Below are 60,948 nucleotides of genomic sequence, written 5' to 3'. Positions count from 1 at the left end.
CACTAAGTAAAGTAACAGAGGTGTATATGTATGCATATATTTTCAATGATATTTGTACAGACTTAAAAAGAACTCTACAGAATGCATTATAAAAACCTTAATGCTGTGTGTCCCTAGTTCCCAGCTCTCTCATTAAAACTACTTAAAACTACTTAAAAAGTCTCATTAAAACTACACAATCTTATCTGTTAGGATACTACTTCTTGCAGTACCCTGTCCCCAACCATTTGCCATCCTCTTCCCATTAGTCCTCAAGTCAGAAGCCCCGAAGATCTGTTCATTAATTTATGAACACATTTCTTCATCCAGCCAAGAAAATTGATTGATCCCTTACCAAATTTCAGGCACCATTCTTCAGTATGATTTATAGGCATGTTCAGGAAATCCAGCAGTGATTAACACAGATGAATATAGTCTCTCTTGAGCTGAGGGGGGAGGCGAAAGTAAATAAGCAAATATAAAATCATAAGTATAGTGCTTCCCTGGTGGCGCAGTGGTTGAAAGTCCCCCTGCCGATGCAGGGGACACGGGTTCGTGCCCCAGTCTGGGAAGATGCCACATGCCGCGGAGCGGCTGGGCCCGTGAGCCATGGCCACTGAGCCTGCGCGTCCGGAGCCTGTGCTCCGCGTCGGGAGAGGCCACAACAGTGAGAGGCCCGCGTACCGCCAAAAAAAAAAAAAAAAAGCTATGAAAACAAAACCTATGGATGGAGACCTACATGAAAGATGGAAGAGTATAATAATGACCAGAGTACATTACTGTGGCAGAAGCAGCAGCCCTTAAGGAGGACAACTTTATAAATTACAAATTGGATTTAAATAGACAGGGAATTGAAAGTGGAGACATTATTTTCTGCAGAAGATGATGGACAGGGGAGAACAAAGAAAATAAAACTGAGATTGTTAACAAAATACAATGCTAAGCATATAAGTTAGGACTGAGTCCTTAACTTTCATTTTTATTAATGACTGGGTGAGTATAGATTACTGACTACACAGAACCAAGCCTGGGAACACATTTTATATTTATGACCTTTGTGCCTAAAACTAGATTCTCCTGCAATTTAATATGACACTAGGACAATGACTGGCCAAGTTTTAGATTAATCACTCTTACACAAAGATTTTTCATTCACATAATCTCAAACAAAACTGCGTCACCAATTAAGTTCCAGATCCTATGCACTCTGGCTGAAGATATAAATATCTTGCAAGCCCAGCGTCACTTTCCTCTTTCTCTGGTAACAAATCACACTTTCTATTATGACAATGGCCCCAGTTATCGGCCCAGGAATAAACACTTGACTCAGGAAGAGCCAATTAAAGCCCTCCTTTAGAGTTGATCGAGAGCTTTAAGGTTAGAGTATTTCAATCTTATGAAATTTTTGTAAAACAAAATTATTTCAAAATCTACTAATTATTCCTTAAGTTCTAGAAACTGCATTCTGTGACTGAGAGGACAATTTATTTGCCGTCGTTTCTGCTCTGCCCACTTTATGTTTCTGTTATTGTGAGATAAAGACAGTGGGGAATGGCTACCCAATTCTGATTCATTCAACACATGAGTGCTTCTTAGGTACAAAACACCATTCTGAACATTGTCCGAGGTAAAAAGATAAATAATACCTAGCCCCTTATAATACCTAGCCCCTAACCCTCAAGGATCTTCCAGCTTAGCAAGGGAAATAAAACATGCACACAGATGACTGCAACAAAAAGAAGATAATGATTGCTGCCAGATGTTTGGGGAGAATGAGTAGAGCAAAGAGAGAACACAGAATAAGGCAACATTCAACAGTCAGCCAAGAACTATTTGTTGAGCAGTTGCAAGCTGTGACCTGGAAATGGAAGAGGAGAACATAGATCTTCACATGGGCAGGTGAAAAATCAAGTGTTATTACTTGTAACACAGCTCTTCAAATATATTTTTTGGCACCAAGTGCCTACTAAATAGCCTTAAATTAAAAACTAAATAAGGATACAGTCTCTATCAAATATAGCCTGAGGTACTGATGCCTAAATACTAGGATCACAGTATTTGTGTTCCCAAGGATGCCTTTCTATTGCTTTGCTTCTTTCCCCCTTTCCAAATTAGCTAATGCTGCCTTAACAGGATATCTATTTCACTTGTTCCAGCCTTTTTGATCCAATGTATTGAATAGCAGAATAGGTGAGTTACAAGAGGATATTTTGACTTCAAACAACAGAAATAAAATACTATATAATTGAAAAAAAAGAGGCAATCTTTCAGGCACATGTGGATCCTGGAGTTCACATGTTTTAACCAGGCCCCTTTCTCTCTTCCCCACCCCTTCTTCTCTCTGCCTTTTCTCCTCTCTGGTATCTCTCATTATGGGATTCAAATATTTCCCTGTTTATGTGGGAGCTTCTGGCACAGCTGCGGGCTTATACGCTCGCAGCTCCAGGGCTGGCTGGAAGGGGCGGGCGCATCACAGCATAAGGTTGCACAAGGTGTGCACTTATATAGCAGGGCATCACATCTATGAGTGATGGATGATCACATTGTATACAGGGGTAGCTTCGCATAGCTTTTACATCACTTTTCTTGAAGATGGCAGTAAAATGGTATGTTTTTACAAAATCAAATAGTGTAACATTGTCCAAAAGATATACATAAAGCATTTAGAGGAAGGAGGCTCCTTTTTCTTTTAACTCCGGCACGGATTGTCTATTGGACAGTGGTAACCCTATGTCATCAACCTCGTTACTCCAGCAGAAGTCCAGGGATTAGCCCTGCATAGCTCTTGTTAGCCTCTATTCCCTTCCTTGAACACTGTAGCCAGAAGGTTTTTTTCCTCCTCAAACCTTAAGTATTGAAACCTGGAGGAGGGGCATGTCTGAAAAGAAAATGATGGACTGGACTCTCCCTAGAAGGAAGATAAATGGGTGGCCAACAAGAAAAAAAATAAAATCCTCTGTACCAGGAAATGTTTGAAGTGTTGTTTGGGTATCAAAAAACGGGTGCCCTACACATAAAGCAACAAAGGATATTGGTCTAAAAAGAACACCGTGGCCAAAGGTGCATGGCCTATTTCAACAGAGGATTTGAAAGTTAAAAGTTAACCTGCAGGGCTTCCCTGGTGGCGCAGTGGTTGGGGGTCCGCCTGCTGATGTGGGGGACACGGGTTCGCGCCCCGGTCCGGGGGGATCCCACATGCCGCGGAGCGGCTGGGCCCGTGAGCCATGGCCGCTGAACCTGCGCGTCCGGAGCCTGTGCTCCGCAACGGGAGAGGCCACAACAGTGAGAGGCCCGTATACCGCAAAAAAAAAAAAAAAAAAGTTAACCTGCAAAACATTCAATTCAATTTCATCATTTTACAGATGGGCAAAGTAAAACTCAGGCACAGGAACAGAAGTGCCAAGGTCATACAGGTGGTTGGTGGAAGAGACAACCAACTTCCCAACTTCTGACTTTTTAGGGGTGTGTGTGTGTGTGTTGTTTTGTTTATGTGCAAGGACATTTTTCTTTAGTACACTAACATTACAACAGAAAGTATAGTCTTGTTTTGGTTTTCTCTGCGCCCTCAATTCTGTATAAGACAGTTTCGCTGCACTCCAACAGAAAGGCTCAGCAAGAGTAGAGACCACCATAAGCAGTACACGTGGGCACCAAGGGCAGATACATTGCCCTTCCTTGTGTAGGAACTAGGGCCACTTGTTGCTTTAATGGGCCAAGTTTGGGCTGGACCTGCAGGAGGGGACACCTTTGAAAAACAGCTTCCTAACTGCACTACAACCTGCTCTGGCATCCTGATTCCACTCCCCAAACCCCCCAAATCTTCAGCCAGAAAAAAAAAAAAAAAAAAAAGAATGGATCACTGGATCACTGGATCGATGGGGAGATTTCTGTCTGCTCCTCCTACTGTCACCTCTTTCTTGCTATTTCCTGCCCGAGGAAACCTGACATCAGCCCAAAGGCATCTCTGGAAATGGGTAGGAGGGAGCCTTACACCTGTCAGCGCCAGAGAAGAAAGTGCGCTCTGCAGAGTTCTCAGTTGTTCCGTCTCTTGCGATGAAAGGAAGAAAAGGAGCGAATCCGCCACAGATTTACTGGAGACCAGGGTTACTTCATCCGGCTCCGGCCACAGTAACCCCTGAAGACCAAAGATGCATTTCCATTCCCAGCATTTCTTGTTGGCGTCTTTCCCTACAGGCTAGCCCAGTGCCTGGCCCCGGGGAAGTCTCTGCGTAAAGGTTCTTTAGGTCATAAATCAGGCTCCTGTGTGTATGTGTGTTTTTCTTAGGAAAAACTGGCACAGACGAATTAGCAGTAGAGACTGGGGTCTCCCTACTACCCTTCATGCTTGGCAGCATCACCTTCGACTACCTCGCATTCTCCCGGCGCTGACAGCCCCGGCTCCGGACCTCAGGGTTGGAAGCAGTCAGCCCCAGCTAGAACCGCCCTGTCCCGGGCTGATGCCACCCTGCGCCTAGAATGTGCGTGTGGGTGCAGGCGGGCGAGCGAGCGGCTTCTACAGTGAGACCGAAGCAGGAGCTCAGCCTTCGCCTGCGACCTGCAATCCCCAGATTCCCTGGGGACCTCGAAACTCCCAATCGGAGGTACTCCCCCCCCACAGCCGCCCACCCATTCCCTCCCCCCTTACCTCAGCACGCAGCCCCTCCTTGCGTGATGTTGCAAAACCGCGGGGAGGGTGGGCGCTGGGAAGGGTGGGGAGAGACTGAGAGAGAGCGAGGGTGGGAGGGAGTGGGCGGAGGAGGAGAGGGAGCCGAACGCGCATTTAAAGCGACAGCCGTCCTCGCTCTCTCCCCAGTGCTGGGCTGTTGGAGAGCTCGAGCTGCAAGCCACCGAGCGCGAGCTCGAGCGCGGCGCGCTGGCCGGGGAACCCAAGAGCGCACGGCGCCCCAAGCTGGCAGGCGCCGCGGGACCCCCCACCCTCGCCGGCTGCCCTTCCCCGGGCGCCCCTACCCTCCTCGCCCGCAGGAGACCCTGGGCTTCATCGGAGGAGCTCACCCCAAGGGGCCAGGACTCCGGCGGGCCCGCCACCGTCCCCTCCAGTGCCGCCGCCACCGCCGCAGCCGCGGGAGCAGCATGGTCCAGCTGGGGAAGCTGCTCCGTGGCCTGACTTTGATGAAGTTTCCCTGCTGCGTGCTGGAGGTGCTTCTGTGCGCGCTGGCGGCGGCGGCGCGCGGCCAGGAGATGTACGCCCCGCACTCCATTCGGATCGAGGGGGACGTCACCCTCGGGGGGCTGTTCTCGGTGCACGCGAAGGGTCCCAGCGGAGTGCCCTGCGGCGACATCAAGAGGGAGAACGGGATCCACAGGCTGGAAGCGATGCTCTACGCCCTGGACCAGATCAACAGCGATCCCAACCTGCTGCCCAACGTGACGCTGGGAGCGCGGATCCTGGACACTTGTTCCAGGGACACTTATGCGCTCGAACAGTCGCTCACTTTCGTCCAGGTGCTCATCCAGAAGGACACCTCCGAAGTGCGCTGCACCAACGGCGAGCCTCCGGTTTTCGTCAAGCCCGAGAAAGTAGTTGGAGTGATTGGGGCTTCGGGGAGTTCGGTCTCCATCATGGTAGCCAACATCCTGAGGCTTTTCCAGGTAGGGGGGCGCTCCCTCCGGGGCAGAGCGCGCCGTAGCTCCCCGCGCTCATTATCCTGAAGGCTGGCTTGGACTCCAGGGGTGCGGGGTCTGGTCAGCCTTCGCTCATTTCCACCCTGGAGATCCTGCCGAATCCCTCCCACCTCACCCGAGGAGGTACTTTCCCTGCTTGATTCATTTCCCTTCCATCTCTCCCCTGTCCGCGCTCCACTCCATCCGGCTTGACATTCTGGATTTATGGCCCCATTTAGAAGAAACAGTCTCCGAAAAACAAGGCGATGATTTAAATGGGTTTGCATTCGAGTGAAATATGGTTCCAAAACAGGCTTGTAAAAGCCGGGCTCCTGTGAGAGCCACCTAGGCGCAAGGAATATGAAAGATGAGAAGACGCCTAGAAACTAGGCATTTCTCAACTCCCCAACTTCCCTGCCCCAAGCCGCCCGACAAGCTGCAGCTGCCTTGGAAAATTTCGAGAAGAGCTTAGGGAGGCAGTTCTTAAACCGAAGGCTAGGTCTTCACCTACATTTGGACGTGAATTGCCCATTTCGCTCGGGTTGGATTTCCCGGCCCGTAACCTGTCTCTGCGAGGGCATGGGGCGAAAGGCGTGGGGACTGTCCTCAAGCGGGGAGAAGCCACCCGCAGACGTGCCCCCAGGTGATTTGCTCTGGGCAGTTGTTTGCACCGTCTAAACTGCCTTTGCGATCTGGCCACTGGCAGGAGCCGGGCGATCAGCTTTCTACTCCTGCCAGCTCAGAGCCCGGAGGTGAGCTCATGCTAACTGCGAAACACAATCGCTTTCTCTGCACCCACCCTGTGCCCATCCTTTCCCACGACCTCCCTAACGCAGCCCCCAACCCCAGTCCTGGGTTTTGAGGACGATTCTCAGAGCCAGACAAGAAGGCGCCTGGAGGGAGGCAGTAGGGTGCGCTGAGCAAGGCCGGGCGGTCCTCTAGCTCCGGGTGCAGGCGGGCAACGGCGGAAGATGCGAGGACGGCGGATCGGGCCAGGTGAGCTGTGGGCGGTGCTGCAGTGCTCTCTCACCGCCTGCTCCCGCAGCCTCGGCCCCACGGCTCCTGTGCCGCCCTGGGTATAGATGGATGGCTTCTGGATGAAGAAATTGAGTTTCAGGGTCTGCGTGACTATGGGTTCTCTTGTTTCTCTGTCTTTCTTCCTGTGTGTCTCTCTCCTTGTGTCTCTTTCTCCCTGCTGTTTTTTATTTTTTATTTTTTTGTCTGTTTTTATGTTCTCCCTTTCAATTTCTGCCTCTCTTTTCCTTCTCTACCCCTATATCCAAGGTTTTTGTTCATCTCTGTCTTGAAGTGATCCTTTCCTAATGCACAGCTCTCTCTCTCCCTGCCTGGTAGGACCCAAGCTCAGTTTGTCCCTTCTCCAGATGTTCTGGCTGACCCTTATGCTCCCTGTAGCTAAAAAGTTGGCTCCCTCTCAAGTGTCTTTCCTGAAGCATGTTGGGTTTCTGGAGGGGACTCCTTGTGATTCAAGCTGTCACTACATCAGCACCCAGGAGTATGAAGTTTGTGTTTGTGCCAGAAGGAGGGGTGCCTGTCTAAAGCTGCAGCCTGGTATGGCCCCTCTGAGCCTCTGAGCATCTCTAACACCTCTTGAGTATGCCACCATGGAGATCTCTAGATGTTTGCAAGGCCAAAAGTGCTTCTGGGCAGCCTTCACTTTGAGGTAATGCTTTCAGGAAGAGCCTGGGTTGTTGTAAGCAAAACCCAGAAGCACTTCCGTTACCTCTGAGCTTAAACTAGAGAACCTGAGGAGGCAGCGCTGCAGGGAGGATGAGGCCAGAGGTCACCTGAGAACCACAGGGGCAACTCACAGTAGTTTTACTGGAGCTCTGGGGGTTGGAGGCACATTTGCTGTTTGACATTTTAAAAATTATTTTGGTGCCTTCAATTGGAGCTTGGGCAGTACTGCAGATGGGCCTGCCTGTCGAAAAAAGAGTGAAATCTTAAAGTCAAGAGACAGCTTGCCGACTAGGCTGAAGGATTGTGTTTGCTGAAAAAGATTCCAGGGGGAGCTGATTCCTTCTCTGGTGTGTGGATCTGAGGCACTTGCAAGAAAAGAGAGCGCTTGCCTTATGCTTAGTTCCCCCGTGCCCTGGGCTGGGAAGGAAAGGAACTGAATGCCAACATTAGCAGTGTGGGTTGGGACCAAAACCATTCAGAGAAAACACTGTCATTTTCCTCTAATTTGCAAATTGCAGCTATTCATGTTGGATTGAACAGCTGAGGGGAAAGAGCCCCCAGTTTTCACCTGCATTTATTGAGAAGAGGCTGGTAGTAGGAGGGATGCACCAACTTGTAGCTTGTGCTGCAAGCTGGATATAAGCTTGGTGTGAGCATCCTGGTTAACCACTGCCCATGTTCAAATATACAGAGATAGATTCCAACAGTCTCTTCCCATAGCCTTATTTTTGCGTGTGATCTTAGAAGCTCCTGGCATGTAAGTCCAGTCCCCAGTTTCCCAGCCTCTGTAAACCTGCAAAATGAATAGAGAGAATAGTGGAACACAGACCCATTGTTCAAAGACACAGTCACTTTAGGGAAAGAAGAAAAGAACGGGTAGGTGAATCTTCTCTGGGATTGCAGGGTTCAGCTCAATGAAGACTGTCCTGTATAAAAGAAACTCCTCTAAATGGTTGAATTCTTAGCTCTCCAGAGATCTGAGTTTTCTTTTCCCCAGTCCCTGTGGGTTGCTGTGGGGAATGTGCCAAACCTATCATTTGAGATAAAAATTTATGGTGAGGTAAGCTTCTAGGCTGGGGGAAGGAAGACTTAGTGACTGAAATGGGGGATGCTAAGCACTGGGGGGCAAGAAGGAACAAGGAGATAGTAATGGATGTAACAAATGCTGCAGCTGCCAGCAAAGCCTGGATCGAACTTCCTTCCTGAAAATGAGGACCTGGGCAAGAATGACCACTCAGATGTAAACAGTGTCTCTGACTGGGAATTCTCATCTGCCTGCCGGTGGGCCAGAGCTGAGCAAGTCCTTTCTCTCCTGTATGCACACTGAACTGGTTAGTAAGTGACATGTCAGAGGACAAGAATCATATTCAGTGGATCTTTCAAATCCAGGAGTTTGAGGCTAATGAAATTAGTGTGTGGCCAGGGCTCTGCCAACTAGAATTAAGTCACTGCAGCCACCCTGCAATGCATTTTCAGCCTGAAGGGAGCATCAGGGAGGAATTTCGGGAGATTTGTTTCTGAGCCTGTACAAAATAATACTCTCCTAATGCTAAGAAAGATTAAATGTAAATTAATATTGACTACGAGTAACATATTTAAAAAATAATCGCCGAGTGGGGGGATGGCTTAAAGTGGAGAGATTATATAATATGAATAAATCTCCAAAATAAATCTCCAAAGAATAAATCTCCCCTGACCACTGTTTCATGGGCTATAAGTAAGATATATTACAATGGAAATTAATGGGAACGTTTTTAGTCAGGGCTTCTCTGCGATTGACTTGAGAGCAAACACTCTGAGAGTATAAATTACTCTTGCTATGTGCTGACTCTGAATGAACAATATTTCATGTGCAGTGACATGGTCTAAGCTATAGACTTGGAATTGAATGGCATCTGTTTCAATTGTTTTGTTCTCTCAAGAGCAACTAGATAGAAAAAAGTGGTCAATTTGACCCCTGTGGGAGCGTGTTGCAAATCTAAACCTGTGTCCCTCATACCATAAATGAAATACATTTGTAAATTTGTAAGTGTTTTCCTTCTGTTCATTGATGCTTGAGTATAATCTCAAACTTTGGGAGCAACACTTTATACATAAGTACTTGGTTTTCTTCCCTTTTTCTTTCTCTTTCTCCTCTCTCTGTTTCTCTCTCTCTCTCTCTCTCTCTCTCTCTCTTTCTCCATCTTATGTAATTGGATAGAACTGGGCACCTAGGATGATGTGGTGTTACTATAGTGGGATTTTTTTTTTTTAAATCAACTCTAACTTACCCTTCTAAAAATTTCATAAATACAGGTGTCGGTGCCATTTGGAATAGTCTCTATAACAATTTGTCTCCACATTTACTGTGTTTCAGCAGATTTACCTAACAGATGGTGAGTGGGCAATTTGTAAAGGGGCATTTTTTTAAAAGAGCGGAGAGGGAAGGAATTAGAGACAGGCACATACTATATTTGAAGTTACCTCCACGTGTATTTTATGTATGTATACCCATACAATTAAGAAGTCTTTGGATGTTTTATCTTCAAGAATAATTCAGATAATGGATTACTTGAATATCATAAACATTTAGGGTTTAACAGATTTGCTACATATAGACGTTGTATCATGGATTTAAAAGACCATAGCCAGCGGGCAGCGGCGGGCGGAACGACCGAGGGGCGGCGCGGGCTGGGCGGCGGGTGCGGGGGTCCGTGCTTCCGCGTGGTGGAGGGCTGGGGTTCGCCGGAGACGCCGGGTTGCTCCGCGTTGCCAGGTTACCGAGAGCGTGCCCCGCGCCCGCTCTTCCGCCCGGGCCGCCCTCGGCGCCGCCTGAGCCGTGGTGCGGGCTGCGTGGGGCGTCGGTTCCGCGGAAGCCTGGGTAGGGCGCTGCGTGCGGGACTCTCGTCGCTCGTGGACGGGGCGCGAGCGCGCGGGGGACGTAGGGCGCCGACCTGGGGCTCCCCGGCGCTCCGGCTCCGCTCAGGGCGCCCGCTCAGGGGCCTCCGGCGCGAGGCCCCCTTTCTGGTCAAGATGGCGGCGTCCAGGCGGGCGGCGCCGAGGTGAGCTGGAGCTGGGCCCGGAGAGGGACGAGTCTGCCAAGCCCAGGACTTGGACCCCGGGCTGGTCTCCAGTCTCCCGGGGAGCGGCAGGTGAGTGGGTGCGGCCGCGCGTAGGTCCTTCTCGTGGGGTGGTCAGCTCTCCGTGCGTCCGCAGACTTCTTTCCTCTGATAGTCAGATCTGGGGTGGCCCAGGTTGGAGGCGAGGGTGCTTGATTGGGGAAACCTGAGGGGTTTAAGGACTCTGTTGGGATCGTTTCAGACCCCAGCAAGAAGCTGAGCAATTTTCTCCTGACTCTCTTCCCGGCTAAGTTTTCTCTCTTCTCTGAAGACGCTAGCTTTTCTGAATCACTTTGTTACCCGGGGGGATACAGTTGGTGGTTCTGACCGTGGAACGTAGGACCCGGCGCGGGGAAGCCTGAGCTGGTTCTAGTTACTTTGTTTGCAAAGCACTTGTCTTGTCTTTGGAATCTTTGTGTATGTAACCAACGTTGGGAAGAGCCAGCGTTTTCTCCTCCAAAACACTGCGAGGGGTAACTTTATACGTAAGAAACAAGTGGGCGTTCGCATCCATCCCTTTTCCAACCACTGAGCCTTGGTTGTGTTTCCTTTCTTTAAGTTTGTCTCGTTTTGAAGTGATAACAAAAACAAACAAAAAAGACCATAGCCAGTTACACAAAGTATACTCTAGTCTCAGTCCTGCCATTAATTAGCTATGTTACCTTAAGTCATTTAATTTTTCTAGGCCTCATTTTTCTCATGTGATGTTTTTTCTTTGAAAAAGTATAGTTTCTAGAAGTCTCTACTCTCTGTGTCATAGTTCAGCTTGGAGAAAACCTGTTCTTATCCAAACTCCATGACATTGTATTTCCAGCTCCAACTTCGGACTTTGAGTGAGTTGGGGGCAACTCTTTAAGGATATTTTCACACAGCTTTTTAAGTTAATATCAGTCTAGCTGACTTGTCATACTCAGACTTTCTCCCATATTCTTTTACCAGTGTGTTCCTTAGTCATATATATAAAGACTGTTGTGGGAAAAAAGACCTCCTGGGTCAGCTTACTGCATGGTCATCGACACAGGGCAGGGAGTAAGATTCTGTGGATTTTACAGAAGCAGATACAGGTTTCATTATCCATGTCCTCTCCCCTTTCATCTTACAAAAACAGCAGGCTTTTCTTGGAGAACTGCCAGATAATGCCATCCTGCCTCCTCACGGGCCCCGGGGATGAGTCTCCCAGGGACTGAACTCCAGTAAAGCAGGTGATTGGCTCATGCGTAGGCATCTGACCTCGGCTAAGTCTATCAGACTCCTCCCCAGGACTTTTCTCTCAGAGAAAAATGGAAGAATTGTCTTTTCTCTCTGGAATTTCTAAGCTGGGGAGATACGACTCTGGGACTCCCAGTTAGCATCCAGCACAAGAAGAGACTTTCTGTAAAATAAAGTCTTGCAGAGGTAAGCAGGGCTGAGCGATGGAGAGAGAGCTGGAACCCTGCTGATACTCTGGAACTTCCAGATCCAACTGTATCTGAATATGGCTGCATCCCTGAATTTCTAGTACTTGTTTGTTGAGGTTGTTGTTGTTGTTGGGTTTTTGTTTTTAAATTTCCTTTGACTATTTTGAATTTGTTTTCAGTAATGTGCATTTGAAAGCATCATAGCTAAAAGAGCTAATTTCCTACATTAATGTCAGGTTTGCTGACTGGCATTCCTTAAGTGAAAAATAATATCCGCTATTTTCTTTAAATAAAGTCCTTCTAGCTCAGGTTTGAGATATTCAAAACTCTGCCTCCTACCCCCCTCTTTTCCAACATTTACTATATCACCTTGAAGCATTTGTGACCACATCTTTCCCATCTAGACGCAGTTGAGAGAGAGACCAAAGACTTCTGATATAAACTGCAACCTATACGCCTCCTACCTGGAAGCTTTAGAACATACTTGATTCTTGTCATTAAAGCAAATCTTTTGTTGTTGTCTCCAGGGCACAGAAGCATTTTCATGGCATAATCGAGTACAAAGTACATTAAGCCTAACTCTACTTCTCACCCTCTTTTACTTTAAATAGGCAGAAAAGAACAATCTCAAACACATTTTCCCAACAAATAAAATACATATACGATTATGTTTAGAAGACGTTTATGCAACATATAGTTAGACTGATTAATTAATGGACCTTTCGCCAATTGGCACAGTAAATATATATGTTCAATGTGCTTAATTAAAAAGAAGACAATAACATATTTTTACAGGTTAATTATCTGAGAAGAGTATTGTGCCAGCACACTTGATGCTACAGTATTTCATGTTTGACAGGTAACCTTCTTTCAATTATATTTACTGCTAAATGTTTCTTGGATCAAGCTATTAAATTATAAGGTCAAAAGTAAAATGATATGAAATTACAATGAAAAGGGACACATATCCCACTTTATGAGAATAGAAGTTCTGATTTCTTTTCAATACTACTAGTAGTGACCACAGTACTAATTTGAGCCCTTACTATGAGCCCCTGTGCCCATATACATTTAGTTCTTACAGTAGTTCTGCAAAGGGCATATAATAATCCACACTGTAAAGCTGAAGAAAGTGATTCTCATAGCTGAAAGTCACATAGCTGGTGAGTGGCAAAGTCTAGATTCAAACTTAGAGTCGTCTGACAATGCCCAGGTTGTTGACCACTATGTACACTGCTCAATTGTTGCACCAATAAAGAAGTGCTTGAAATAATTATAGATTTGCCTACCCTGAAACTGCAGTGATTTAAAGACATCAAAGTTGCCAGTTGCTTAACCACATCTGCTTACAGTAAGAAATTACATTTTATTTCATTTCTAAAACAAGATTAATTCTGCAGGCCCATAGAAACTTGAGCACACAAATCCTACCTCCAAATGAAAGATGCTTGTTTTCCACTATTCAACAGATGGCCCTGTACAGAGGCAATAAATATATAGTAGAATTTACATTCAAATAAATGAGAAGAGAGGTTTCTTCTTGTCCTGATTCAGTGCCCATCATTATGGATTATGATGGCTCTTCCCAAACTTTACTTCATTCACTCCACTCTTTCTACAAAACTCCAGTAATGGAATCCATCATTCAGATATATGTGCAAAGCGAAAGGACTGTATTAGTACAGTTGCTGAAAGTCAAGTTGATAGAGCACAGGAAATAGATCCTAATACATGCAACATTAATGGTTGTGTGGGCCTTGGAGTGAGGGGTAGAAGAATTTTCAGTTTAATGGAATATTTTGCCTCTTGCTATGAAAGTGTGGCTTAATAGTCTTGTAATTGGTCATTTACAGAATCCTCCATCTCTGGGTTTCATGCTTTCTTTACTCTGCAGCTGTCGATTCCTTCTCTTGTTCTGGATGGAAGATAGCAACGAAGCCACTTCAAAGGGCTCAGCCTGCCTTTTTGTGTTATTGTTTAGATGAAGATATTTCCATTTATTAAAGCACACTATTTAAACATTTTTATGATGTTTCAAACTTGACTGTGTTCTGAAGGTGTGAGCACAGGCAGACATAATGGGGGATGTTTTCCAGGAGAGAACATACCCTTATCAAAGGAATTATCAGAATTTTCATGTATGGATTGAGAATCAAATTCTGGAGTTAGACCTGAATTTAAATTCATACTCACAACTTATTACCAGTCTCATCTTGATCAAACAGTTACCACACTTCTCATCAATTTCCTTATCTTTGAAAGCGGAATAAGAGAAGTATGCCTGGTGGAGTTACACATAAAGCTCATCTGATAGAATATTCATAAGGATTTTGCACAAAATATACATGGAAATATTTTAGCACCGAGTTTAGCATGCGATTTGTCTTCAATACATTTAAGAGCTATTATTTTATTATTATTATGCTATCATTAAATATCACTATTACTTAAATGTCATTATTGCTAAAATTGCTGTAAAACTACCGCAATAACCCATGATGAATTCCCCTCTTCTGTTTCCTTTGTTTAAATGGAAAATATATATATAAATCTAGACAGAGAACACGTTAGTGATCCTATTCAGTGGAGTGAGAATTTCCATGGCACTGATTAAAACAAATCCTGAATTGCATGGACTTAAGATAGCAGAGAGGGGCTTCCCTGGTGGTGCAGTGGTTGAGAGTTCGTGACCCGATCCGGGAAGATCCCACATGCTGCGGAGCGGCTGGGCCTGTGAGCCATGACTGCTGAGCCTGCGCGTCCGGAGCCTGTGCTCCGCAACGGGAGAGGCTGCAACAGTGAGAGGCCCGCGTACCGCAAAGAAGAGAGAGAGAGAAAAAAAAAAAAAAAAGATAGCAGAGAGGCTAAGAGATTTGAAGTTAGACATCCCCAAGTGTGAATTCTACTGTGACCCTCTTCTAGCTCTAGAACCTTGAGGAAGTTACTTAAACTTTCTGAGCTTTACTACTAGTTTCCTCATCTGTATCTTTTTCAGGACTATTTATCAAGCATCTTCCTGTTCTCTATGCTTGGACTATCAATGAATAAGTTAGACAAGAGCCTTTGCCTGCGTGCTCCTTCTTGCATGCTTTCTCCCTCCTTACACTCTCGTGTGGAAACGGATGTTATAAATAAATTCTATGCTTTGTCACAAGTTGATGGGCGCTACGGGTTAAGGAAAAGGATGTGAAGTTCACTGAAGAGGCTTGGGTTGGGAGTGCTGGAGGAGTGTACAGGTAGGTTCTCATTTTAAATAGGGTAGTCAGGGTGGATTTTATAAGTTGACATTTGAGCAAAGACTTGAAGTGAGGGAGTTGTCAGAATGTATGATGGGGAGACCACTCCCTGGGAGCAAGAATAACCAGTCCCAAAACTCTAAGGCAGAAATATGCCGGGCAGCTTGGAGGAATATCAAGGAGGCCACCGTGGCTGACTTAGTCAGTGGGGAGGAAGAGACAGCAGGAGGGCTGGAGGTCGGATATGTGATGGGATGGATTGGGTAAGCCCTGGGAGGCCATCACATGCATTGTGTCTTTTACTCTAAATGTAGGCAGCCAGGGGCAGGATTTTAGCCGAGGTGTGGCATGAACTGTCTCTTGTTTGAAAAGCATAACTCCATCTGTGGCCTTGAGGATGTGGGGAGAGAGTGGAGTCAGGGAGAATCTCGGGAGGCGACTACAGGATCCTCGAGGTCTATGTTGGTGGCCTGCACCAGGCTGCTAGCGGCTGGTAATTCTCAGAAGTGGCACATTGGGAAGGTTGTGACAGCATTTCGTGGTAGCTTGAATGCAAGAATGGAAAGGAAGAGGGGGTCAAGGGTGAATTCGAGACTTAGGGCCTGGGGAACTGGAAAGGTGTGGTTACTGTCACCTAAGATGGAAAAAGTTTGGGGTAGAGCATGTTTGGGGGATTAAAGACCAGTTTTGGAGGTATAAGATTTGAGATGTTTTCGTGACGTCCAAGTAGAGATGCTGAGTACACAGTTGGATACACAAGTCTGCAGTTCTGAAGAAAGGTCTAAACTAGAGATACACTTTAATACAATGGAGATATTAAGAATAATTACATGGAAGCGCTATTTTAAAGATAAAATGAAGTAATGCAATTAGCACTCTGTCTTCTCAAAACATTTAATAACTGTTAGCTAAAATAATTACCTGAAATGAAAAAATACCTATAGTTTGTTTTGTTGTTTGCAGTAAAAGTGAATAAAATGTCACAATTATTTTAATAGTATTTGTGACACAGTAGTTTTAGTTAAGACACCATGACTACAAACATTTACAATAAACCTTTCAGTCTCCTACTTTTCACTCTGATAGGGTACTTGGAACCATATTTTGTAAGGTTTAAGTTAGTTGTCATAGGGTACCTCTTTAATTAGAAGTAATTCTGAACTGTCTAGTTCCATGCAGTTTTATATACATATATGTATAATTATTATTTTATGATTTATCAAACTCAGTTGAAAATTTGCATCACTGATACACATTAGAATTTAAGCATTTGCCCAGGTATTCAAGGAAAAAAATGTACTTGTCTTGTAATTTCCATAGGGGTACTTACTTTCACATCTTCCCTTCACTTTGCAATCGAAAACATGGCAGGGGAAATATTATCTTACTGGTCTTTGAGTTCCCCTTAGCTATCTGCAAGTCCTTGAACAGCCTTTGTGGCTTAACCAAAATTCTCTTCCATCTTCATTCCGCTAACAGATATTGGTCTAAGCATGTACTTATACTAAAAAATGCATGACCACGTTGTCTCTACACATCTATAATTTTATGTTAACACTATCATTATGTAAGCTATACTTTAATTGTAATTATAACAGATTTTATGTCAACACACATCCATTTCTAGTGTTCATCTGGCGTTCAAGGGGAGAGCAGCATGTCGTAAATTTTATCAAAATATAACATCTGAAGAATAGAACAGAGGGTAATTGTGTAATTCTGTATTCACTCTAATTAAGTTCAGTGGAGTTGGCATAATAGAATTAAGATGAAAAAAAAAAAAGACATTGAGGTACCACGGCTCCCTCTCCTAACACACCCTTTTCGTATCCGAGAGCAGAGACTCAGCACCTTTCTGTACAGAAATGGAGACAGGAAGAGGCCAGAGGATGAATGACAGGAACGAATGAGGTGGAACTTTGAAGAGCAACATGGAAATGAAATACTTCTTTTGTATTTGGTAGGTGGGGAAAATGTACCAGCGTGTATGCCTACTGGGACCATGTTTTCCAGAACAGTTAAGCCCAGTGTCAACTATGCTGTCCCACCTTCCTCGTAAGTAGGAACATACTGTTACTTGAATCTTTGCTTCCTGTTTCTTGATACCTGGTTGAGAAGATTATCACAGGAACTGCATCTTGTTAGCAAATACACTGTTTTGAAATGATTGACACTCACTGAAGAGTGGCAACTCCAAGCTTGCTCTCTCTTGATCTTGGACTGTTTAAGTCTGGAGTGCAGGAGTGGGTTATGGGGAAAGACCATTGGAATTCTTATGTCTTCAGCATAATGGTTATAGCATAATGGTTAGGAGTGTAGGTGCTGGTTCCAATCTCTGCTTTCCACTTGCTAACCATATGAGCTTGGGCAATTTACCTGATTACCTGAACCTCAATACTCCTGCCTATAAAATGATGTTAATAATATTTCATCCCCATAGACTTGTTTTCAATGTTAAAATGAAGTCACTTACACCAAGCACTTAATACAATGCCTAGAGCATAGTAAAGTCTATTATTATTACTATTACTACTACTACTACTACTATTATTATTACTATCACGATGCCAGGTGCTATTTTTCCTATGCCTTATTCCATTATCTTCTGCCCTGTCCCTCCATTTCTGTCTTGTTTCTGTACAAGGGTAGGTTTGTCACAGAGCATTTTCTTTCCCTAGTGTCTGACTCTTAGTCATCAAGGTGACTGGTCCACGACCCGGCATTCATTGCTGCTCGTTGAAGCAGCCCATTTTGAGAAGGGGAGTTGGATATTGATGCCAAGTTGGGTCAAGGAGAGAGAATTTTCTCTCTTCTGCACTCAGAGAGCTAAGTGAAATATTCAGGCCTCAGAAGGAGAATCAGGCAAAGGGCAACATGCTTAATTTCATACCTTAGTGATTAAGAACAAGTCAGACAGGCTGGATTTGAACTCATTTCCGTCATGTACTGACAACGGGATCTTAGGTGCTTTTGTAACCCGTCTGAGGCTCAGTCAACATCTGAAAGAGACGAATAACATTATCAGGACCTAGCGTATAGCCTCGTTGTAATAAGTGAGTAAATCCTTTTAAAACGTTCAGCACGTTGTTTGGCATATAAACACTTAATAAAATTTAGCTTCTTTGACTACTACCGCTGCTAATATTATTAAGTAGCTGAGCAGATCCGAGGCCCATTTTTTTCTTAGATTGCACATAATCATTTGGACAACCAGCTCACATTGATCAACCGTTGCTTATATGTAAACGCCCATGAACCCAAAGGTGCTTTAACTCTCTCCCAGTCAGAGCCTGTTCTGGGGGCAGAAGCAACACCGGCACTACCCCCGTCATCTTTGCCTTTATTGTCACTACACTGGCCTGCCGTACCGAGCACTTTCTGTTTGCCAGGCACCAAATTTAGCCCTGCGTATGCACTATATCATATAGTTCTCACACTCAGGTGGGAGACATTATCATCATCCCCAATTTTCAGATAAAGACGCCGAGGTGTTGGAAAGGTAAGAAACTTGACCCACAGCAAGAGATGGAGCCGGAGTATTCAAACCCTTCTCTCTGACCTCAAGAACCCTTAAATATTAGCATACTACTACATCCTGGTAAGAAAATCTGCTTCCAGCCACTCTGGTGAGAGTAGAAATGATTCTCAGTCCCCACATTCCTCTATTGCCCATGCCACCCTAGCCTCAGGACTAGGGGGGAAAGGAAGTGATCTCTTCAAAGAGCAGCCAAAGGGAACCTACTCCCTTCTGCCTTTTCATAATCAACTAACCAATATTTTATTTCCTTCTTAAGAGTCCCCACATGTTCCTTTTGGTACTTAGCTTGGCCTTTTAGAATTCTGACATTCTGTACGTGACTCATCCACCGTATTTCACGTTAATTTATTGAGGTCAAGTATAGGGTCTTACTCATCCTGAAGTCCAGTTATCCCCTGTCACATCTAACTCTGTTCGTTTCTTCTTGTAGGACATCTGCAGATATTTATTTGAATTTTGTTGAATTGTTCTCATCAATAGTACATTAAAAGTTATACAGAAAGTGCTTTCTTATAAGGAAAACCGTCTAAATAGATTTCTAGCTCTTTACTTTTTATAGCACTATTGTAGAGATTATAGATCTCCAGGTAATATTTTTTAGATTGAGTTCTTCATATCATCTTATTTTTACATATAATGATAAATCTGAATTTTCTCTATCAAACCTCCAAGACTTCACTGGCTTGTAAGTTAGCTTGTTGATTATGTGTTGTTGACTTTTCCATTTACAATGATATTTGATCCTGGTAAGGATGGGGCTGGGTGGGAAGGTACATCTTAGGGCCATAAATTGGTTTTGTAGAGAACTAACATAAAGATCTAAAGTCTCATCATATTTCTGCAGAACTCATGAATCATTTTATTATAATTCCGTTCATTCAGGGAGTATAACACCATTTTCAAATTGTTATTCCTAATTCGTTCATCTTCTCTTCCTTAGTCTTAGTGAGAAGAGAGCAGGCTGAATGGAAGAAAGTCATTATGACCACTGGGGCCACTAGGGTAGGCATCAGTCCCAGAGTTTTGTTTTCATCTCTCCACTATTAATATTGGCTAATGTCTTGAGTGCTTACTTGGTGCAAATTACTTAGCCGACCATGGCAAATGGATTGTGTCGTTTCATCCCCTGATAGTCATACAATTAATGTATGTATTATTATGATATCCCATAATGCATACATGGAACAGAGCCTCAGAAGTAGTTATTTGCTCACCAAAATATGGTAGATGTGGAATTTGGACTCAGGTCTGATAGACTCCTAAGTCACTCCTAGTGATTTTTACCACTAAATTAAAGTTGTATACCTCTGGAGAGTAGATAGTTTCTAAAATTTCCTCAGCTCTAACGTTTTATAATTAAATTTTTGTCTGATGGCAAGCTTAACAGTTACGATGGGTAGGAAGGAATGCCAGCCTGTTGAATGGAATTTCCCTGAAATAAGCCTGTTTTATGACACCAGTTCACTCATTCATTCACTCAGCATGTATTGAATTTTGCTCTGTGCAAAGGCATTTTAGGCATCACAGTGGAGTGAGCGCCCCTTCCATAGACTCTCCTGCAGCACTCAGAGAAGTCTTGGACTGGTTTGCCTGTTATGGAATGGGGCTTGGTGATAGAAGCCTGGTTTGTCCTCCACTGATAAAACTAAGACATACTCATATGAGTTTATAGGCATCTTGAAGCCGTGGGATAGTAACACACATGAATCTTACCATTTTTGCCTGGGATTAATGATATAAAGGCTTTGGATTTGGGTATGGAAAATGGGTGCAATTATGGGTGTGTTGGTTCTACATATATATGGACATCACGTGTCATCAGCCTGCAGCTACCTGCCATTCCTCACTACTCCTTCTTTTCACAAACCAAACAAGTACCTTCTTATCTCTCCTGTGGATAAGCTCTTGACAGTGGCACTAGGGCCTCCCTCAATAAGTACATCATTGGCTAAACCAGTGGTTTCTCAGATATGCTCATTGAACAGCCCTTAAGGTGGATTGACATTCCACTGCCTAGAATAGAATATGGTGTTCTTTAGAAATCGGGGAGGGGGGGGGGAATAGGCCACCAGATGTACTGTCTTTAATTTAAATTGTTTATATATATATATATATATATATATATATATGAACAATTGTTATATATGTGTATGTATACTTGTTCATATGTATGAATGATTTAAAATTGAAGAGATTATATATATACACACACATATATATATATATGTATATTTAAATTTTGGCTTCTGTTAGCAAATTAAATTATTAGCAGATCCATACTGCAGGGAAATAACCAATCAGATTTCATTCAATAGCTTGCTTTTTTGTAGATTTATGGTTGTGATTTTATATCTGCAGGTATGTTTGCTGAAGAAAATATTTCTACCACTTTACACAAAATTAAATTCATTTAATACCAATGCGGCATGTCTCAAATGTCTTAATACAGTTTTAATCTTTAATCGCATCAGAAGTATGGAATTAGAAACATACCCCAAAATCATTTGAAGATATAATTACTTTCATTTCCCTTATACTTTTGAGACTTTTGAAAAATGAGTATTTAGTTGTACTTATCTGTTTCTGTCTCTCTAAGGATAGCAAACACTGAAACACAATTCTTTTTAAAAGTCAATATTAAAAATATATTGTCCAAGATGATCAAAACTAAGGAAGTGGCAAAGAAATTCAAAAATTTAAACTTTAAAAGGGTGCTTTTTTTGTGAATGTGTAGTACTTGTTCTTCTGAAGGAATTAATCTTTTTAAAAATTTAATTAACTTATTTTTTATTGAAGTATACTTGGTTTACAGCGTTGTGTTAATTACTGCTGTACAGCAAAGTGACTCTGTTATACATATGTATATACATTCTTTTTCATATTCTTTTCCATTATGGTTTATCACAGGATATTGAATATAGTTCCCTGTGCTATATAGTAGGACCTTGTTGTTTAGCCAGTCTATATACACCAGTTTGCATCTGCTAATCCCAAACTCCCAGTTCATCCCTCTCCCACCTGCTTCCCCCTTGGCAGCCACCAGTCTATTCTCTATGTCTCTGATTCTGTTTCTGTTTCATAGATAGGTTCATTTGTGTCATATTTTAGATTCCACATATAAGTGGTATCATGGTATTTGTCTTTCTCTTTCTGACTTACTTTGCTTAGTATGATAATCCCTAGTTGCATCCATGTTGCTGCTGCAAATGGCATTATTTCATTCTTTTTTTATGGCTGAGTAGTATTTCATTGTATATATGTACCACATCATCTTTATCCATTCATCTGTTGATGGACATTTAGGTTGTTTCCATGTCTTGGCTATTGTGAATATTGCTGCTGTGAAGATCAGGGTGAATGTGTCTTTTTGAATTATAGTTTGGTCTGGATATACGCCCAGGAGTGGGATTGCTGGATCATATGGTAGGTCTATTTTTAGTTTTCTGAGGAACCTCCATACTGTTTTCCACAGTGGCTGCACCAACTTACATTCCCACCAACAGTGTTGTAGGAGGGTTCCCTTTTCTCCACACCCTCTCCAGCATATGTTATTTGTAGACTTTTTAATGATGGCCATTCTGACTGGTGTGAGGTGGTACCTCATGGTAGTTTTGATTTGCATTTCTTTAATAATTGGCAGTGTTGAGCATCTTTTCATGTGCCTATTGGCCATCTGTATTTCTTCTTTGGAGAAATGTCTCTTTAAGTCTTCTGCCTATTTTTTTCATTGGGTTGTTTGCTTTTATTGTCATCAAGTTGTATGAGCTGTTTGTATATTTTGGAAATGAAGCCCTTGCTGGTCGCATCATTTGCAAATATTTTCTCCCATTCTGTAGGTTGTCTTTTCATTTTGTTTATGGTTTCCTTTGCTGTGCAAAAGCTTGTAAGTTTGATTCGGTCCCCTTTGTTTATTTTCATTTTTATTTCTATTGTTTTGGGAGACTGACCTAAGAAAACATTGGTATGATTTACGTCAGAGAATATTTTGCCTGTGTTCTCTTCTAGAAGTTTTATGGTGTCATGTCTTATGTTTAAGCCTTTAAGACATTTTGAGTTTATTTTCGTGTATGGTGAAAGGATGTGTTCTAACTTACTGGTTTATATAAGGCTGTCCAACTTTACCAACACCACTTGCGGAAGAGCCTGTCTCTTTCCCATTATATATTCTTGCCTCCTTTGTCAAAGATTAATTGTCAAAGATTAACTGAGGTGTGTGGGTTTATTTCTGGGCTCTGTATTCTGTTCCATTGATCCATATGTCTGTTTTTGTGCCAATACCATGCTGTTTTGATTACTGTGACTTTGGAGTACTGTCTGAGTCTGGGGTGGCTATGCCTCCAACGTTGTTCTTTTTCTTCAGGATTGCTTTGGCAATTCTGGGTCTTTTATGGTTCTGTATGAATTTTAGGATTATTTGTTCTAATTGCGTGAAAAATGTCATGGATAATTTGATAGGGATCGCATTAAATCTGTAGATTGCTTTGGGTAGTATGAGCATTTTAACAATATTAATTCCTCCAACCCAAGAACATGAGATGTCTTTCCATTTCTTTGAATCATCTTCACTTTCCTTTATTAATGTCTTACAGTTCTCAGCGTATAAGTCTTTTGCCTTCTTGGTGAGGTTTATTCCTAAGTATTTTATTTTTGGGGTTGTGATTTTAAAAGGCATTGTGTTTTTACATTCCCTTTCCGATATTTCATTGTTGGTATAAAGAAATGCAACCAATTTCTGTATGTTAATCTTGTATTCTGCTACCTTGCTGAATTCGTTTATCAGTTGTAGTAGTTTTCATGTAGAGTCTTTAGGGTTTTCTATATATAGTATCGTATCATCTGCATCTAATGACAATCTTACCTCTTCCTGAAGGAATTAATCTTGAAGTTCTACTAAGACTTTTGGGATACCTGTTTTAATGAGCCACCACTTCCTGCCTGAGATTGCACTATGCACCAGAGATTCTAGAATTAGCATAATAAAACTAATAATGCAAACAACAGCAACAAATCTTCACAAACCTTCCTTGCAAGGAAGTAAAGTCCACTGGAAAAACAGACAAGTGAAACACACATTCAAAATGGCAGTGATTCTCAAACATTTATGTGCTGAAAAATCATGACAAGCATGATAACCAGGGCAATTACTAGACCCCTTCTCCAGCTGGTCAGGTGTAAGGTCCTGTAACTCTATTTTTGGTGAATGCCTCCAGGAGAGTCTGAGACAGATGTTCTCAGTTGTCGTCGACCTTTAGTGTGCATCAGATTTGCCTGAGAATATTGTTAAAACACAGATTGCTGGGCTCCAGTGCCAGAGTTCTAACCAGTTCCCAGGTGTGGCTGATATTGCTGGCCCAGGGACCACATTTTGAGAACCACCTTTCAAAACTCTGCAGTATGCGGTTGTGTGTGTTGTGAATGAGACGGGCCCAGAGAACCAAAGGAGGGCAAAGGGACTCTGCCCTAAATTAGTCAAAGGTAACAATAGCAGCTAGAATTGATTGACCCAAGAAAAAATTATAAGAACTTTACCTGCATTTGCTCATTTAATCCTTTCAGTGAGGTACATAGGTGCTACTTAGTGTTCCTCTTTTACAGGGGTGTCCAGAGAAGGTAACTACTTTGCCCACGTCCTAAACTGGTAAGTAACAGATTAAGAATTCAAGTCTAGGAAGTCTGATTCCAGAGCCCACACCTCTACCCTTTCTGCATGTAGAGAGGAGTAAAGGGTTGTCAGTGAAGCCTTCCTGGGGGCCCTGGCCTCTGAGTGTAGATAGAAGGATGAGTGGACATAAAGATCATTATTTGTGTGTGGTGGGGGTAGGGGAGGAAGTATGAGGGCTTCCAGAAGAGCCCGCCCTCCCCATACATCTGCTATAAGCAAGTCTGATGATCAGGAGTCCGGAACATGAGTATGACTGTGGGATACTGAGAAGGGTTCTAGAACCCTGAGGTTAGAGTTCTGGATCAGTTAGTAGGTAACAGAAAGTGAATGAGTGATTTACCTTACTTTCCACGGGTAGCAGGAAGTTTGGAGATAGTCCCTCTAGCGTTAGTCCAGCTGCTGAAGGGCATCACCAGGGGACTGGGTTGCTTCGCTCTTCCAGCTTCCACATCTCTAGCATGTCCACATAGCTTCAAAGTGACCCCAGAATCTCCAATAGTGTTCCAACAATTTGGGCAGGAAGAAAGAAAAGGAAAAAAAAAAGAAATTAAGTAAGAAAAAAAAAAGGCAGTGTCTAACTCAGAGAGCAAATTTTTTACCACAGATGGTCAGCAGACTTGCACTTAGATCTCATCAGCTCAGATTTTAAACTGGCCACCTTAGCGTTAAGGATAATGGGGTCTCCTAAACCAGGGCTCTGATAGTAAGGAATAAGGAGAGAGTGGTACTGATTAGCAGTGCCTGCTGTCCCAAACAAATATCCCCAAACTATTTTTTTTTCAAACTATTTTTTTTATCCTATATTTTACTTTAAAGAATGGAGGGGAAACATTATGTATCTGTAAATAGCCTTTTAGAAAGGGTACAATTATATAGTTATACAACCCTCTGGAGGGCTCCTTTCTTCTAAAATCTCTTTAAAAACTGTTCAAGGTTAAGGACATTTTTATCTTAATTTAGTAACTTGCAGTCGATTATCTTGGAATGACATCCTGTCTCTGCAGATGTTCTATCAGGCTTTAGAAAATTCTAGAAGTGGACAGAGAAGTGTTATGTTACATGTATTTGCAATATGCACGTCTTTGAAATGAAATCCATTTAGGGACCAAAAGGCATTTCATGTCTTTGCTATACATTTTCACATATTTGCCTTTCCAGAATTCCTTTGAGCAAATCTGTCAGATGTAACCCATCCGTTTCTCCCATCTGAATTCTTTATTACTAAACATTCTTCAGTATGCTCTCACTCCCCTCGGTGAAAGGCGTTTCTCTGGGTCCTCACCCTTCTCATCTCATATGTGAATGCGTATCTTAAACTGAGGCAACAGTACGCTATGACTTCTCCATAACTTGAAGAACCCGTCTTTGTGGGAAAAAAAGTAGACTTACTAACTTAAAAGGTAAAATGCGCGCAATGTTTCTGAGAATTAAAAACTAAGATAAAAACATAAGCAATGGAAAAAACTTACAGTGGATCCTTTTCAAAGACTTTATTTTACAGAGAAGGCAACTGAGGTTTAAAGAAAAACTGCGTTAGTTAAACACTAAATAATAAACCTTAAACCTCAGTGGAGCAACACATGGACAGTTCATTTCTCACTCACTCAGGAGTGTAGTATGGACTTTGGTGGTCTGAGGGTCAGTTTTCTGCTCAGTTATTCAGGGACCCACCACCTTCATCAAGTGGCTCTACGTTTGTCCTAAAAAGGAAAGGAGAGAGGAAGCTGCAAGCTACAATTATCAACTCGTTATCCTTCAGACATAAACTCTTCAGGTCACCTCTGGTCACATTCTTTGGGATAGAACCATACCCAGATGCAAGCGGAGATGGAGAATGTTGTTCCTATCTTGGTCCTAGTGATGCCTCTACAGGCTGGAGGAGCTAATTAAAGTGTAGTCAACAGCTCGTTGTTTCTGCCACAATGAGTGATTAGCCTAAGACTGTGGATTAATTATGTGTGTGTGTCACATATACATATAATACACACAAACATATATATGTGTGTGTATATATACATTTTTTAGCATGAGTTGACACATGGGGCTTCTGCCGTACCAAAAGAGTACAAACTGCCTCTTTTTGCTTTTTCTTAATTGAAGTTGACTGCTACTATCTATTTCCCTTCATTTTGCTACCTCCCCCCCCCGCCTTTCAGTATTATATGAAAATTCTGAAAAATAATTTCAAAGTTTCCAGTGCTTTTAAAGGTAATAGAATACTCAGACCTTAACAATTTTCCTGTGTGAAACTTTTGCCAGACTAAAATAGTTAACTTATGAAAAGTAAATTTAGATTGATACAAAAGAGAAAATAAGCTGATTTTTTTTTTTTTTTTTACACAAATACCCTGAGCCAGGGTGGAAAATAAATGGAAAACTGGAGGAATTTAGATCCTTTTGTTGTAAATTTAAATATTTTTAATTGTAAAAATAATACAGGCTCATTGCAGAAACTCCAAAATTGAAAGGATTTAAAGAAAAAAGGAAAAATAACTCAAAATCCCATTTCTGATAAATCATCTCTGTAACATTTTTGAGGGTATCTTTTGAAACTTTTTTGTGATGGGGTGCATATAAATACAATGCAAGTATAAAATACCTTTAATTATTATATCAAACTACAAAACAGCTCTATAACATTTTTATTTAGTAATATAAGTATGATTACTCATCACCTAATAAAAATCTGCAGCATCATTTTTAATGGTTGAACAGCATTCTGTTATTTATTTAACCAGTCCCTACTGTTCAACATTTAGATTATTCCTGTTTTGCTTTGCTAAACAATGAGACAAGCATCCTTGTTCATATGTCTTTGAGCATTTGTTTATTTCCTTAGAATGGACTTCTAGAACTTGAATGGCTGGTTGTCAGTTCTGGTACATACTGACATATTGTCTTCCAGAAAGGTTACCGTGCTTTTTATTTCTACCAAGAATTTAACATCCAGTGTGGTTTCTTACACACACTCATCAGTACCAGTATTATCAATAACAATACCAGTATTATCAAGTTTTTTAAAACTTTGTCATTCTAGTCAGTAAAATATGGCACCTGAATTATTTTATTTGTATTTCTTTGATTAATAATAGCAAGGTTGAACATATTTTCATATCTTTATTGGCTGTTAATACTTTTTAGTTTGTGACTTTATGACATCCATTTTTCATCGATGTATAACAACCTTTTATATATCAATGTGTTTATTTTGTTTGTTGTAAATGCAATTTTTTTCTCTTCATTTATTAATTTTTATTTTGTGTGTGTTGAACTTCTTTAATACTGTCAAGTCTATTCAAAAACCCCTTAATGAACACAACAAATGTGGAAAATCAGTCATTCTCCTGCATTTTGTAATCAATTTATTTCCTTTTGGGCAGTACAGAAATGTAAGTTCTTATTTCATCTTATGGTTGGAAAGAATCTCTTCCCTCGGAAAGGGATTATAGTCTCCGTGATGCAGTAATGGGAGATTTTATAGGGTGGGCAGGGTCTACAGAAGAAAAAACCCTAAATCACACTCCATTGGTGGTTGCCTTATTTATAAAAATGGCATTTGAGGTTGTGTGACTGCCATCAGGTAAGCAAAATTAATTTTTAGCATGAAGTACTCCTATCAGCAAGAACAGCCTAGGATAGGCTAGCAGTAAGAAGTGAGGGGTTATGGGATTGGGGCATAGCCTCTGTTTCCTCCAATGCAGCTGGAAATTTAAACTCTGGGGCTCCTGCTTGATCCAATCAGCCCAGGTAGTATGTGTTGCCAGGTAGGGTGAATAGACTCAGAAGTACAAGAGCTCATCCTTGGTCCCCTCTGGAAATGAGCAGAGAATACTGTGTCAAGCAGAGGTGATCAGTCCATGGTCTGGAGACTTGGATCTCCTCACATAGTCCTTAAAGTCAGGGTGAGACAAAATGCCAATACAAATTATATTGATGACAGTATCAATGAGGTGACATTGAGTCCTTTGACCCAACGTGTGTCTGCAGTGTGCCATCCATTAGTAAAGGGGCAAAGCCATTTGACAGATCTATCTGATACAGTGAATGAATCTGACACGCATATTTTGAAAAACTGAAACTATCCATTTGTCAAGAACAGTGGCTACTTGTTCTGCTTTATTCCCCCTGGTAGAACTAGGTAACATTGCAGGCAGTAAGACGTTCCGGCATTTCACCCTGGAGTAGCCCCAAAACTGAAGAAGCTGTCTTATCAGTAGTTAGCTCCTTGTCACCAAGAATGTTAAAGTAGATTTGTATGATTAGCAAATTAAAGAGACTGTAGTGCCTACCACTACTGTATTCACTAAGGCACCCAAGTTATTCTAAAGAAATCCTAATAATACATTAGGACCGTTTTGAATATTTTTATTTGATTAGCCATAATCTTCTAGTTATAACATCCATCACCATTTTGACCACTGAAACTTGGCCTTCTTTTCTTACAGCCTAGCCCTGTGGTCTTGGGCTAATCACTAACCTGCTTAGATACAATTTTCTTCTCTATGAAATAGAAACAATATTATATGCTTTGAAGGACTGCAGGAAGATGAGCTGTAATGTTTATCAAGTGCCTAGTAAGTAGCCTGGCCCATAATAAATACTTGGCTAATTGTAGATGTTAGTTTCATTTTTAGTTTTATTTCCAAACATTGCTCTTTACTTTTGGAACTCTAAAATTTGTTTTGAGAGTGGAGGACTTGTTGTTTGGATTCCTCCAACACTCTCTGTATATTCTGTACTTCTATCCCTACATCATTTATATTAATGGAATAAATGATCTTTGGTCTGGTGATTCCAAGGTGACGAGGAGCTAAGTGGAGGTTCAGTATACACCTGGAAGTATGGATTTTCATGCCCAGTGCAAATGTGGGAAAGGCATTATTCCCACATTATAAAGGGGGTAAAGACCTCCAACTTGAGGAGACTCTGGGTTGAGAGATGAGAGATTTACAGGTACTGTGTTTATCCTGCAGGGTACCACAGGGGCTTTTATGTTCTGTAGCAAGAATTTGCACCTTATACCCTTGTAGTTAGATGTAAAGCATACCACATAACTAATATCTAGTAAGCATTAGAGTTAGAATAAATACCATTTATTTAACGTTTCCTTTGTGTTAAGCATTTTACAGTTACAACATATGGATGGATACTATATTGTAATGGTTAGGAGTGTAGTTTTTTGACCTGGATAATCCTGGATTGGAGTCTCATCTTTATTACCTCTTTTTTTTTCTGTTTTATTGAGGTATAATTGACAAAATTGTAAGATAGTCAAAGAGTATATCATGATGATTTGATATACATATCTGTTGTAAAAGGATCCTTCCCATCACGTTAATTAATACATCTAACAGCTCATGACACCTTTTTCCTTTTTTTCTTTTTTTGGTGCGAACACTTAAGTTCTATTCTCTCAGAAAATGTTAGTTATACAATACAGTATTATTGACTGTAGTAACTATGTTATACAGTAGATCCTCAGACCTTATTCATCCTGCAGCTGAAAGTTTGTACCCTTTTACCAGTCTTCCCCCCTTTTCCCCACCCACACCCCAGCCCCTGGCAACCAGTTTTCTACTCTGTTTCTATGAGTGTGGCTTTTTTTCTTTTTAGATTCCATATATAAATGATATCATTCGTATTTATCCTGTCTGGCTTATTTCATCAGCATAATGCACTCCTGTTTCCTCTATATTGTCACAAATGAAAGGATCTCCTTCATTTTTTTAAGGCTGAATAATATTCCATTACCTCTTAAATGAGTGACTTTTGGTACATGTTTACACTTTCTAAGCCTCAGGGTTTCTTTTCTTCTGTAAAAAAAAAAAATATATATATATATATATATATATATATATATATATACTAACAGGTTATTTTCTGATATGTGGAATGTTTGTTGAATCAACAAATAATGTGACACTTAGCACTGTATTAACATTTATTAATACTCTCCCTGTTAATTTCTACAATAAATTGTATAATAAGTAACAATAATAATAGTACTACTAGTAGTTTTAGAAAATGCATAGGATGTGCCAGGCATCATATACTGTACTACCCTCCTTCATGTGTACCACAGGTTACATGTGGATATCATCTTCCACATTGTTTCCTTTAAAGAAAATTGAAGCTCAGCAAGATTGAGTAGCTTGCTCCAGATGTGAACTCAGGTCTGAATCACTCCACATATAGGTTCTTAATGACTCCATGTCTTTAATTCCACATCTGCATTTGTTTGTTGTTGTTGTTTTTAACTTTCCAAGCATCTGATCTGAAATTCCTTTCTCTTTGGGGAATTTTCCACTTTGTGGGTCTTGGTGAGAAACAGAGCCTTCCTCTCGTTATACAAGCTGAACATGTCAGATACACTGTTTACTCACATGCTCAGTCTCCCTTACAGATGGAAAACAGTCGGGCGACCTCAGGTTGGCCAACTGCACCCCTCTCTTGGATTTTGAATTACAAATAAATGATGTAAAGAAGCAAGGCCAGCAGTGCTGGGTCAACCTCCTGTTTCCTGTTCCTGCTTGGTAGCAAGGCCAGCTAGGACTTATAACATCACTTTGGCCTGATCCTATAATTGCAATAGCATAGCCTTGGCTTTCGGTTGTTTAGTCTGCTTCTAGTTACTGAGACCTAACCATAAACTTCCAAAAGTTTCCTTTTCTGCTCAAATTAGCCGTATCTGGTTCCTGATGATTACAAATAAGACCTTTCCTGATATACAATGGGGACCTACTTATCCAGGCAGATGTAACATCGTCCTGGCAGGGACAGAGGGCAGGCAAGTTCCTTGAACAGCTGAACAAGAAGAAAAAGACCTAAGAAGGAAGAATTGAAGCCAGTTCTGCTTGTGTTATAATTCTACCCGCAGCTGCCTCTGTTTCACAGACCACATGCTAAGGACCATGTCCCTTCCCCTGTAACAGACGAGCAAAGTAGACCCAGGCCTTCCAACCCAGAGACCAGCTGAGCTGTACCGTGGACAATCTAGGATGTGAAAGACTTCACTCAATGTCTTTGTCACTTGACACATTGTTCCTCTCTTTGGGAAGTAGCTTCTTTGTGTGACAAGAATATGCTAAACCAACACTTAAGTGGACAGAGGTGAAAGATGCCAAAATTAGCTACAGAAAAAAAGGCGTAACGACTTGTATTTTCTGTTATTTGAAGGTGTTAAAACCCCACATAGAATATGAGTCCTTTAAAGGAGAGTTGTGAATGGCCCAGGGAATGTTGAATTTCCATGTGGCAATATGTTCTTGATCAGTCATGATGATTATGATGGTAGCATCAGTAGCATTTATCAGTGTTTCCTGGGTGAGAGGCACTTTATCCTAATGACCTTTTATCCCCATGACGACCCTGTGAAGTAGGAAATACTGTTTCAGCATCTTCAGGGTTTTTCTTTTTCTTTTTTTTTTTTCATCAGGAATTTACCCTAGATCACAGTTGGGTGGTAGAACGACCAGAACTGGACACTAGCCTTTCCTGAATTCCCAGAGTGTGATCTTAGCAGTTGTATTGCCTGATGCAGAGCCATGTAAATGTTGCCAAAGCAATGAAACGTGTACCTATTTCTAACAGATTCTAACTCAGAAGCTCTGGGGTTAAGTGCAGAGCAGTTGAGTGTGATTGTCTTTACAGACAGTAGATAACTTAAGAGAAGTTGTTTAAAAGTATATTTGCATATTGCACTACACTGTCGTATCTGTGATTGGTTAGCTATTGAGTAACTAACACAAATCCCAATCCCATCTCTAATCTCATTCATCTCTTGTATGATATTTGACCTAATTGAGGCAGTTTTTTTTTGTTCTTTCCCACAAACACACATCGAACATCCAAAACATGCTTACCATTTGTGAGCATATTCTCTTAGTTATTTAGGAGTTGAGTAAGAGTGAGAGAGAAGGGCTTCCCTGGTGGCGCAGTGGTTGAGTGTTCTGCCTGCCGATGCAGGGGACGCGGGTTCGTGCCCCGGTCCGGGAAGATCCCACATGCCACGGAGCGGCTGGGCCCGTGAGCCATGGCCACTGAGCTTGCGCGTCCGGAGCCAGTGCTCCGCAACGGGAGAGGCCACAACAGTGAGAGGCCCGCGGACCGCAAAAAAAAAAAAAAAAAAAGAGTGAGAGAGAAAAAGACACATAAATATGAAATACGGTCATCATTTTTTTAATATCCTTTATGTTGTTAATCCCTCTTAGCATTTACTGCCATCCACTCATTTGTATTATTTGGGGTATAGCAGTTTATTCACACAGCATTTTTACATATGGCTTATCATTTGTATTCTATTTTAATAACACTAATAATTATAGACTATTGACAAACTCATCAGACCCTACATATTCATTTCAAAATCATGAAAATAAGGTGGAAAATGAGGTGTAAAGTGGAAAATCTATGTGTATGTTTTCATTGGTGGAATGAGGAGCTACCTGAATACCACTCCTTTAGCTTTTCCTTCAAATGGTGCACTTTTTCCTCCATGCATAGGAGTCCCTTCCATTAGGTAAACAGTAGTCTTGAGGGCAAACCTCAGAAGTAGAAACAGGAGAACTTTTCAGTTATGGTAAAATCAAACATATTTTTCTTCAGTAGTGAAAAAAAAATTCTTCATGAGAAGTTCAACCACCGTGAGTTCCATGGTGAAAACCTTTCCACTTATAGATGCAACTTCCCCCAGAATTCTGAGAAATGTCGGTAGTAGAGAGGGGTGTTGCATACACCTGTTTCATTTCCCTCTGACTTTTCCTACTCCTTTCTCTATTGACATTAAAATCTATAGTGAAAGCACATAGTAAGCAGTCTAGGACAATTGATATGACATTTGATCTAAATCTCCAAAGTCTATTTTAGATGGGGATGCTATGAGAGTCACAGGAGGGGAAAAAATCTAGAATTATTCTTATGTGATCAAATGTACTAAAATAACAAAAGCAAATCTTATTTCTAGCTAATAAAATCACATTCCTTATATGATGTCATATTATGGCAGAAAAGAAATATATGCGTCTATTTTCTTCTATATTAAAAGTGCTAAGGAGTGGGGACCAATGAACTAAATCAATTGTTCTGGGTTCAAGTTGTAGTTTTTAGTAGCCATCCTTCTTAGCAAGTTTTCAGAAGCAAATGTAGTTCGTTTACTATCACCACTAAATGTGCAATTGTGTAGATTTGTGGAAAAAAGTATTATCAAATAGATATACTTGAAAATGATTTGCGTAAATTTATCTATTCATATTATTATTCTCCCCAAGTAAATCAAAATCTACTATATACTGTGTTTTTCTTCTATAGCTTAAAAGGGGAATGTATGTGGAAACTTATTCAAATATTTATTAGGTGTCTACTAAGTGCCAGGCACTCTACTAGGCAGTAGAGATGTTGTATTAGAGGTGGAAAATGTCCTTGACCTCCAGAACTGATACTCTTGTAAGAGAAATACTGGGTCAAACTAAGTCAACAGTTTCTTTGCTACAGAGCTTTTTACGAGTCTTGTGAATTATGAGTCTCTGATAAGGAGATGTAGTGGACAACAGATCCCAAATTTATTTGAAATCTTTTCCTTCATGGACTGTCTCATAGGATTTATGATCCACTGAACACACCTTGAGAGACACTAGTATTCTGCAGTGGTTAGTTAATTGTTTTCTATTAAACAACTATATACTGAATCCATGATATTATTATCTGGATTTTTTGGAGGATACAATGAAGTACATGGCCACTGTGATGATAAGGGGGTCCAGTTTAGTTAAGAAGAGAAACCACAGCAGTTATAACTTAATGTAACAAAGAAATACACACACGTATACATATATATATATGTAAATTACTATTTATATAGTATACAATGTCTTCTGAAGAAGATAGAGTTGTTTGTAACTTGGGATCTCACAGGAGGTTTCACAGAGAAGGTAGACCCTGAGCTGGGCAGAATTTCAGTAAGTTAATTTGGTTCTGACCGTACGATAAAATCAGGTATTTGCACTGGTCAATCTGACCTTGATGGAACAGCATTCCATGTGCAGGGAATAGTGTGATCAAACATGCAGTGGTGGAGATTGCCAGATTGTAATATTCCAGTACCTGGAAAGTGTTGGAACATCTGCTTTCTCCACGGTCTAGAAAAGTGAATCTCGAGTGAAATGCAAGTATAATGGAGGCCAGTGCTCTTTGCTTTGTACGCTGCTTTGATTCTACAACATGCAACAATGTAGTGATCTGTTTCAGATTGTCATTATTCGAGAGGGTTCTTAGTAACAGGAGTGGAAAAGGAAGACCTCTCTTCTTGTGTTTCTGCCCTATGCTCTTAAGCCAGAAAAGGTACCAACATCACTGACCTGACCTTGTCTCAGGTTATCTATCAGGATCTACTAGAATCATTCTAGTGAAAGGTAACTAGACGTCCAAAGGACTTGAAAGATACACTATAACCTTTGTATACTTTATATACCTGGTGAAACAAAAATGTCACCTGAGTGGTCCCCTTCCCTAGAAATACCAGTATGTTTTTCCAGTGCATGGCAGAACTTTGCAGGTAAAACTGGGATAAAGGTGAAGAACAGTCTTAAAATTCTAGTCCTTGAACAGCACCTAACACACAACAGGTTTTCAATAATCTTAGCAACAGTATTCACAAATAATGACCATCAGCGTAACTGCTCTTTTGTGCCAAAATACATTACCATATTACTTTTTTTTCCTTCAGCTTTACAACTTGGGTTCTATTATTGTTTCCATTTTACAGATTAGGAAAGTGAGGCTCAGAGATGCTAAGTCACTTGGGCAAGGTCACAGAGCTTGTAAGAGATAAACCTGCACCCTTACTGTTGGATCCTACAAAGCAGACCATAATTTAAGTCCTTCAAAATATACCTCAGAACATTTGAGTAAATTAATGAATAAATCCTCCTAGTCAGACTGACCAGATCATTATATTAGGTTCAGCTATAAGTGGAGGAAAGTCATAATCATAGTTGGAGAGTTAATACAGTAATTTACTTGCTTTGAATTTTCTAAATGATGTTTAGCTGGTAGTTTCATGATGATAACCATCGAATAAAAACAGGCATATTTTGGTGTTTGGAATAAGATCTCATATTGAGTAAAATACATATTGATTCCTAGACCTATATGATGTGAGTAACAGATGACATTGAGATGTCATCTAGAAGTACTCCTGTGCAGTTCATCATGTCAACCCAGCTAATAATTTTAGAATGTTCAGAGTGAATAATATATGCAGCGGTAAAGCATATTTCTAATCAATGCAAATAATATTTTTCCTATGCTAAACCCAGAGTTAAGTTATAACACGCATCATAAGATTAATGGGCCATTTTTTCTTCATCACTTTGCTAAATGACTTAGTCTGGAAACCATTCAGAAGGTTGCGAATTGGAGCTGAGCAGTAGCAGTGAGATTGTGCCTCTGATGATGAAACTATTTCCACCCCGACCCCTACCGCTCCCTTCTTGGGAAAGAAGGCAACATTTCTCCTAGAAAAAGTCACAGGTTCATAAGCTGGCTTGTATAATACGTTTGGAGGAATAGTGTGTCTTTTAAGCAGAGCCTATCTCGGCATATAAAATAATTTTTACCTACCATTTAATGAAATTAACACTCACTTTGAGGCTAGCTCTTTTGCCATTTGACTCCTGGATCACGTCTATGGATATATTTTTTTCTTGAGACGAAGTGTGAACCCAATATAGTATCCATCATTCAGTCTATCTAGCTGATGTACATCATCTGAAGCACAAGCTCCCTGAGGCCAGGCACTTTATCTGCTCTATCAGTGTAGCCCTGATGCCTAGTGTCTAGCTTTTGGAGATTCTTAATAAACATTTGTACTGAATAAGGTATGTATATGGTGAGCAAAAGTTGGCTTCCCATTTTACAGTCAAGAGTATCCCACTCATGTTCTGTGAACACTGGATAGCAGAATCTTACTATGTTATTTTTCTGTTCCCTTTGCAAGTTTCCTGAAAGGGCATTCCTGTCCTTAGAATGTCCATCTCCTCCCATCTTCCTGGAGAATAACTCTTCTTTCTTAAATACTTAGCCCCATTATTGACTCTTTAAGATTGAACTTATTACCTCCTTACAAACAGGAAAATGCAGTGCTTTTTTTTTCGACATTTATCACCAGAAAATTATTCTAACACCTGAAATTCTGGACCTAAAGTGCCTGGACTAGTGGTTCTCAAAGTCTGGTACCCAGACCAGCACATCAGCTGCACGTAGGAATTTTTAGAAGTGAAAGTCTTGGGCCCTGCTCCAGACCTACAGACTCGGACACTCTGGAGGTGGGGCCCACTACCTGTTTCAGCAAGCTCTCTTGGTGACGCTGATGCATACTCAAGTTTGAGACCCACTGCTTAGACCTAGAACTTAAGGTTTAGGCTTTGGACAGATCTGAGTCCTAAACACTACTGAGACACTGGAGTGACCATGAGCAAGTTACTTCTGGGAACCTCTTAGCATCTGTGTGCCTTGCTTAGCTAATAGTGATTTAAATTAATTAGACTAATGCACACGGTGTACTCAAGAGAGTAACCAAAGCATGCTTTATGTTCCATAAATTCTAGCTGTTTACCATTATCACCAATCAGAGCTTACTGACACATCCTGAAGACATTCTTCTAATAAGTGTAATAATGTGGTTTGTAAAATTAACAGCTTAGAAGAGCATATTACGAAGTTCATCAGACAGGGTCTCAGCAGGAAATCAGGGGTACATCAATAAGGATAAATTGAGCCCAATGTAGAGAATCAAGAGATAGTGTAGTGCCCTGGGTTCAGTAAAAGTGTGGCTACTTTATAGGAGATGAAAGAGAAAGGAAGGCTTGCTGGAGAGAGAGTCCTCCCCAAAGATGCTGTGACGCCCCACAGAGAAGCACTGTATGTTAGTTGGGGGATGCAGCCAACTCCCAACAATTTGGCAAGAATTAATACCCTAACTTCACTCCCCTCCTTCGTTCCCTACAATCTTCTATTGGTACTCTTCATTGGTGAGCCAAACGGAAGCCAGAGCAAGGACACTTACTAAGACAGGCCGTGCAAGCCATCCATATAGAGTTGGGTGGAGAAAGGATGTGGAAGGGCAAATAGGACATATTTCCCGCAGGTGGTGAGCGAGCTGTAAAATCACTCGCCCTTCTAACATCATTGCCATTGCAGGAGCACGGAGGAGCAAGTGGTTAGTTCTGACTTGGCAGATCCAGGAGACTGCAGGACAGAACTGGTATATGAGTTGGGCTTTAAAGGTAGATTTGAATTTTAATGGAGAGTATGGAGTAAGAAATGGTGAAGAACCAAGGGAAAGGGAGATTCATTGCAAATGGAGAAAAGAAAAGTGGCATAAAGACAAGAAAAGTCAAGACTTACGGAAGAGATAGCAAATACTCTGCGTGTGACTGGAGCAGAGAATGGGTAGAGGAAGGCTGGAAGTTAAGATGAAGTCATCCTTGAATAACATTAAAGTTTCCTCCTTTAACCTCAATTTCCACCTTCTACTCCCTTCACTAACATTGGAAAATTAAAAGTGAATTTGACTGGGTTGGTGGCAATGGTAGTATGAAGCAAAGAGAGGAGAATAAGAGTAAAAAATTTAGTAGTACCTTGGTGAAGCTGGGTAAATGATGGGTGGCGGTGTCACGTCAAAGCATGGGCAAGTGATTGTGACAAATATAGGCTTATTTCTTGACTGTATGACTTCAGTTAAGGTACTTAAGCCCTCTAGGCTGCAGTCTCCCAACCTGTAAAATGGGGATAAAACCTCGCTTCCTCCAAGGTTTCTGTGAGGATCTAATGAGAAATGGAAGTAAGAGTTGAGTCCAGTAATCAGTTTTTAATACATATAAACTAATGTGAGGATGAGGGTAAGAATACTTGCTATCATTTATTGAATACTTATTATGTGTCCAATATTGTGCTAGTCTATTTACATATCTTTTCTCACTTAGCTTTCTTTTCTCTTATCTGCCTTTCTATAGGCAAGAGATAACTGATGGCTCAGTTATGAGGAAACGCAGTTGTGAGGAAAATGTCAGAGGGAAAATGTACCAGAAAGTTAATTCCTAATGGATCTGTCAGCCTTAAACAGAGCATGTCTGTGCTAAAATGTGTAAAATATCTGTGCTAAAACTACTCAATTGGACAAGTTTTGATAAAGTATTAACTTAATGAATAGGCATAAACAGCTTGGAGCTTTTTGGAGGGTATGTGGTAATATTAGTATTGGTGTGATGACTTTTCAAAGTTCTATGGCGTATAGAAGTCAAAAAGAAGACCCGGAAAGGGGGAAAACTCTCTCTGAAAGTTATTGGGGAAGTCTGGCTAGTAAGACTCCAAAAGGGAGAATCAGTAAGAGGCCAGGTTATTCATAGGCCTTCTAAGAATGTGTCCATGAGAAATATTTACAATGATTGGATGCCGGAATAAAGGAGAACACTGGCTCCATAAATGGTAACTTATTTTATACAAACAGGCTAATGATAAAAATAATGAAAATCTGATGGATTTTTGAGAGTTTCATTGACCAAACTGAGACAAAAGTACATAACAGCTAGATGCTCATAGTTTTAATCAGTTCACTTTGGAGTCAAGCAAAGATAGCACCTGAAATGGTAAGGGACGTTTATGCAAGGTCACAGAGATTTTTGGTGGTGCATTTAGGATATAAACCCATTTCTGTAAGAATTCTTTCAGAAGTCAAATGTTTGCTTGTCAAAAATAGCATGAACTTACTTCCAGGAAAAGTTCCTAAGAAAAAATAATTTGAGTAATGAAGAACACTGATGTAACAGTTAATTTAAGAACCCAGAAATGGAGGTAAAGAGTAAAGCAATTATGGGTTAAGAGTCTGCATAGGCAGAAGGAGCGGAGCGGCTGCTGCTCAATGGCGGAAAAGCCGCCGGTGTTCTGACCGCTTCGTCCCCCTAGCAGTTGCGGGGGAGTTTCCTGCCGGCGCGGCTGGAGTCTCTGTTTCTCAGGGTTCGGTGGCTGGAAGATGCTCCAGAGAGACGAGGCTGCGGCGGAGGAGGTGGCGGCGGCCGAATCGGCAACGGCGCTGGGGTGGAGAGAAGGCGGCAGCGGCGGCGGCGTGCGGGGCCCAACGGTGTAAACAGCCCCGGAGGCGGCGGAGGCGGTGGCCAAGACCCCGAGGGGGAAGCGGCGGCTGAGCCAGGGTCGCGCCTCCTTTGGAAGCCTGGGCTGAGTGCAGCAGAGGGGTTCTGCGGCGGGCGCGAGCGGACGCCCTAGACCTCGCCTCCCTCCCTCGCCCCAGGTAAGGCCGCTGGGCGCCCCGATGCAGGGGGGACGGCTCGCGGGCACCGCCGAGGCCCCGGACCGTTTTCGGGGTGCCGCCGAGCTGCGGCCGGGACCTCTCCCCGCTTAATCCTCGCCTCTTTCCCTCGGCCGCGGAGCCCAGAGGAGCGGGACGCCGGGCCTGGCTCCTGGCTAGGCCCCTTCCCCAGCCGCCGCCTCCGCGCTCGGCCGAGGCTGGGAGAGGCTCGGGGCAGGGAATTTTAGTTTGCTCCAAAGCCTGGAAGTAAACTGCTTGTCCCTGTTCTCTGCGAGCATCTCTTCCACCTGAAAGCACTGGGGCTACTCCAGGCCGTAACTCGTCCCTTCCTGGTGCATGCCTGTTTGAAAACACTACCTTTTCCCATTTGTTTCCTCATTAGCTTCTGCCTTCCTCTGCGCTCCATTTCACTTCTTCGTTCAATCTTCTTTCTCGCTCTTCTGTCTACGCGTCTCACCACCTCCTTCCTCCTTAGCGACTTTATTTAAATCGTTTCTCTTTTTCTTCTCAGGAGACTCCGGTCTTCTCTTCCCTGTCTTCCCCAGCAGTCCTTTTCGGATGTCATTCTTTTTAGTGAAGTTCTTAAATGAAACTGCTATCGTCAGTATCCCAGATCTACCAGAGGCCCATTAAGAATAGACTCACCAGCTTTAAGTGGCAGATCAGTTTCTGATTTCACCGAGCCTAACATCCTTTTTAAAAAATTGTATTATTAAATGTAGAGTGTGGAAATAGCCCTGAAGTTATTTTTAAAATGAAGGGCTCAATGAGTGTTGGAAATAGTTATTTCATTTTTTCAAGTTGCATGACCTCTAATGTCAGATTGAGCAGATCTAGAACATTTTTGCCCATCTTGTCTGGCAGAATGTGCTTCTTAAGCGTTTTGGTAGCGGCTCACATTCATCACTATTCAAGTTGGCTTAAAAACAGTTTGAAAACTTTAGAAAAAAGGCATTATGAGAACAACTAGGAAGCTGTTTTGATGAAGTCACTGTTAAATACCTTTTAAAATAGGCTTCACATGTTTAATGTATCAAAATAAGGTTGGCGGGAGTCTTGTAAAAAGGATTATTTAGGAATTTGAGTAGTCTTAAGAGTTATGTAGCTATTTTGGGAAAAACATTCTTTTTCTGTTAACAAACGTTTACAACTCATGTGATGTGAGAATTACCGAGGTTACCGTGGGATTAACACAGGAACTCATTTTATTTGAGCTACTACGTGGATGTAGAAGTGGTAAATTGCTCAGGTTAGTGTAAATCAGTATGTAGAAGAAAAAAAAAAAAAAGAGTCTGCATAAATTCCCCTGGAAGGGGGATATGGTCAGAGATGGCAATTTGAAAACAGTGAATCACCAAAAGTAAAAGTAAATTACAAGCTGTTTTGGGGGTCTTCAAGAGAGATTTTATAGATTGAACAACAACAGCAGCAAGGATAAAATATAACGCTGTCATGTAGACTGCAGCCTGAAAAGAAAGCATTGCAGAAAAGCCACATCATCCTGAATTTATATTTCCGTGCATTTGAACAGATTGGAGAGCAGTAAAGTTGTTTTAAGAGCGAGTGATTTAAGTCAGCCAGCTTGTGAATAATACAAGATATTTTTGCATTTACATTAACTTATGTCCATAAATAACGAACTTTAACAATGAACAAAATCCATAATCCTGATAATGCTAAGAAAACTGGAAAGATACCTTTACCTTGAAAAGACAGGATAAAGAAGACAGCATAGAAATTTAGGGAGATTGCAGTTTTGGAAAAATTATATTAACATTTATTAGCTGCTACAGCTTTGAAATGTGATGATTTAAAGAAAGAAGTAGACTGTTGATTTCTAAAAGGTACATTATGTTGGCTGAAAGAGAAGAGAATCTTGTTGAGACCTAAAGTGTTCTTTTAAGGATATATTTCAATGTCATTTCAAAAAATAAACACATTTCCCATAACAAAACAGTGAGGTTAATGGAATAATGCAGGTGAAAGCTTTTTGGCCCGAAGGAGTTCCGTCCTTTGGAACAAAGTTTTATCGTTGAACACACCATGACCCGGGCCTGTGAGTGCCAGCACAGTGGCTGTTTTTACAAGATCTGGTACAATATTCACAGTAGTTCTGGCCTTAGCACTAGGCAAGGATCATTCTTTTTGTATCTTCCTGATTGCTTCCTCTACAGAAATGGGATAATCCCTCCTCTTCTAAACTGGAAAGTAGTTTCTTCCCTCAATAAAACTAGTTTCTTCTCCAGGTTGAGCTTTTCCAACTCTTAGAGGTCTAAAATGAATGATATGAAACATACTATATTTGCATCTATTTTTATTTAAGAGTTATCTAAGGAGATTTATCTAATTAAATAGGAATTTCCTAACAGATGCCAAAATAAACAATCAACAAGTTTTCTTTAGAGATCATATATATTATATAACAAGATCCACCTAAGAGTTAAAATATAAGTAGGTATACAATTTAACTATTTGAAGATAATTTTTCTTCTTACCACTGAAGCAATAAGCAGGTGGTAGTACAGTTTGGGGAAAACAATATTTCTGGCTTTTGTTTTATTTTAATTTGTGATATTCATGAGCTGTTTTGTGAATCTTTTGGGTATATAGTAAAATTAATGGGTTTTTAACTTTGTATTGACTCGTATTTTTGTAGGTTTAAAATTTTTCTTCTGGCTTTAACTTATACTATCTCCTTTTACTTTTCCATTTAGAAATAATGTATTTTTCTCAGGATTGCAATCTCAGTGCAGTCCTCTACTTTTCTATTTGTTGGACGTTCTCTTAGACGTCTACATTTTTGTCTAGTTAGTACATTTCTAGTTTTTTATACAATTGATAAGAACTCTTTAATCTTATGAATTCTTTATATTTTCTCTTTGGAGACAAGACTTATAGGGATTTCCTTGGGCTTAAACTAGAAAGAAAAACGAATTTGCATATGAAATGTTGAAGGCTTTGTTACAGAGTGGGTTAACATTATATGTATGTTTGAAATAAACTACTTCAACCAGAGCACCTAGCTGTTAACCTCCAGATTAATATCTATCATAAAATATGTGCATGCCTCCTATTACACATGGCATTGCCTCCTATTACTGCATGTCCAGGAGAAATTGGTTTGTCTTGTAGCAAAAGGCATTAGCTCTTTGCACATTTTTTTTTTTTTTTTAATGACAGCTATCCAAAAATCAAGCTGAACCCTTGTATATGAGGACAGAAAAGGACAATTTTTAGACAGGTCTAATATCCAGTTGTACCTTTCAGTCACTTAGAGAGAAGGCTTAGACCCCTGAAGCCCAAAGTCACAGGTTTTTTAGGATTATGGTGGTATATACCTCCAGTTTATAGAAAAAAAAAATGCGTTGTAGAAAGTCCAAGTTAAATTAGTTAAATTAGGACTAAAATCCAAGTTAAATCTAGAACTAAAGTTTTACTGCCCCAAATACTTGTAAACTCTAGGTTACTGCTCTGTTGTCCATTTCATCAGTTGCAAAATATTCAAGTTAGTCTTTCAGTGCTAACAAGAACATAAAAATGCATTATATCTAAAAGCAGAGCATGATTGCCAAGCCAGATCTGCGCATTACCTGAGAGTTTGGGGGCCACCCAAGCGGCATCTACTTGTTTGCTACTGACCTTCAGTTAGACTTGCTCAAGAATTGTTACAATGTAATAACATACACCCTTATGTACTCTTGAGTTTATTGAAAACACACAGCAAATGTGCACACACACACACATACACAGCAGCACAGCAGCACGCACCTACTCTAGAGCCTAGAATTTTAAGAGTCAGAACTTTTTACTTGCTTCTGGATTAAGATGGACCCTGTATTTCCTCAGCATGCTAATTAGAAACTCTAGAAACAATTCAAAACCAGCTTCTTAAAATTCTGTTTTAAAAAAATTGATGTTAAATATTATCCTCAGAGAGTTCTACTCTGACTTTTCAAATTGTTTTTTTCTCCCTTCATGGGATAAACAGTTAGGGTTTCTTTTTGTTTGTTTTTTTATCTCATTGTAAAAAATTCTATCTTAAAAGCTGATTTATTATTTCTTCCTTAGCATGGATGACATGGGAACAAAGATGATATTTCATCAGTCTTGTTTTTATTTAAGTTGAAAGGTTATATATTTCTACTATCTACTGCAATAATGCTAAATATTTTTATAGTGCTTGTAAATCTTATGACATTATTTTTTTAGTTTGTATTTAAGGCATTTACTCAAAAGGGACCATATGCCTCAGTTCATGTTACTCTATCATCAGTGTGTATGGTCACTCTATTTTCTAATACTTTTAAGATTGGTTTTGGCCCCGACGTTCCTCTGCCAGATTTATTTCCTTTATTTTCCCCTATATAGCACCATTTGGGCCATTTAATATGTAATTTCCCAACTCACCTTTCATAGTTATTTTAAACGTGTATATATTTGAAATACCGAATTGTTTTGTATTTTCTAATTTTTGCAAAAGTAGTATCGACTAAAAATCACATCCTATTCTTTTATTTTTCTACACAAAATTATTGTTTTAAAATTTGTCTGTGTTGCTCCATAGAAATTATTGCTTCAGGCCACTGTCTAATATTCCACCATATGTTAATACCATGTTTTGCTTATCCATTACCCTGGTGATACATACTTAGGCTATTTTCAACACTTTATGTCCACCATAAAGCATTAATACACTCTTTCCACATGTCCCCTTGAGTAACAGTGCAGAGTAACAGTGCAGCCGTGGAATGGCTGAGGTAGAAGTCATATATATGCCTTATTTCACAGATTCCTCCCCAGAATAGCTGTACCATTTTCCCCTCACCAGCAATACTTGGAATTTCTCTCTTGCCATATCCTTTGTCACCACACGCTGTTAATCTGCATTTTTAAAAATTAATTAATTTATTTATTTTTGGCTGCATTGGGTCTTCGTTGCTACACTCAGGCTCTCTCTAGTTGCAGCGAGAGGGGTCTACTCTTCGTTGTGGTGCGCAGGCTTCTCATTGCAGTGGCTTCTCTTGTTGCGGAGCACAGGCTCTAGGCACGCGGGCTCAGTAGTTGTGGCTCCCAGGCTCTAGAGCGCAGGCTCAGTAGTTGTGGTGCGCAGGCGTAGTTGCTCCACAGCATAATTTGCATTTTAACTTCTGGAAATTTGGCATGTGTGGATTCATAGGAAGTAAGGTGTTTTAATTCTGCATTGCTCTGATTCTAGAAAAGTTAGGTCTTCATATACTTTCTTGCTATTCATGTTTTCCATTCTGTGAATTGCCTATCATGACCTACGCTCATTTTTCTATTGAGTATTCTGTGTCTTTAGAGATGTAGAAGTTTTTGTATTCAGATGTTGAGTCCTTTATTGGGTTTTAGATAATGTATATGTCTTCTACCCATCAACTGTTCTTCAGTCTGACTTTGGTATCCTTTTTTGTACATAAAATTCTAATTTTTTATTAAAGTATAATTGATTTACAATATTATGTTAATTTCAGGTGTACAACATGGTGATTCAGTATTTTTATAGATTATGCTCCATTGAAAGTTATTATAAAATATTGGCTATATTCCCCATGCCCTACAATATATCCTTGTATCTCATTTATTTTATACATAGTTGTCTGCACTTCCTAATTCCCAGTCTGTATCTTGCCCCTCTTGCTTCCCTCTCCCCACTGGTAACCACTAGATTGTTTTCTATATCTGTGAATCTGTTTCTGTTTTGTTGTATTCATTCATTTGTCTTATGTTTTAGATTCTACTTATAAGTGATATCATTACAGTATTTGTCTTTGTCTGACTTATTTCACTAAGCATAATACCCTCCAGGTCCATCTATGTTGTTGCAAGTGGCACAATTTAATCATTTTTTATGGCTGAGCAGTGTTCCATTGTGTATATATGGCACGTATTCTTTGTTCATTCATCTGTTGATGGACACTTAGGTTGCTTCCATATCTTGGCTATTGTAAACAATGCTGTTATAAACACTGGATGTGGGTGCATGCATCTTTTCAAATCAGTGTTTCTGTATTCTTCAGATATGTACCCAGGAGTGGAATTACTGGATTATATGGTGGTTCTGTTTTTGTTTTTGTTTTTTTTTTGTGGTACGCGGGCCTCTCACTGTTGGGGCCCCTCCCGCTGCGGAGCACAGGCTCCGGGCGCGCAGGCCCAGCGGCCATGGCTCACGGGCCCAGCCGCTCCACGGTATGTGGGATTCTCCCGGAGCGGGGCACGAACCCGTGTCCCCTGCATCGGCAGGCAGACTCTCAACCACTGCGCCACCATGGAAGCCCCTGTTTTTGTTTTTATTAACATCTTTATTGGAGTATAGTTGCTTTACAATGGTGTGTTAGTTTCTGCTTTATAACAAAGTGAGTCAGCTATACATATACATATGTCCCCATATCTTCTTCCTCTTGTGTCTCCCTTGCACCCTCCCTATCCCACCCCTCTAGTGGCTACATCAGTTAACATTCCCACCAACAGTGTACCAGGGTTCCCTTTTCTCCACATCCTCGCCAAGGCTTGTTAGTTTTGTTCTTTTTTATGATAGCCACTCTGACATGTGTGAGGTGATCTCTCATTGTTGTTTTGATTTGCATTTCCCTGATGGCTAGTGATGTTGAGCATCTTTTCATGTGCCTGTTGGCCATCTGTATGTTTTCTTTGGAAAAATGTCTATTCAGCTCTTCTGCCCATTTTTTTAAATCAGATTTTTTATATTAATAAATTTATAATTTTAATATAGTTAAATTCATCACTTTTGCTTCATACAATGTATGCTTCTTTATTTTTCAAAGATCTATTTCATCTCTTACCCTGAAATCACAAATATATTACCTTGCAATTTCTTTTATTCTCTCTAGATTTTATTTTTCACATTTAAATATTAAAACTATTGTATTTTAGTTTTGTACATTAGGTGGAATTATATAACATAATGGTTAATAGAATGATTTCTGTGGGGTTTAAGTTCCAGCTCCACCATGTACTTCTTAGGCTAGTCATTTTATCTCTCATACCTCAGTTTTTCCACCCGTAAAATGAGGATAATAGTTTATGCCTTGTGGATTTTTTTGTGAAGATTAGGTGAGCTATATAGGACTGGGTACAACATAAGTGATATCACTAGGTTAAGATCCAGTCTCATATCTCTTTTGAAAATGAGACTGTTTCCCCAAAAGCTGTAATTCAACTTCCTCCATTGGACTATGATTCCATCTCTTTCATGTGCCAACTTTCTATCTGTATACAGCTCTATTTCTAGGCCACCTGTTTGGTTTGTTTTCTTGTTTGCTGTTTCTTCCAAGGGCATCACACAGTTCTTATCTATCATGACTTCCCAATATATCTTAATGTATAGGGCACGTTCTCCATTTTGAGCTTATTTTTCAAAACTACCTTAGCTGTATGGAGAACTTTATTCTTCCAGGTACATTTTGTTTTACTTTATTTTATTTTAATTTTTTTATAGGAGATAGAGCAATGTGCTCTTTTTTTTTGGCTGCATTGGGTCTTCATTGCTGCGTGTGAGCTTTGTCTAGTTGCAGCGAGGGGTGGGGCAGGAGGCTACTCTTTGTTGTGGTGCACAGGCTCCTCATTGCAGTGGCTTCCTTTGTTGTGGAGCACAGGCTCCAGGCTCATGGGCTTCAGTAGTTGTGGCTCGTGGGCTCTAGAGTGCAGGCTCAGCAGTTGTGGCGCACCAGCTTAGTTGCTCTGTGGCATGTGGGATCTTCCTGGACCAGGGATTGAACCCGTGTTCCCTCCATTGGCAGGCGGATTCTCAACCACTGCGCCACCAGGGAAGTCCCCCAGATACATTTTAGAATCACTTTTTTATGCTGTCCCTCAAAAAAAAAAAAAAAAAAAAGAGCTTGGCCTTTTATTACAGTTGCATTTAATTTTATAGATTAATATAAGGACATTTATATTATTATAGTAAGTCATCTCATCCATACCTGTGATATAAATTTCTTTTACTCATGTGTCCTCTAATAAAGTTTTCATTATGAAGATTGTCTGCATAATTTATTAGGTGAAACCCCATACTCTCTATAGGTTTTGTTACTATGGTAAATTCATCTTGTATTGTATCTAGATATTGATGCTATGGAGGAACACAATTGATTTTGGTGTATTAATTTTTTTCCAGCCCCTATGTTGAGCTCTTTTCTTAGATTTAATAGCTTATTGATTTTCCTGTGTTTCCAATGAAATACATAATCAAAACAATCTATAAATATGACATTTTTATCTATATTCTTCTAAACCTTCTCTCTCTTTCTATTTCTCTCAATACACAGCTCCAAAAAGGTCAGTTCCAATAGACCAGTAATGTTAGAAATCTTTATCTCAATTCTCTCCTTAAAGGAAATGCTAATTTTTTTAAAAAATTAGTAGTATAATAATTTTTGTTAGTGTATACATGTGCCATGTATTTTTGGTATATAGCCTTTATCAAGGAAAGATAGTTATTATTTGGATCTAGTTTTATAAAATTTACCCTACCCAATAGATTTTGAACCTCATGGGATGCTTTTTATCTCTTCTATCTAAAAAGAATGATGATATGATTTTCTCCTTTTATTTAACTAATACAGTGAATCACATGATTTGACTGGCTGATACTGAACCAACCTTGCATTCTCAAGGATAAACCCACTTGACCAAATCGTATTATAGTATAGATTAGCTTTTGCTGTATTACAAACCACCTCAAAACTTAGTGGCTTAGGGAGATCAGCTTGGTGCTTTGTGACCACCTAGAGGGGTGGGAGGGAGGGAGACACAAGAGGGAAGAGATGTGGGAACATATGTATATGTATAACTGATTCACTTTGTTATAAAGCAGAAACTAACACACCATTGTAAAGAAATTATACTCCAATAAAGATATAAAAAACAAAACAACAACAACAAAAAACTTAGTGGCTTAAAATAGCAATTACTTGGCAATTTGGGACTGGATTCATCTGGGTAGTGTTCTACTTTTGGTTTTATCTGGGCTTCTTCATGCAGTTTTAGTCAACTGATGGATCAGCTGAGTGAGAGCTGGTCTGAGACAGCCTCGCTCACAGGTTTGGTGGTTGGCATGGACAGTGGGAGCCACCTGGTGTACGTGTCTTCAGAACCTAGTGGGCTAGTCCTCGGCAACTGAGCCATCAAGCTCTTTTGCTGTTGTCTCATCATGTGGGTTGAGTATGCCAAAGCCCAGTCCTGCTGAAGTGGTGACTCAGGAATGAGGGTGTCAGAAGGGGATTGTACCATAATTTTTGAAACATCCTATCACAGTGTTTTTAATATACCTTAAAACTCTGTGGAATAATATTGTATTTAGGTTTTTGACTTATATTTTTAATAAGGAAAATTTGATTGTGATGTTTTTTTATATTGCCCCTGTTTGGTATAATATTCTTCTTGCACCTCTAGCCCCATTATTCTAGCTTGGAGTACTTAAAATGTATTGAAGGGGATAGAAATGAGTATTGCATCTTAAATAAAATAGTCTTGGACAAGTGGTTCCCACTTATCGCTGAGGTTGTTCAAAAGGCTGCACTCTCACAGTGGACTCTTGAACCCTTATGCACACCAAGCATTACATCTCACTTACACCTTACTAGCATTCTTGTGCTGGTTCCTTGATTTTAATTTAAAAAGTAATAAGTCCTTGAAAACATACAAAGTAAGAAGCAAAAACCCTCCATCACCCTAGTCTCTTTCCCTCACAGGGGAAGCAACTATAAAGTTAAGATGTCAATTAAAAAATATTTACAAGATGAAAATGATTCTTAAAAGTCCTTGGGGACATTTAATCATTGAAGGGTATGCTGAAGAAGGTAAGTAACAGTTTGACCTCCAATCCAGAGACTATTGGCAATAAGTGTAAACAGTGCTTTAACAACATGGCCTAATAGAACTATAGAACTAAAGAAAAAGCTAGGATTAGGATTATTGGGCCCGAATTCACATTGTTCCTAATGAAGAACCTTAAAAATCATGAAATATTGACTGATCTCTAATTCTAAGTCATTCCAGAATGCTATTTTCTATGTCGAGGAGTGGAGTTTGAGAGAGAAATAAGAAGGAATAAAGTCCAATTTGGTTTTAAAGAGTCATGGAGAAATGAAGATTATTTCTTTCATAATTTCCCTGTAGATAGAGCTCTTCTATGACTGGCTGTTTCACTAAAGCAGGGAAATACAGGGTGTTATCCAGAAAATCATATCAGTTGACTTCAAGTCAGTCCTCTTCTGGGCAAACACATCTTTAACTTCATTTGTATTATATAGTATTTTAAACTATGAATTGTTTTGGCTTCTCAGGTCAGTTTCTTTTAGCCACGTGGGTTTGTTCTCTGTTTATTCCTTCCTCCTTCCCTCTCTTCCTTCTTCTCTCCTGTACTCCCTTTTTTATTTGTGAATTGGAAAGACGATTTCCTTATATATGCTAAACTATGCAATAGCAAAACCCCAAAATATAACTAACATTTTATGAAGAAGACAATAACGAAAAAAGATTATAGTGGAAAAATCTTAGGAAACTGGAAGGAATTTGGGGGTCTTTCTGTCTCGAAGTAGATTTGGAATGTGAATTTCAGGTTCTCTTTTTTAATGCAGGGTTGCTAGTTGAGCCTTTATTTTGTTTCCAGAAAAACAATCAGCTTACATATTTTTTTTAACAAGGTTTTCTTCACCTTTGGAAATTAGTAATGATTAAAAAGAATATTATATAGTTAAGTCATGTCTAATTTTTTTCCTCATGGGTTCACCGTAGTTCAGGTTATAGCCCTGGTCTGTTTAATCCTCCAACAATCCTGAGAGGGAGCAAAGGAGCAGATGTTCTTTCCTCATTTCACAGATGAGAAGACTGAGGTTCAAAGATTCAAAGTGAGGTTAAGTGCTTCTGCCAAGGTCATTCTCTGAGCTGAAGCCGGAGCCAGGAATAGCACCTCATCCTCTTGTTTTCTCTCATGTGATTCTCCATCCGCTGACCCACTCTCACTATAAAAACACACTGTACCAGGCCTCACACAATCCCTGAAACGTCCTTTTAGTAGGACACTATGGTAGTGACAAGATTGAACAGATATAAAGAATGCTGTAAAAAAGGACCTGTCTTTTTTATTGACTCCATCCCATAAACTTCCACAGCCACACTGCATGAGAAACATGAGACATCCATTAAGATCATGTTCCCCTTAGTTCCCAAAATCTAGCTAGAACTAGATTTTGCAGAAATTGAAGACACATCTTGTGGCCTGACTGCTGAAAATGAGTGTCTCAGGAGTCAGAGAGGCATTGCTGCTCAACGAAGTCAAGAATGCCCTTTGCTAATTGTTTCTCCTCCATTTCTGAGGGAATTTAAATTCATGATCGGCACCATATATTATACTTCAGTACTATTCATCATCCATCTTGTACATATTTGCAGGAAAGAATGTTGCCCAAGTCATTATATCTCGCCATGATTCACAGTCATATGACCTTAGGTGGCAGCTCAGCAGGAGCTTACCGGTGCCTTAAATCATCCCTGTTGTGGACATACAACAGCGTGACCTCCGACTTTCCAAGCTGTCTCTTCATGAAATGAAAATGGAACTGAGAGTTTAGGGGAACTTTTTGAAAGTGTCTGGCTCTTGTAGTCATCTAATGAGGTCCTCATTTCTAGCTGCTAAACATGCCCTTTAATTGGTGGTCACTCGAAAATCAATGATAATATCACTGTCCAACTCTTTGGAGCTATTTTTCTCTCAGCTTTCTATCCTGCAAGTGCACGATAAAAGAAACCACCCATTCAGCCATTATCTTGTGTCACTTACTATTCAGAGATCAGTCTTCCTTTATGTGCTCCTTCAGGAAAGACCTGGGTTGTATTTTTCACTTGCCTTTCAGGCAGAGAGTAGAGTCCTTGGCACAGATTAAGTCCTCAGAAATGTTAGATGGGTGGATGGGTGGGCAGTGGATTGCAGCACATGATCAACTACAGTAACATTGTGATTTTTTACTGTACATGACAAGGAAATGACCTCAGTTGGGGAAATAAATGCCTAGCACATATGCCACCACTTTCCCCTTCCATCTTCATTACAGTCCTTACTAATCTATTATGACATTTTTTCCCATTGGGTCTAGACATGACCTCAGGATGCTTGTAGAATATAAACAGTCCTGTGCAATGTAAACCTTGTATAATGTAAACAGTGCTTTACTGTTTGATTTGAGTTGGGACACGAGAAGAATCCTATTTTCCATCCATAACATAGATGTTGGGAATAATAGCTAGTGCTTATGTAAACATATAGATTCATAGGATAGAAAAAATAATTTTTAAGAAATGACCTAGTACAGACTCAGGGGGAAAATATATGTTAACTTGATTATAGAAATTTGGTTCAGCCACTCAGCTTCAACCTTCAAAAATCATGTCGCTTTTTATTTTAAACCAACATATGAAACCAAGGTATAGCAAAATAAACCATAAACCTTGCAGAACAGGGCCCTTCTAGATACGATCTGATTAGGACCTGATCCTCCATGGTTGTATCTACACAGAGGGGTAATGCCAGGTCCCCTACTGGGAAGTTGAATTGGAGGAAGAGATAGACATAGAGGTACTATGGGTAATTCTAGACTGACATGGTCATCAAGAAGTCCTATGAAAAATAATTTCTGGTGAGTATAGAGTAAATCAGCAATGAGAAATGGAGAGGATTGGAATTAAGAAGACTCATCACTAGTCCGTGGTTATTACCAGTGTACCAGTTTAGCAATGAATTACTCAAGGTAATTGATGCTAGGTAGTCTAACAAACACTCCTGAAAGCCAAGTGTCTTAACTTAATAAATGTTTATTTCTCTTGTCAGAGACCAGTGTGAATTAGGTGGTTCATTCTTAGCAGATTGCTTTCAAGTAGTGAATCAGGAACCCATGCCCCCTCCACCTTGAGGTGTTGTCTTAAATGCATGACTACCTAAACGACAGCAGAAGGGAACATGGGCAATCATGCATAGTATCTCCTGGCCAGGCCTGAAAGGGGTAGGCCCATACCCTTTCAACAAGAATGCAAAAACTTGACCTCTGCCTGGCTCCAAGGGAGGTTAGAAAAGGTCATTGTTCTGTGTGTCCAGGAAGAGGAGAATGAAATGCATCTCACTGTCTCATCCGTAGCTGAAGGCAGGTAATCTGTAACAGAGAGCAATGTTTGCAGATGGTGATACATGAAGATTGAGGAAGATTGATTTCTCAATCATTGAGGAGTACTGTTCCATCTAACTGAGTTCTGAATGGTAATAAAGTCATCCACTGAAAACTTACCAATCTAGTTTGTGTGCAAGATATTATGAATTATAGTCTTACCGTTAATTTAGCAGACCCACAAATATTTACATCTACCAAGCACCGTGCTGGCAACTGCAGCTTACCGGTACTTCTTTCCTGGGCCCTGGATAATTTCCAGTAGTTGGTATCAGGATCTAAGCTATCCACTTGATGTGGACACTAGTCCCCTTGTAGCCCTCTCACAGGAGCCTTTAACCGTTCGTGGCCAAAAACAAAGGCAATGGCAAGAGTTACTGCTATGCTTATCAGAAAGTGTCTCCTAAAGTCTTGTCTCCTAAATCATTTTTCTGGCCCCTTTATAGTAATTCTTTCTTTATTCACATTTCTTGGCCTACTGAACACGATAATCAAATCCTCCCTCAATTTTCTTTTTTCTGAAGTATATAAAACTACATTTTCTTCAGCCTTTTTTAAAAAAATGATAATTATCTTGTTTATTTGTATTTGGAAAATCTAATGAGATCACATATTTAAAAATCACATACTATCAAAAGATAAATAGTAGTAGTAATTCCTTCTGGAATATTTTTCCCCCTCATCCAACCAACGTTAGGTCCCTTACCCCCTTTCTTAGCAACTTTTATTAATTTCTTTTGTGTCTATCAGAAGTTTTTTGTGGCAAAGGTACACGTGTATGTTTCATAGGTTACTGTTGTCATGAATTCACAGAAGCCAGAGCCTGGAAAGCATTAAGTGGTCCTGAGCACCCCATTTCCAATAGCGGTGCTGCATTTCCAATAGCAGTGCTCAAACGGCTGGGTGTCCTATAATTCAACTCAATTCTGGCACTATCTACCTGTAGATAGCATCAGATCTCACATGTTAAGGGCTCAGTCCAGCAGGAATGCACACACACACTTCAGGTGCCAGTCACCAAGTATACGTTGTCACCTGTGCTTCTGACCCTTGTACCACAGATCAGAGGTTCCAACGACCCCCTTCTTAGCTTTAATTAATTTGCTCAAGTGACTCATAGAACTCACAGAAATATTCTATTAACTAGATTAACCGGTGTATTATAAAATGGTAGAACTCAGCAACAGCCAGATAGAAAACATATATAGGACGAGGTATGGGGAGAAAGCATGGAAGGCCACTCTCCCCAAATCTCCATGTGCTCACCAACTGGGAAGCTCCCTGAACCCTGTCGTTGGGGGTTTATGGAGGCTTCAGTACACAGCCGTGACTGAATGACTCATTGACCGTGGGCGATTGAGCTCAATTTTTTTTTTTTTTTTTTTTTTTGCGGTACGTGAGCCTCTCACTGCTGTGGCCTCTCCCGTCGCGGAGCACAGGCTCCGGACGCGCAGGCCCAGCGACCACGGCTCACGGGCCCAGCCGCTCCGCGGCATGTGGGATCCTCCCGGACCGGGGCACGAACCCGTGTCCCCTGCATTGGCAGGCGGACTCCCAACCACTACGCCACCGGGGAAGCCCTGAGCTCAAGCTTGAGTGGCTCTTCCCTGCCCTGAGGTCAAGGGGGTGGGACTGAAAGTTCCAACCTCTAATCAAAAGGTTGGTTCCACAGGCTGCCCGCTCCCATCCTTAGGTGCTTTCCAAAGATCACCTTGTTAAGGTAACAAAAGACACCATTATCATCTCATCACTTAGGAAATCCCAAGGGTTTTAGAAACTGTGGCAGAAACTGGGACAGAGACCAAAAATATAATTCTTATTACTTCTAAATCACAGTTATCTAGGTAAATGTTTGTATTACCCCAAACAGGCAGTAGTCACCAGGGAAAATAAGTTAATTGCCAGTCTTTTTTATTAATTTTTAAAAATCAGATTTAAGAAGAGAATTTTTTTAATGGCCAGTGAAAATGTCTCTTACTTTAGCTCTTGCCTTTTTCTACTTATTATTTATTTTTTTCAATTTTTAGTTTAGTTTTGAAAAGTGTCTTTAAGTTATTTTAAGGTTAGAACCGAACCTTCCAGGGTTAAAAAAATATTGCGTCTCTTGAAAGAGATTATTTTAGACTTAGTGAAATGGATTTGTTGCTAGAGAACATGTGACATCATACATTTGACCTTTTTGAAATGATTTACGTTATATCAGCTACATTTTAAGTCCAGCAACTGTAACCAAAAAAAAGAAAAAAAAAACCCTACTAATTAAGGCAACTTTGCAGATTGATGGCATTAGATTATCAATTAAGATCTCAGTTTTAAACCAGATTTTTCCTCTAAATAGTGATCCAAAGAACACTAGTTTTATGGTCAGTCTAATTAGTCAGACAGCCTTCTGATTGTTTAGTGCCTTCACTTGAAGTTTGTTAAATATTTTGAATAGCACCTATGCTCCCATGGGACATTAGTGAATGTGAAGTCAACAAAAAAGAAAAAAAAGTGAGAAAAAGGATTTTGTAGTAAAATAAACTTGAGAAATCCTGGGTTCAGTAAATTTAAACATGTTTCGTGACTGGAGGACTTTTGAGATGTGGAATGAGCTATAATGTGCTCTGTGAATTTCACTGTTAAGTAGAGTTTTGTCTGAAGTGTTTTTAAACTTTATTTGGCTCTACAACCCTTTGTCAGTGGAACATTTTAAAGGACTCTTTGTTTCTAGCAACTTTGGAAAATGCTGTTCTGGTCTCAGTTAAGCCCTTGAAATCTTAGCATTTGGAAGGAGATCCACACACAAGCTCATCCAATTTCTGGTACAGAAATCTACCATGTATCCATGCTATAGGCTCACTCAGCTGTGGATGAGTATTTTGATAACAAAATGCTCACTACCCATAAATCAGCTGATTCTATAGTCAGAATGCTGGTCTGTTAGGAGGTTTTAACTTTTTAAGTGCCTTTTACTATTAGAAAATTTTAAGCTTTAAAATTTTGTCTATTGGACCTAGATCTGATCTCTGGATTAAGATAAGTCCTACTCAAGTAAAAGAATCCTTATTTTTCAAGGATGATTTGTACATTAAAAAAAAAAATCCATATACTTAAAATCATCTGTAAATAGTGACTGAAGAGTAATTGAAAATACATTTGAAAATAATTTTCATTTGAAATTTATGTCAAAATATGTTACTATATAAACGAATCCAGTATATTTTCTCTTATAGCCAGTAAAATTTAGGTTAAATTTTAATTAAGCACAAGTGTTACCATTAAAAAAAAGAATTGCATTCTGTTCGAGTGATTATTTCAGCACAACTGGTTTATGGGACAGTAAACTGTCCTTCACTGCATGTTCAATGTTAGCAGCTCAAACAGGCTAATTCTGGTAAAAATTCAACAGTTTTCCCAGGCCTTCTCTTAATTATTTGATACTCAATTGTTTTTTCTTTTACTTCTATTGTATCTCTTTTTTAAATTGTTAACTACACATCCTCATTTATCAGTGGCTTTGTATGTTTAACCCAGCAGATCTCTGGTATTATTTACAATGGCTTCATGATATTATATCTTTAAAATTCAGAATTTCACTTTAAAGTTGATTTGAATTTTATTTCTATTATACGGTAGGTATTATGTTTATGTTATGAATCCACCAGTGAGTAATTTTCTGAAACAGGATGAGCAGTTTGCTGACTTAGAAGGGCTGGAATCTATAGACACCTTAAAATTAGGATGTAGATAACGAATAGTTGGATGACAAGAAACCCTGTTATATGAAAACAGGAATAATAATGAGTGTTCCAAATCTTATCTTTTCTGTTCTTCCTTTTCTCCAAAGGTTAGTTCTAGAGTCCTTAATTCTCCATTCAGTATTAAATGATTGACTATTTGCAGCCTTCCCACCATTCTCCCCACTTCTAGGTCTGAGTTTGATAAACCTTTTGGTTTCATCCTTTATTTGTGAAGTAGTGTTCCTAGTCAAGCCAGAAGGCTGTTGCATTAAAGGTTGAGCATTTTAGTAGTAAGGGTAAGGATAAGTGGTCTTCAGCCCGTCACAGTCTTCCACCCAACCTTTCTTCATATGAATTTCCTGCAGTAGAAAAATTAGACAACCAGGCTGAATGATTGAGTCCCTGACTAGGACTAGCAATGAACTACTCAGCCCTGGCTTCCTGGGCATGCCATCCTTCAAAAACAGCCTGCCAGATGGAGTCTCAATCCCCTAGCTTGGCATTCAAGATACTCATACTCTAATCCACCAAAATCCACTTCCAGTAGTTCTCCCCACTTCTTTCATACAGCAAATATCCATTCACCCAACTGCATTCACTTATCTGGAGTGCAAGTTCTTTTCCTTATATTCCAATATATCCCTATTTCATCTGCCTAGGAAGTCTTTCAACTTCTTCACAATCTTAAATCCTACATGGTCTTTACTGTCCTACCTTTACAACTTGACCTTAAGAAAATTTTTGCTTTCCAAGATCTATAAGTCAATCAATCAGTAAACCATTAATAAGTTCATAGGCTGCTTCAATACAGTTCTCCTCAATACAAATATAGTTGTCAATCCTTAATAATAACAGCTTATAGTTGATCACATAGAAATGTATTTTAACTCACATATTTGTTATCTAAAATGATAGTATAGCACTCTTCATTTTGTTGGTTATTTTCTCACATATTTTACTGTCAGTATCACCTCTTTGAAGACTTAAAGTATATGTTGTCCATTTTTTCAGTATTTTAGTGTCCTGCCCTGTTTTACACTTAGTGGGTGTTCAATAAATGACTTCGACACTTCACAGAACGGAGAAAATTTTCCCAAATCCTACAAGCGTTGACCCTCTCTGACTTTGCACATCACTTGTTAATGGCAGCTGGGTAGTTGTGTTTGATAGAAATTCAAGAAAAAATTTCTACATGTTTCAAGACCAAAGCCACAGTCATATGAGGACCTTAGTCAGCATCATGAATATATTTTTAAACATATACAATGGAGAATTGCACTTTTATGATTTTGTGATGAATCACATGTAAAACAGTCATTCACATTTTATTTATTTATTATTATTATTTTTAAATATCTTTATTGGAGTATAATTGCTTTACAGTGGTGTGTTAGTTTCTGCTTTATAACAAAGTGAATCAGCTATACATATACATATATCCCCACATCTCCTCCCTCTTGCATCTCCCTCCCACCCTCCCTATCCCACCCCTCTAGGTGGTCACAAAGCACTGAGCTGATCTCTCTGTGCTATGTGGCTACTTCCCACTAGCTGTCTGTTTTACATTTGGTAGTGTGTATATGTCCATGCCACTCTCTCTTTGTCCCAGCTTACCCTTCCCCCTTCCTATGTCCTCAAGTCCATTCTCTATGTCTGCGTATTTATTCCTGTCCTGCCCCTAGGTTCTTCAGAACCATTTTTTCTTTCTTTCTTTCTTTCTTTCTTTTTTAGATTCCATATATATGTGTTAGCATATGGGATTTGTTTTTCTCTTTCTGACTTACTTCACTTTGTATGACAGACTCTAGGTCAATCCACCTCACTATGAATAACTCAATTTCGTTTCTCTTTACAGCTGAGTAATATTCCATTGTATATATGTGCCACATCTTCATTATCCATTCATCTGTCGCTGGACACTTAGGATGCTTCCATGTCCTGGCTATTGTAAATAGAGCTTCAAAGAACATTCTGGTACATGTCTCTTTTTGAATGATGATTTTCTCAGGGTATATGCCCAGCAGTGGGATTACTGGGTCGTATGGTAGTTCTATTTTTAGTTTTTTAAGGACCCGACATACGGTTCTCCATAGTGACTGTATCAATTTACATTCCCACCAACAGTACAAGAGTGTTCCCTTTTCTCCACACCCTCTCCAGCATTTATTGTTTGTAGATTTTTTTGATGATGGCCATTCTAACCGGTGTGAGGTGATACCTCATTGCACTTTTGATTTGCATTTCTCTAATGATTAGTGATGTTGAACATCCTTTCATGGGTTTGTTGTCAATCTGTATATTTTCTTTGGAGAAATGTCTGTTTAGGGCTTCTGCCCATTTTGGGATTGGCTTGTTTGTTTTTTTGATGTTGAGCTGCATGAGCTGCTTGTATATTTTGAGATTAATCCGTTGTCAGTTTCTTCATTTGCAAATATTTTCTCCCATTCTCAGGATTGTCTTTTCATCTTGTTTATGGTTTCCTTTGCTGTTCAAAAGCTTTGAAGTTTCATTAGGTCCCATTTGTTTAGTTTTGTTTTTATTTCCATTTCTCTAGGAGGTGGGTCAAAAAGGATCTTGCTGTGATTTATGTCATAGAGTATTCTGCCTATGTTTTCCTCTAAGAGTTTTATAGCGTCTGGTCTTACATTTAGGTCTTTAATCCATTTTGAGTTTATTTTTGTGTATGGTGTTAGGGAGTGTTCTAATTTCATTCTTTTAAATGTAGCTGTCCAGTTTTCCCAGCACCATTATTGAAGAGGCTGTCTTTTCTCCATTGTATATTCTTGCCTCCTTTATGAAAAATAAGGTGACCATATGTGTGTGGGTTTCTCTCTGGGCTTTCTATCCTGTTCCATTGATGTATATTTCTGTCTTTGTGCCAGTACCATACTGTCTTGGTTACTGTACCTTTGTAGTATAGTCTGAGCCTGGGAGCATAATTCCTCTAGGTCTGTTTTTCTTTCTCAGGATTGCTTTTGGTATTCAGGGTCTTTTGTGTTTCCATACAAATTGTGAAATTTTTTGTTCTAATTCTGTGAAAAATGCCGTTGGTAGTTGGATAGGTATTGCACTGAATCTGTAGATTGCTGTGGGTAGTACTGTCATTTTCACAATGTTGATTCTTCCAATCCAAGAACATGGTATATCTCTCCATCTGTTTGTATCATGTTTAATTTCTTTCCTCAGTGTCTTACCGTTTTCTGCATAAAGGTCTTTTGTCTCCTTAGGTAGGTTTATTCCTAGGTATTTTATTCTTTTTGTTGCAGTGGTAAATGGGAGTGTTTCAGATTTTTCATTATTAGTGTATAGGAATGCAAGAGATTTCTGTTCATTTATTTTGTATCCTGCTATATAACCAAATTCATTTATTAGTTCTAGTAGTGTTCTGGTAGCGTCTTTAGGATTCTCTATGTATAGTATCATGTCATCTGCAAACAGTGACAGCTTTACTTCTTCCTTTCCAATTCGGATTCCTTTTATTTCTTTTTCTTCTCTGATTTCTGTGGCTAGGACTTCCAAAACTATGTTGAATAATAGTGGTGAGAGTGAACAACCTTGTCTTGTTCCTCATCTTAGAGGAAATGGTTTCAGTTTTTCACCATTGAAAACGGTGTTGGCTGTGGGTTTGTCATACATGGCCTTTATTATGTTGAGGCAAGTTCCCTCTATGCCTACTTTCTGGAGGGTTTTTATGGTAAATGGGTGTTGAATTTTGTGGAAAGCTTTTCCTCCATCTATTGAGATGATCATATGGTTTTTCTCCTTCTGTTTGTTAATATGGTTTATCACATTGATTGATTTGCATATATTGAAGAATGCTTTCATTCCTGGGATAAACCCCACTTGATCATGGTGTAGGATCCTTTTAATGTGCTGTTGGATTCTGTTTGCTAGTATTTTGTTGAGGATTTTTGCATCTATGTTCATCAGTGATATTGGTCTGTAGTTTTCTTTCTTTGTGACATCTTTGTCTGGTTTTGGTATCAGGATGATGGTGGCCTCGTAGAATGAGTTTGGGAATGTTTCTCCCTCTGCTATATTTTGGAAGAGTTTGAGAAGGATAGGTGTTAGCTCTTCTCTAAATGTTTGCTAGAACTCGCCTGTGAAACCATCTGGTCCTGGGCTTTTGTTTGTTGGAAGATTTTTAATCACAGTCTCTATTTCAGTGCTTCTGATTGGTGTCTTTATATTTTCTGTTTCTTCCTGGTTCAGTCTCAGAAGGTTGTGCATTTCTAAGAATTTGTGTGTTTCTTCCAGGTTGTCCATTTTATTGGCATAGAGTTGCTTGTAGTGATCTCTCATGATCCATTGTATTTCTGCAGTGTCTGTTGTTACTTCTCCTTTTTCATTTCTAATTCTATTGATTTGAGTCTTCTTCCTTTTTTTCTTAATGAGTCTGGCTAATGGTTTATCAATTTTGTTTATCTTCTCAAAGAACCAGCTTTTAGTTTTATTGATTTTTGCTCTCGTTTCCTTCATTT

The 60,948-nt window shown here is 40.2% G+C and overlaps 1 long non-coding RNA gene across 1 annotated transcript; it reads left to right on the top strand.

Annotated features, from left to right (window-relative positions):
• Positions 1 to 11,518: 11,518 nt before the first annotated feature.
• LOC132514342 (uncharacterized) lies at positions 11,519 to 13,819 on the top strand. Its single transcript, XR_009538755.1, has 3 exons — positions 11,519 to 11,792; positions 12,590 to 12,653; positions 13,689 to 13,819. It is a non-coding gene; the product is annotated as an uncharacterized LOC132514342 (long non-coding RNA).
• Positions 13,820 to 60,948: the final 47,129 nt, after the last annotated feature.

The sequence above is a fragment of the Lagenorhynchus albirostris genome, unplaced genomic scaffold, assembly GCF_949774975.1.
Source record: "Lagenorhynchus albirostris unplaced genomic scaffold, mLagAlb1.1 scaffold_202, whole genome shotgun sequence".
Taxonomy (NCBI): domain Eukaryota; kingdom Metazoa; phylum Chordata; class Mammalia; order Artiodactyla; family Delphinidae; genus Lagenorhynchus; species Lagenorhynchus albirostris.
Note: the sequence above shows the minus strand (reverse complement) of the source record. Positions and strands in the feature narration are given on the sequence as shown.